This window comes from Helianthus annuus, chromosome 2 (genome assembly GCF_002127325.2).
Source record: "Helianthus annuus cultivar XRQ/B chromosome 2, HanXRQr2.0-SUNRISE, whole genome shotgun sequence".
NCBI lineage: Eukaryota > Viridiplantae > Streptophyta > Magnoliopsida > Asterales > Asteraceae > Helianthus > Helianthus annuus.
In genome coordinates this window covers 154,886,488-154,958,576 of record NC_035434.2, presented here as the reverse complement: position 1 = coordinate 154,958,576, position 72,089 = coordinate 154,886,488, and the positions used below count along the sequence as shown (strand labels likewise).

General features: G+C 38.4%; 1 pseudogene; it reads right to left on the bottom strand.

Moving 5' to 3' along the window:
- Window positions 1-34,908: 34,908 nt before the first annotated feature.
- Window positions 34,909-47,546, bottom strand: LOC110906836 (annotated as a pseudogene).
- Window positions 47,547-72,089: the final 24,543 nt, after the last annotated feature.

Here is a 72,089-nt window from a genome sequence, read left to right as displayed (position 1 = left end):
GATTCTTCACCTCGATAAGTCGCCAAACACTGATAGCATACCCAAGTTAGTTCTAGCAAGACTGAGCGCATTCCTTGCACCTTCCTCGTCAATAAACTGCTGATCAATATCGAACACATGATCAGGTATCCTGATCACATCCTCCCTCTACGCTATGTTAGTTCAATCATTCATTCTCCGGTGAGCAAACTCACCCTTCCTTCTAACAAAATCCCATTAACATTCCAAAAAAAGGGGTTTGATAGTCATTAACCATAAAATAACCAAACAGAGGAACAACTAATGGCCCCATTGAACTTATTAACAACAGCAAGTGATGAAGGCACAAATTCTTCAGCCTTCAGCAAACCCTAGGCTAGAATTTCAAATCATAGATACCAGAATCGGACTTTAGTTCTGACATAGAACTTCATCTAAACTTGATTTAACATCAAGAAGCACAAGAATAGTCACCAAATTTGGAATCCTTCACACCAGATTTTGAGATTAAATCTCAAATATATCTCTAAACAGAGCTGAGGAAAACAAATCAGGTCCTCGACTTCGTCATTGATCAAAATTAAAACGAAAGGCCACAAAATTCTTGAGTTCAGATCTAGAATTCATTTATCGAGAACCACCAATCAACGCCCGGATTCAAATCGACAGTAAATCGAGAGTAGACGATCCCTAACAATAAGTTTATTCAAGATCTTAACAGTAGAAGTACTCTAGCAAACTCAACGAGCCTTTAGCAACAGCGGAAGAAACCAAATCGAACAATCACCAATGGACCAGAGCTCTCTGCTCTAATACCATGTCAATTTTATGATATCAAAGATGTAATTCATCAAGAACGACTCAGAAACCCAACCCAGATTTTATAACAAACCCAAAAGTTACTGAATACATCGATTACACCCAAGAAACAAGACAATACAACTCATAGACCTCTCTACTCTCGATCTGAAAGATTATTGACGTGATGTCGTGGTCACAATCAAATTTAATCCAATTACTACTAAATAGATAGTGGCAAGTGGGTATCGAACACAGGGAGTTTGTGGAATATGTGTTATTTGAAGTGTTTCTCTAAGTTAACTAAATTAAGCTAATTGCAAGAAAATAAAATTCAAGAGTTGGATTGATTGATTTGGTTTCTAAAACTAAGATTACTATTTAATTGCAAAATGAAAATGTTGGTTGTAAACAATTTAGAGACAAGTAACCATCTTTAGTTTCCGGTTTTGCTTTGAAATTTATGCTAACATTCAACTAGAAAGAACTACATAGACATAGTTCATGTATGATCAATTGCAGTGATGAAAGGGAACTAAGTACTCAGATTCCTAGAACGTGAGGTTGTTACCCGATGATCAATCAACCCTTACCCAAGCCTAACTATACCCATGATATCTCGATTGCCAACGGTACCAAGAACGTATGGTTTCTAATTAGTTTATCATAAGAATCAATACTTTACTAACAATCAATCATGCACCATAACAAACAATTCAAATAAGAAAGAGATTGTTATTCTAGAAATAGAGAATTAAAGCATAAAGTCTTACAAAACCTTCCACCAAAGATGAGCACAAAGTATTTAACCGCACATGGCTTGGACAATCATCATAACAAAAGTCTTAATGTTCATCACAATCAAAAACATAAAAACAATGATTCAAGATGTCTTCAAGCTCCCAAGCACAACCAAAAATCGTCCCTAATTGTTGTGTAACCGAATGGGATTGATTAGAGGTGAAAGGGCATCATAAATCCGCATTAAAAAGTAGAAGTTACACATTTACGTAGGTCAGCGCCGTAAGCTACGGTGGCCACCGTAGCTTACGGTGGCTTGGAATGGCTTACGGTGGCTTTAAACTGTCATACGGTGACAGGAAGTGCCAGTCGGCGCCGTAAGCTACGGCCCTTGCCGTAGCTTACGGCAGGCTTCAGCATGAAAACTTGTTTTCAGCATAACTTTTTCGTTTCAACTCCGTTTTCTTCACCGTTTTCGCCTACGTTCTCGTAATTTCGCCCTCTATCATGCTATCCTCTTAATTCTTCAATTCCAAAAATTGATTTTTTCATTGATGCTCCAAATCACTTCCCTTTTAAGCTCTATTTGCACCTGCACGTCCAAACAACTAGTAGTTACCAAGTTCAAACAATTAAACGTGTAAAGCATGGGATTTTAATCTTTTTAAGGCACTTAAGGGTTGTCCTACGGACCACCCGTCACATCCCCACACTTACCCGTTGCTTGTCCCAAGCAACTCATTCACTAACCAATTCAAAACCACAAGCGATCAACATGCAAACCAAGCTAAAATGTACCGTCCTTTTACTAACTTTTTATCATACCACAAGACACACCCCTCACAACAACTCTCGGTGACAAGTAATATTAGCAACATTATGCTAACACGCTCAATGCAAGTGTGTGATTGTGCGACAATAAGCTTGTATACAAATCAAGTTTCCTCCTATCAAATACCTAGCATGCTTATGAATCAAAAAGACTTACGGGTTATAACGGGGCTATGTGTAAAGGTAGGAAAATGGTGGGATATATATGCAAGAGCTAATTGATTTGACCCGGTTTTTATTTCTACTACTAAACAAAGCAAACATCAACTATATACACAACTTCTTCAACATTCTCAACTACTATTGCAACTAAATACTTCTTTTTTTTTATTTTTCTCATATTTTTCTCTTTCTTTTTTTTTCTTTTCTTTCTTCTTTTTTTTCATTTTCTTCATAACACATAAAACTTAACAATATATACAAGAACATCAACAATCACAAACTAAATTCCTAAACCGGGTCGTTTCAATAGGTAAAGTTTTTTTTTTTGTAAGAAGTAGGTTTGGGTCACAACCGAATAGTATAAGGCTCAAACATGGCTTTCTAAAGACCAAACCCCCACCCCTCACAATACCAAGCTCATATATGTAACGTATGAGGTCCAACCCCCAATTCCCACACTCTCACACATTCGGACGAGGCTACCTAAAAATCCCTATCATTTTCACAAGCATGCTAATCCTAGGCTTCAACAAGAATTCGTACACAAGTTCTATTAACACAATACAAACACCGCCACTCAAAACAAAGAAATATTCTCTAATAATCATATGTGGCTCAAACACTCACCAAGAAATGACTAGAAAGGGGTGTCGGTGTGTCAAATGGAACAATATCAAGTTTTCAAATTTTTGACACTTTTACTTGGTTTCACAAAAAATATTAACTTCTCAAAAATTTCCCCCCATCCCCACACTTGGGATACATTGTCCCAATGTATGGTTTTGAGGGAAAGATCGCTTTCAACAAAAACACCAACATTTGCTTTACATCTCGAACCCCAATTTTTTTTTATTTTTTTTTATCAACTAATACCAATATTTTAATACTAAAGAACATAACAAGACTAAGGAAAGAGTACATTGACCTGGTGAAGTTTGACACAGCAGATGTTGTAGATAATCCGACTTCCTATCATCACCTTCACACAACTCTCCGCACATCTTCCCGACACTTATCTAAAAACACCTTGGGTTGCCTCCCAACCAGCGATAAAGTTTAGGTCTTCAGCCCGACCGTACCTGATATGTCTCAAGGTGGTCTCAATGCACATTTACCTTTTTCGTTGCTGATGTAAGCACGGTGTTTGATTCTTCTATCGTGTGTGTGCTTTGTCACGTCCCATCTTTCTTTGCAAAATTCTTTAAATCCACATTTTCCTACCGAATTTCCAACAAATGCTCGGTAGTTTACTCTACACTTCACTACTTCGTTTTCTGTGCCCAACAAATCCAAACTCTCCCATAAACATAACTTATGAATGAAATCTCCCACATCATGAAGTGCCACCTTCCTAGTTTCTAAACATGCATCCTTAACACTCTTGGTTTCCATAACCACCACAGCCGGAGAGTTGTAATCAACTTTGATTGGTTCATCAAGTAAAAGGCCCTCAACTTTGCTCTCCATAGGTGGTTCCTCCACAATAATTTCAATTGTATATTCCTCATTTGGCCCTAATAATTCAGTTTCAAGTTCGGGAGGACTCACAACCTTTTCTTCTACATCACCCATAGGTGTCATTTGTTCAATCTGCACATATATCCAGTGTTGTTTTGCTTGACGTTTTTCCAATATCGACGTCCCTGGCCTCATCTCTTTCACCTCTTTTGGTAACAAATCATATTTCCATTCCAAAAGTTCTACTCGTTCTTCCATTGACAAATGAGGTTTTATTAATTCTTTTTCAACATGAACCATGTGTCTCTTTCTCATAATCTCGTCAAGACTTTCAGATTTATGTGACTGATAGTGCAAAGTAGGTTGTTGGGTTACCCATTCATAACCATACTGATCAAATGTATACTGAGCATGATAATAGTCTTGATCGTACATCTGAGGGCCTTCATATGAAAGTTGGGAATATTCATAATAATCATCGTAATCGTACTTCTCTTGGTAACTCATTTTTTTAATCCCCTTAATGTTCGCTCAATTTCCGGATCAAACGCCAATGGTGATAGCTTGTGAGAGCTCCTAGTACGCATGCACCTGTCAATACCTGCACACTAACACACCCAGCGTAAACCAGAAAAATAACAAACTTAAAAAGAAAAAAAAATAACACACGTTGCGCACTACTCCCCGGCAACGGCGCCAAAATTTGTCGTGCTTGTCGTGGTACACGCAAATTTAATCCCAAAAACAACTATAGATAGTGGTAAGAGGGTATCGAACTCAGGGAGTATGTGGAAAATATGTCGATTATTTAGCTTTGCAATTAAACTACAATTTACCTAATGTGCAGAAAATAAAGATCAATGATTTAGACTGTTGTTTTTAGAAAACTAAATTAATAACTAAGAGCAAATTGAAATTGGTTGTTTAACAGATTAGGAAAACAATGACCATCTTAGGATTCGGTTTCTTTAAACAATTGTGTGTAAATTCAACTAGAAAGAGTTACATAGACATAACTCATGTATAGATAATTGAAGTGATAAAAGGGAACAAAGTACTCGGATTGTATAAACGCGAGGTTGTTTCCCGATGACCAATTAATCAATAACCAACCCTAACCCTTCCCGTGATATCTCGATTGCCAACGGCACCAAGAACGTACGATCGAGACTAGAAATTGCACTATCAATTAACACGTTACAAACAATTATGCATACACCATGATAAACAAGCAAACACAAGTTATCATTCTAGAAATTCAGAATTAAACACACAAAAGTTCAAGAGAAACCTACACCTAAGATCATCACCGAAAGTTCTAGCCACACATAGCTTGGTGAATCATCATAACAAGCAATTCAATGTTCATACAAATCGAAAGCACAAACCGAATGTTAGGAATTGTTTAGAACCAAGCCAAGACAGCAAAAATCGCCCCCAAAGTGTTTGACAAACGTCTAATGATGAGAATAGCCCAAAAGACACCCCAAAACCGTCTTAATGATGGCAGTTACAAACTTGATCGCAGACTCCACCGTAATTTACGGCTCCACCGTAAATTACGGTGGACATAAAACATATTACGGCACTTTGAAACTGTTTTACGGTGGAAACAAAATGAATTTCAGGTCCACCGTAAATTACGGTGGGACCGTAATTTACGGTGGCAGCCTGAATTTTGTGCTTTGTTCATCCTTTGCTCCGCATTCTCAACCCGTTCGACTTGAAAGCTTCCAAAGCTGCACTTTTCCTCCATTTGAGCCGCCAAACCGTACCTGAGACATAGACAACAGTAGTTATCTAATTCAAGATAATTACACACATAAATGAGGGATAAACTTGTCTTTTAGCATTGCAAAGGGTTGTCCAATGGACCACCCGTCAATTATCAACGAGCTAATCTTAATCACAGCAGGAATCTCACAAGAATGTCTTGATTCAAAACAAATCAAGATCAGAAAACCTAATTCTAGAGAGAGAAACGAGAGAACAATACGGAAGAGAAATATCTTGTTACAGAATACACGAATCTAACACTCTAAACTCACGATGAAGACTATCAACTAATAATCTCGTTCAAGAACAAGAGAGAGATAGTAAACGAGTGAAAACTCAATCTCGATCAAAAAACCCCAATCACCATATTTTTTAGGAAAGATCCGTCTGTGTGAAAATATCATGTCCTTTATATATCAGCTTCAAATCATCTGGATGCCCTAAAAACTCATGCATATTCTATCCACAGCCCATCTTTTAGCCCAGTTCCTTTAACTTGGTCTCAGCCCAACTCACATTAAAACATCATAAAATAAATTGTATGAGTAATAAAACAATAAGAGAAGTATAAAAATGCAGTAAATATTTATAACATTTCAACAATCCTCTTAAACTCAACACCGGTTCCTAGGTCCTTATCATGTTTATTTACATTGGTTAATCACGGTTCCACCTGATCCCGCCTCAAGCTTATGAAACAAAAGGAACAACCAATTGGCTATTTCCTAACCATTTTATACCAAAACCCAAAGAATTTAAAATCAAACCTTTTTCTTCGCTTTTTTTAGAGTTCTTTTGCATACATAACCTAGAGGTTGTCTCAACCAGAGTCACCATCCCCAAGAGCGACTACGTGAGCGTCGATAATTTTAGCATTTTTTTTCTTTTAACTCAATCTAGTGGCAATCTAAATCATAGTCACCATCCCCAATAAAGATTACATAGTCCTCTTCTTTATTTAATCTAGCTCATTTTCTCAATGTTGCACAATTTTTTCATTTAATCAAAAATTCTAAGGCTTTTAGCTTATAACGGTATTCCTTTTACTCTTATTGCTTTATTTCTCCTAGATGAGTACCCACCGGTATCCTAACATATTAATTATTTTAGCTCAAAGGAACCTAAAAACCGGAAGAGCCTACCCATATATCCCAAACTAGACACATGCTCAACTTTATTGGCTCATATTATTATTATTATTTGAGAATCGAACATACTCAACTTTTCTATCATTTTCCGTATTATTTTGCAAACTCTAATTCAAGGACATTTTCAAATTTTTCAATTTTTTTTGGATTTTTTATTTTTCTATTTTTTTTATATTTTTCAATTTTTGGACTCTACTAACACCATGAGTCTATGTACGACTCTATATCCGATCCCTACACTTAAGGTTTGCATTGTCCCTAATGCAGGCATAGAACACGACTCAAAACTAACTAAACTAAAACTAAAAATAAATACTAAATAAAACATACAAAATATATAGTGGAAACGAATTAGCTGATATGCGAGACTGTCAATGTGCTAGTCAATCCCACATATACCCTCCAATCCGAAGACGCTCAGCAAACAATTCCTAATCTCACACGTGAACGGAAGCGGCAACAAATACACCATAACTATCAAACCAAACACAAATATACTAACAAGCATAATAGATAGATAATAGTGTCTCAAAACATCCAACCATCACAATCAACCAACCCATCCCAACCAACCAGTGAAGTCACAGTTTGACATTAGTCCGGATTTATCATTAGTCTATATTTGTCACTTCCGAATTTGTTAGTTGCTCCACAGTTAACCTTGTCCGAATTTGTGATAGGGTCCAAGTTTAAAATTGTTTCGAATTTAGTGAGAATTCTAGATTTAATTAGTAGTCAGGATTTGTTACTTCTCTGAATGCTAGTTCGAACTTAACATCTGTCCGAATTTAACAAGATAAGACTCCAAATTTGTTTAGCAGTCCGGATTTGAACTTGTCCGTATTTAAGGAGTGTGTTAGTGTCCGTATTTGCAGCAACTGTCCGAATTTGTTATTATTTACCATTCCGAATTTGTTAAGTTCAACTGCTCCGAATTTGACACTTGTTTCACAAAGGGGGAAACTTAATCAGCTGACGCATTCGATAATTAATGCATTTGAGTACAGAATTTGTTCTGTGAACAATCTTAGAAAACTGACTGCACAATTAGATTTCTTTGATTTTTAGAAAAAAAGAAAGAAAAAGGCACGGAAATCCCGAAATAGCTTTTGGGCATTTTACATCATTGGATTCGTAATCTGGAGACGAGTCTAATGGTACACTTTAGTAAAACCAAGTTTCGAAAAATATTTTACCCTTTTTAACCAGCCGATTGCGTTAAAAATGTCGAATATGTCAAATCTGAATGAATTGTTGAGGATGGAGCATGAAGTTGGCACTAGGAACAAACAACCAAAGATGATAAAGGTAGAGAATTACCTTACGTGGAAAGACAGGTTTCAGTCATTTATTGAATATCAGGACACACGGATGTGGATCTGTATTCAGGATGGGTACGTAAACCCAACTCATGACTTTGAAGGCATACAACGAGTCACTGCATATGTTAATATGCAAGACGCAGAGAAGAAGATGTATGAAGCTGAGAAGAAAGCCCTTGCTGCAATAAAAATGTCCTTACCTGGTGGCATTAAACATACTTTTAAGAGATACACTACCTCAAAAGAGATGAGGGATGCGTTAGAAAAGAGATATGAGGGCAATGCTGATGTGAAGAAGAACAAGGTTGACCCGTTGAAGAAGCAATTTGTTGTCTTTAAATGCATGAGAAATGAGTCCCTGGAAGATATCATCACAAGATTCTATCATCTAATGTCAGAGATGGACAATTGTGACATAGAGGGATACACTAACATTGAGATAAATGATAAGTTTCTAGATGCTCTACCTGCTAAGTGGGATATCTATACGCTCATGATAAAAGGTGAAGCTGATTATGAGACTAAAGACCTAGAAGAAGTTGTTGGGAAACTGAGAGCTTGTGAGCTCAACATGAAGAAGAAGAAGAAGGAAACAGGGTATGATCAGGTTCAGGATCCGAGAGTTTACAAAGGGATTCCATCTTCATATTCTCACAATGCTTCTAGTGATTCAGCAACCACGCTTCTCTCATGTGAAAATGAGCAGGTTGTGACTAATGCTGACGGTGATGTGTGCTTTGTTACTGCTTCAGGAGGATCAACAGGGGGAAAGATAAAACAAGCCAGTAATCAAAATAGCAGTACTAGGTCTATGCCTTTGAGTGTCAAGGCTGCTGAAGAACATATTGCCTTGCTTGCTTCATTTGTTGCTTCGTATGAGAACTACATTCAGGGAAAAATATCTGATCCAACTACTTTTGATGAAGATTATGATCAAATTGACCCTGATGACCTAGAAGAGATGGATCTAAAGTGGCAGATGGCCATAATCTCTAGAAGAGTTAAGAGATTCATGAATAGGACAGGAAAGAAGTTTGTTGGAGAAAATGTTGCTTGCCTTGCTTGCTTCGTTTGTTGCTTCATATGAGAACTACATTCAAGGAAAAATATCTGATCCAGCTACTTTTGATGAAGATTATGATCAGATTGACCCTGATGACCAAGAAGAGATGGATCTACAGTGGCAGATGGCCATGATCTCTAGAAGAGTTAAGAGATTCATGAATAGGACAGGAAGGAAGTTCTTCGGAAAAAAGTGTTGGTTTTGACAAGTCCAAAGTTAGGTGTTATATCTGTCGGAATTATGGACACTTTGCTAGGGAATGTCAAAGACCAAAAGCAGAGTCTCATCCTAACTCATCATTTCAAAATTCTTCGTGTCAAGGTTCAAGCAACAGGAATGCATCTAACAACAATGGCTCAAGAGCTTTGATCCCCACTACACGAGAGGGTTCTTATGATTGGAGCGTTCATCTAGAAGGTGATGAAAACATTACACAGGCTTTCATGGCAGAGATTGATACAGCTGATGATGCAGGAGTAAAAGTAGATGCTGAAGTAGAGAAAGAGTCTGAAGTTGAAAAGGTTGATGCTGATTGGACAGAAGTTGAAGAGGAAGAGTTAAGGTCTGATGAAGAGAAAGACGCTGAAGATAAAAGGAAGGCCGCTGAATTTGCTGCTTAAATGGCCGACTTGAGCAAATCAACAGGAGAGGTAAGTTCTAATCTTGTTAGTTCAGTTTGTTTAAGATGTCGTGAATTACAAAGTGAGGTTGATAGATTAACAAAACAAAATCAAAGTCTGATAAATGATTTGTCGAGCTTAAAAGAATCAAACTTCTTTGTAAAATAAATGAGTCTTTATATTTTTGAAGAAAATTAAGGGTTATGAAAATGAAATCAATATTTTAACCTGCAAATTAAATGAAAAACTTCAATTATAGACTTAGCTCATGATATAATGACTGAGAAGAAAAAAGATATTTTTGAAAAATGCAAAGAGTTGTCAGAAGCACAACTGAAAATTGTTGAACTTGAAAAGAAATTAAATCAATTCAGAGATTCCTCTTTTGTAATGAAACACATGATAGGTGGCTTGAAGAAAAGTAATGACAAGAAAATCGTGGACTTCTAGGGCTTCAATGAAGTTCCACCACCTCTTAGTCGTGATTATTCGTTCTTGCTAGATGAAGATGATTTAACAGACTTTGTATCAACTACACCTAGTAGTTCCACATCAGAACATGGTGATGTGTCTTCCACATTAGAACATAGTGATGTGTCTAAATATGATGATGCTAGTGTCAAGAAGGAAATTAATAATGAACCCGTTTTGAAAACAAAGAGTGCACTTCCTAAAAATAAAAAGCAAACTTTTGTTAAAAAGGTTAATTTTGTTCAAGGAAGTGATATGAAAAATGAAACAACTGTTATTGAAAGTGAATAGAATGTGCAGTTTGCTAAAAATAAAAATGTAGAAAAATCTGAAATTGAGCAAACTAAACAAGGTCCTTCAATGCAGCTGAACAAGATTCAAGCGATAGTGAGTCTGAACCTATTCAGGGGAAAGACTTCACTAATCCGTTTGCAAATCCGAATATTCAGGGGGAGGTTAGATCCAACCTGGGTGACAATTTAGAAGTTGATACCATTGCTACTACACTAGCAAACAGAGATCATCTAGTTCACATGATTATTGGAGATCCTGCTGCAGGTGTTCAGACAAGAAGAGGTGTGATCGAAGGTTCCTGTTTGTTTGCTTTGATACAGAAGACAGGGATTATCAATGAGTGTTTATATAGCTGCTTCATTGCCCAAGAGGAGCCGAAGAATATGCATATGGCTCTAAAAGACAATTCATGGGTTGAAGCGATGCAAGAGGAGCTAGCTCGGTTCAAGAAGTTAAAAGTTTGGGAGCTAGTTGACTTGTCTAAGGGAGAGAAGGAAATAGGCACCAAGTGGGTGTTTAAGTGCAAGAGGGATGACCGACAGATTGTAACAAGAAACATGGCTCGGTTAGTGGTTAAGGGGTTCAATCAGCAAGAAGGGATTGACTACAATGAAGTGTTTGCACTAGTGGCAAGGTTGGAGGCAATTCATTTGTTCCTAGCCTTCACGTCATTCAAGGGCTTCAAAGTTTACCAACTTGACGTGAAGAGTGCATTTCTTTACGAGAAAGTCCAAAAAGTGGTGTGTGTCTCACAACCTGATGGGTATACTAATCCAGACTATTCAGATTGAGTGTATAAACTAGATAAGGCATTGTATAGATTGCATCAGGCACCTAAGGCGTGGTATGAGACACTGTTAATACATTTGTTAAAGAATGGTTTTGAAAGAGGACAGAATGACAGTACCTGTTCATCAAGCGAGAGAAAGAAGATTTTCTGCTGGTACAGGTATACATGAATGATATCCTTTTTGGGTCATCTGATGAAAGCATGTGTCATGAGTTCGAGCCGGTGATGAAGAGAAAGTTTGAAATGAGTGCGATGTGTGAGTTGTCCTACTTTCTGGGATTACAAGTTGAGCAGAATAAGGATGGGATGTTTATACATCAGACAAAGTATGTGTATGACATTTTGTCACGGTTCAAAATGGAGGATTGTGCTACTTTCAACACACCTATCTGTGAAAATCACAATCTTGGTCTAGATCATGAGAGTGAGGAAAATGTTGATTCGACTCAATACAGGGCAATGATTGGTTCGTTAATGTACTTGACTGCTTCAAGACCAGACATCATGTTTGTTGTGTGTCTCTATGCCAGATATCAAGCGAATCCAAAAGAGTCACATATGAAAGCGGTGAAGCGTATTCTTCATTACTTGAAGGGGAGACCTAAACTTCGGTTGTGGTATCCAGCTGCTAGTGATTTGAAGTTTGTTGCATTCACTGATTCAGACTTTGGAAGATGTAAGTCAAATAGATTGTCTACAACAGGCGGTTGTCAGTTCTTAAGAGGGAGGTTAGTGTCTTGGCAATGCAAGAAGCAGTCTTGCGCGTCTACCTCTACGTGTGAAGCTGAATATATTGTTGCGGGTAGCTGTTGCTCTTAGGTTCTCTAGATACACTAACAGATGCGCGATTACGGTTGAATTTCACTCGTACTCCTATAATGAGAGTAGATAATGCCACTATTTCAATCACAAACATTCCCGTAAAGAACAGTAGAACAAAACATATTGGCATTCGTTATCATTTTATACGGGATTGTGCTGAAAAGAAACTGATTGAACTTCATAGAGTCGATACATTAGATAACCTGGCAGATTTTTACACGAAAGCATTTGACAGGGCTCGTTTTGAACATCTTGTTGAACTCAACAGGATGAGGAATCCTGAATAATTAGTTTTTCATAAGAATTTTGTAAATATTTTATTGCTTTCTTAAAAATTAAAAATAAAAAAATAGAAATCCATAAAAATAAAAAAAATAGAAAATCAAAAATGATTTGTCACAGTGTGAAAAAGAAGGGGGATGATAGTATATCAGCGAGTTAGACAGTTACACTAAATTTGAAATTAAATTTCATAAGTGTGAGAGCAGTGTCACACCCCCAAAAACCACATGCGGAGTGCCACCGCCTGGGGGCGTGACTGACCAGGATCCAGCCACCAATTATACTGAGCAATTTAAGTAATAACATAAGTAGTATTCACCAACCACAGGGTTAGCAAATACCATAACCAAAGTTCAAAAGTTTTAGATTCAAATAGTAGTTTAGGTAAGTAGCGGAAGCATAGACAAAATAGTTTAAAACAAAGTTCATAGTTCAAGTTTATTTAGAACCCAACACATGGGTTAGACGACCACTATACATCCACAAGCTACAAGCTCCTGAGTCACTGGGTACCTGCAAAGCATGTAGCAGGGTATCAACATAATGTTGGCGAGTTCACGAGGTGTCAAGTTTTAGTTTTCGAAAACATATGTTGTTTAGATAAAGCATTTATAATCACGTTATGGGGAGCTACCCCATCTCTAAGCTCACTAAACTGTCGATACCGAAACTGTTGACGTAAAGTTTTTGTGCCCCTAGTCAATGTCCATCATCATTGACCAAGACGCAAGGTCTACTAGTTCACGCCCGATCCCCCCGGTCACGGTGTGAGGTTGTCAAACCTAATAGCGCTATCAACTAATAACCCGTTCGCCCCCGACGATTAATCGGTACTGTAAGCAGGGACTTAATGTGATAGAGTTTCGTTTAGTTTTGCTAGTTGTGATTTATAAATAATATCCAAACGTACCTCCCCCGGAGATAGTAATTTTAAAGTACCCATTCGTATTTCCCTCGGAAATAACAGTTCGAAAGTGTTTTTCCCAAAGTTGGCAGTTTGTCCGTGTCCCTCCCTGGGACGCATGCTTTTAGTGTGTGAACTCACCTTGGGTTGCTCGGCAGATTAGGTTACTTGGTCAAGTACGCTGGTCACCACGTCCGACTAGATGCTCTAAGTGTGAGTGTAAAGGATGGATGAAAAAGCTTCCGAGTTCCAAGAGTCCTTGTGGTAGCTGGCTTGATCCAAGAGAGAGGGAGAGAGAAGAAGGATGTTGCTAGGGTTTTAGTGAGAGGGAAGGAGAGTGTGGGAGTGAGTGTAAGGGAAATGTGGATGATGGCATGGGTTTATATATCAAGTGGTGCTCCCTAATGGGTTCCGAGTGGACCAAGGGAGGTCCACGGCCCAACCGGCCCACTGTTTTACTGTTCACTTGAGACCGGGTGGTCTCGAGTCGTGGTCTCGGTTCGCTACTACTTATACACACAAATATATATTTATTACATACACGTTATCAACACATAGTACATCAAGATAATTCACATCTTTCATTTAATAATTCATTCGTATACACTGTTAATACAAGAGGGTTATTCGGGAAAACCTAGAGTGTCACAAGCAGCTTCATTATATGATGTACCAGTAGGTAAACAACATGAAATAATCAACTTACCAATGTGATATAAACATAACGAACTGTGTATGAGTGGGTAACATATCAGTGGCGTATGGTTCAATGACCTTAAATCTTGCATTGAAAGATTGCCAAAATCCGAGGTTTTGGGTCTTTATACTGTTATTTCATCCAGGGATATCAGGGTTGTCCTTTTGCTGCATCCAGATATATTCTGACCTAGGCACAACGAAGATATCTTAAAAGAGCTAAAATGCCAAAAACCCAGAAATTGAAGATGCTCTCCTAGAGAGTCATTCAAATGTGCAAAATGCATAAATCGTACCAAAATTTGGTATTTGCGCTAACCCTCGTTAGATATTGGTCTCTTTTCTATACGAAAGTACTGACCTGATCACTAAAGTTCTAATGTTGTAAAACAAAACGGATGAATTCGGTATACTCACCTACTATGAGGAAGCTTTGTGCATACCTTGATCGCGGGGGTATGTCCTGAAGTGGGACACGCTAGTACATTAGTATAATATTACCTTAATGTATCACACGGTAATGGAATTTGAAATGTTCATGCGTTTTGTTTCAATGGACAAACAATACTGGTAATCGTCTTGGACTGCTTTTCACGAAAATTACATAATGAATTATCTAATAGGGTGAAAACAGTTTGATTTTGCTAATATGATCTTCTTACCGGTGACTCTCACAAAAATAGAGTGTTTATTTTCTTTGTTAATTCTATTTTGAGTTTTTATTTGCTTTCAAAAAATATAAAAATCCAAAAAGATTTTCCTTTTTCTTTAAAATTCTTAGTGTACGGAAAATGGTTGTTCATGGAGGAGTTGCTATCGATAGGGGGATACAACATTAGAAGATGAGTCCACTTTTAAAATCTTGCATGTTCTAGTGTGTTGGACAATTTTTTGCGTGTTGGTGTTGAATTGGAAGTTGCTTAATCTTTGATACAGTTTTCACATCTCTTGATTAATAATAATAATTTGTTTAACTTTGTTGAAAATTTCTTATGGTTTCTCGAGATGTTTGTTTTATAGTATACAGATTGAAGCAGTGTGTTGCTAAGAAGTTGAAGTAATGAGATGAGGAGTTTGTTGCTGCTTGGTAGAATCCTCCTTCTACAATGCAGAATGGAAGATATGAAGACATACTTGGATGGCTGACTCGGAGATTGAAAGATTTAGTGAGTGAATGCATCAGCTGAGGGGGAGTCTGTTACTGACAGAATTCATGTTAAAGCTGACGCTATCCAAAGACCAAAGACTTGACATTCTGAAGACTAAAGTTCACCTTTGCAAGCTATTGTCAAGCGGGAGTTTGTTGTCATAGGTTTGGTTTGGTCTTTAGATATAATAATCAAGACTTGGACAACATTGAAGACTTGGGTTTCGAGTTTAATGAGGAATTGGAGATTCCGAATATGTGAAGATGTATGAGAAGTCCGAGTTTGTCAAGTTATAAAGATTTCGAGTTTGTGATCAAATAAAGAACTCCGAATATATAAAAATGTCCAAGTCCGAATTTGTATAGCATGGTGAAGTTCGAATTTCTGAGGTTGATGCTTGTCCGAGTTTATGCTTTGTATTGCCTAGTCTGAGTTTGTGTTTTATTAAGTACGTGGGCCTAGCCCAGTTTGCATGGTTGTGTTATATAAACAGTTCTGCATTAGGGTTTTAGGTTAGACACTAGAGAGAGCAGTTACAGAGAGTTAGAGAAAACACAAAGAGTGGTTGTGAGTTCTTGTAATCTTGAGCGACTGTAAATGTTGTGTTTGATAATCATAGAAGATCGGTTTAAAGTGATTGTTTGTGTTCTTCATTGGATTACTTTTTTCTGTGTGAGTGATCTATTAAGGGTTTTCCGCACCCTTGGTTGATTGTCAACCTCGTATCGATCCACGTGTGATAGGGACCTGCATATTGTTTCTTGATGGTTTTTTCGATTATTTCCAGATCCCCATTGCAACCGAGGATCAGGAGAAAACCACCTTTATATGTCCGTATGGAACATTTGCGTATTGTTGCATGCCCTTTGTACTATGTAACGCTCCTGTGACTTTTCAGAGATGTATGATGGCGATTTTTCTTGATATGATAGAGAGCTCTATGGAGGTGTTCATAGATGATTTTTTAGTGTTTGGGAGCTTTTTGATCATTGTTTAGGCAATCTAGAGCGGATGTTAGCTAGATGTTAGAAGATGAGGTTGAAGTTGAACGGGAAGTGTCACTTTATGGTGAAAGAGGGCATAGTTTTAGGGCATTAGATTTCAGGTGTTGGTGTAGAGGTAGATAAAGCTAAGATAGAAACCTTTTCTCGGTTACCACCACCTTCTATGAAATTTGTTAGGAGTTTCTTAGGTCATGCGGGTTTTTATCATAGGTTCATTAACGATTTCTCAAAGATTGCACGGCTGATGACACAACTCCTTGAGAAAGATGTCGTATTCGACTTTAATATGGAGTGTGTGAGGCATTTGAGACGCTGAAGGAGAAGTTAGTTAGTGCTCCTATACTTGTTGCCCCCCAATTGGAGCTTTCCTTGTGAGCTCATGTTTGACTCTTAATGATGCCTAGGAGAACTGTTGATGCATTTTTGTGTCTGTCACTAGTCTTGTAATTTACGATGTATTTTGTACGGTCTTTTATCGTTTATCGAGTCTGTATTCGCAGTCGACCAAGTCGGATATCCTCCTATCCGCTTGTGTCCGACTTATTTGTCTCGTCTGTTATGTAATAGTCTTTGAACAATGCATGTTGCATGTTAAGGGTATTCCTGTCAAATATTTGTGCCTATTTGTGCCTGCTGTTTGCTGTCCGTTTGCAGCAAACAGTTAACAATTTGTAGCCTTCGACGAAACAGATGTGTTTCGTCAAACACTTGTCGACGAAACAGACTTTGGTCTGTTGTTTCTGTTTCGTCATGATCAGCGACGAAACAGATGTGTTTCGTCGTCTGATGGGCTTGTGTTGTGGGCCAGTTGTGTTTCGTCGGCCCACTTAGTGTTTCGTCGATGGTCTTTGGCCCAGCTGCTATATAAAGGCACATTCTGTGTCAGTTACAACTTAGAGATGAGAGAATACCCTGAAAGTTACTTTGTCTAGACTGTGTTTGTATAAGTTGCATTCTCATCCAGTTTAATCAAACGATTGTGTTTCTTTGGTTAAACCTTTGTTCTTACTGTGTTCTATGTTTGATTTGGCTTAGTTACGTGGATTCCGCACACGTGACTTTGTTTGTTATAAACAAGGGTTTGGTTGTGTAAATCGAACCTCCGATTTCGGGACCTACAAGTGGTATCAGAGCAGAAGGCTCTTATCCTTGTTTAAAATCAAACATAGTTTGGTTTTTATCAAGTGTTTGTGTGTGTTTCTCAGAAAAGTGTTCTTGAAAACTCATATTTTCCAGAAAAGTACTTCAAGAATCTGTTCAAACATGGTTGTTTACTAAAGAGTTTTATCAAAAACCCCGTTAGATTGTTTGTTTGTGTGATAAACCGGGTTTTTATTGAAAGTCTTGTGCATTTTCGTGTTTCGGAAAACTTATCGGTGACCGGAAAATTAATAATTTCTGGGTTTGTTCTTTACATATTCAAGTTGTTCTTGAATATCCATTGGGTTTTGATTTAAAACTTTAAACTGAAAAGAATTAAAGAAACCATTAAAATATTGTTACCATACCTTGGTTGGTAGCTTTAGCATGGGTTAAAGTGAGAAAAGTCGTGTGAGTTGACAGTCTGTGGATAAGATTTGACCTACCTCACCAACTCTCTGGTTACCTTTTTCAACGAAACAGACCACGACGAATCAAAACAATCGAAGAAACAAAAGCGTTTCGCCGATAACAATCTGCGATGAAACAAAAGTGTTTCGCCAAAAGCATATTCGACGAAACGAAAGCGTTTCGTCAAAAGAGTCTTCGACGAAACACACTCTGTTTCGTCATAAGTGATCTTGACAAAACAGAATCTGTTTCGTGGGAAGTGTTTCGTCGTGTGGGATATCATTTTTAAACAGAAGGTTTGCAAATCTATCATAACATTGTGTTTTCAAGTTTTTGATCAGGCATTCTTCTTGTACACATTGAAGATGAGTTGCACAAGTCCGTGGGACTGAAGTACGGACCCACGACCAGGTCAAAGTTCGAATCAGACATCTATCGCCTCATACTTAGCAAACTCCATACCTCAACAACAACCTTCCATAAGTGCAAGTCAATGGGCCTTGGTATCAAATCAAAACCAAAGCATTCAAAATCTCTTGCTGAGCGAGAGTGAGATGGGTAGCAACAATCGCCCGCCCAAGTTAAATCACATGAATGATTATCCATCATGGAAGGGACGTTTCCATACCTATGTTCAAGGGCAAAGTACCGAACTTTGGACGTGTTTCATTAATGCAGCCAACCCTGCCCTCGAAGTAGCAGCATCAACTTCAGCAGGTTATGCTAATATGCTTGAAGATGATAAGAAAGCATATGACTTGGAGAAAAAGGCGTTTGCTATTCTTACACAAGCGCTTCACAAAGAAATCTATCATCAATTTGGATATTGTAAGACCACGAAAAGCCTATGGGATGCATTGGTAGCGAGAGGAGAAGGGAATGTAGCTTCTAGGAAGACTCGCCATGATTTGTTAAGGAAAGAGTTTGAATCATTTCAGTTCTTGGAAAATGAAACCCTAGATGATATGACTTCTCGTTTCTATCATTTGATTAGTGAAATGAGTTCTTACAATGTTAATGCTACCCATCAGGAAATGATTGCTCGGTTTGCTGATGCTTTACCTCCTAAGTGGAGTCCATTCATTAACATACGGGTGCACTGGATGCAGCCAATGCCAGTCTCTATGAATTCATTCAGAAGTTAGAGCACAAGAATGAAGAAGAAATTCGGAAGGCTAAAAGAATTGCAGCTGCACCTCCTCAAAATACAGAAATGTATTTGCCTGGTTAATGGTCCTTCAGCTAGTTCTAGTTCAGTTCAGCAACCGAAGCTTAAAATGGCATTTGTATCCAATACAAACTCTTCTCCGTTTCCACAGTTCAATCAAGCACAACCACAGTGGGAACAAAGTGCTTATCTTTCACAATCCATTCCTACACCTCAAGTTACCACTGCTCAACCACAGTTCGATCAAAGTGCCCATCTTTCACAATCAATACCCACACCTCAAGCACAACCACAACAACAAGCTCATTATACCAACAATCCTCCACCCCTAAACCCTAACATGGTCAGAGTAGATACTTCAAACCTCTCACAAGTTAGCATTGAAGTAGCAAAGGAGCATATGGAACTCATTAATACAATGGTCAGTGCTTACTGCGGGTTGGTCGCAGGTCAAATTGGAAACATCAATATGACCAATGAAGATTATCAACTGATCGACAAGGATGAAATGGAGTTAATGGATATCAAATGGGCATTTGCAAGTGCAGTTAGAAGGGCAAAGGACTTCATGGCTCGAACTGGAAGAACTTCGTTGGAAGGCAAAAAGGATACGAAGTACGGGTTTGATATAAATGCAGTCACATGTTTCAATTGTGGCGAGAAAGGGCACTTCAAATGTGAGTGCACCCGAGCAACCAAACAAGGCAATCATAACCCATTCAGAAACTAGACGAGTACTTCAAATGTCAATGCCCATCAAGAGAATCGTGAAAGAAGGATTGTAGCAGTGAATAACCATCAGAACCAATCTGCACCATCAAATCCCAATCGAGCATTGACCGTTCAAGCTGACGAAGGGTGTGACTGGTCTGTACAGTTTGGGGAAGGTGATCAAGGAGGAGGAACAACATGTTATGCAAAGATCATCAATCACATCAAGCACATTCATAAGGAGGAATTTTCTGAAAGTGACGACAGTTCGGGTTATACCGGGAGTTCTGATGAAGAAAGTTCTATTTCGGGAGATGATCACTCTGATTCTGATGTGAAGGAAGAAGCAAGTTCTGATGTTGAAGACTTGTTAAATGAAGCTGAGGAGTTGAAATGTCAAAAATTAGTTCTGATCAAGAAGGCTGCTGTAGCATCTAAGGAAATGGAGAAATTCTTCTCTAAAGATGGGTCCTTTTCTTTTCATACTGCCTTTATAGCAAATGTCTCAGCCTCTACGAGTCAGGTAAATTCTGAAACTCCTGCTCCTAGTGTTTGTAAATCTTGTGCAGATATGAAGCTTGAATCCGAAAAGCTTCATAGTCATAATCAAAGTTTGGTTATTGAACTGTCTAAGTGCAAGGAGGATAATATGGCTTTAGTTCGAAACGAAAAGGAATTTAAATCTGTAATCGAAACCTTAAAGAAAAGCGTTTCCGAAGTTAACAAAGTGGTTTATCATAAACAAGTTAGCATAAAAGATTACATAAACATTGTTGAGGAAACCAAAAAGGAACTAGCCATTGCCAAATGCGAGCATGATGCTATCAAGCAAAAATTGGAGAGTTATTCTAACTCCCGATTTGTGCTTGATCACATCATCGATGTTCAACAACTGAATGGAAACAAGAAAGGCGTAGGGTATGAGAAATGTCCGCCCCCTTTGAGACACAACTATACCAAAATGCCTGATGAAGAGGATATGCCACGGTATGAACCCAGTGTACCTCTTGATTATGAGGAATTTTCTACTGGCCTAGGGTTCAAACCGGACAGTTCTTCAAACACATCATCTGAGCAACCAGAAACCTCAACATCTACGAAACAAAGTCCTCCAATCTTTGAGGACTATGAGTCGTCTGATGATGAATCTGAATCAGATATTAGTGATCAGGATAAATCACTTAACAAGATGAAAGGAGTAGAAATTCCACTTGAAAATCATATTCTTTGTAATCCTGATACTCCTGCTGTTCAACCTGTGGTCAAACAAGTGATAGATCCTGTCAAGAATGACAAGACATCTGTGTCTACCATTAAGAGCAGTAATGTGTTGTACACTTTGGTTGGTGATTCTAGAATCTATTCAGATCACGGTTTTCCAATTAAAAATGTCAATCCATCTTCGATTGATAAAGTTTTTGAAGATAACACAAACAAGGTTTGGGAAAAACACTTCCAGGAATCGTTGTAACTCAATGTGATCCAGTTCCTAAGGCTGAGATTAGAAAACAATTTGGAAATAAAAAAACCACCAACAAAGCAACAACCTATTGCTTCTAAGGGTAAACAAGCAGAAAGGCGAGCTCAAAAGCCTAACATTTCTCAATCGAAATCTGAAACAAAAGGAGCTCGTTATCAAAAGAAAGCAAAAGATGTCAAATTCGTAGCATCAAAGGGTATGGATAAAATTGAGACTTTTGAAAACAATTCAAATACCGATTTTGTACGACAAGTCACGATTTTAAAACGTAACAGTGAAAACAATTACACTCAACATACAAACGGGTGTGATGAGAAAGCAAGCACCTCAGATTCTACGGGTTCGACATCTGTTGGTCAATCAAATTCTCCTAAGTTTGTGGAAAGGAGAACATGTTTTAAATGTGGGGAGGTTGGGCATATCATTAAGAATTGCACAAACGCTCCAAAAGATAAATTTGTTGAGAAAGCACCACCTGAAAAGGTTCACCCTCAACGTCGTCCAGTTTCACCAAAACATGATAAACGAACTGTTAAAGAACAAGAAACGAAACAACGACGTAAGAACATAAAAGCTGTTGAAAAGGCTTTAAAATCTGAAGTCAAAACAGTAAAAAGGGAACCAAGTGTTTCACAACCATTAAAACTAGAAGCTTCAAAATCTGTTTACAACACTCAATCTGGTAAACAAAAACAAACTTGGAAACCTAAGACGGGTGATAGTTCAGGGGGAGCTGCTGTTTTTGAGAATCATCAAGAAATTGAGATCACTTTTCGTGATGCTCAGGGACGACCCAAGACCACTAAGGCTTGGGTCCCCATCCTCAACTGATCTTTCAATGATATGTGCAGGATGTTCCAGGAGGAACTATTAATAGTCATTGGATTGTTGATAGTGGAGCATCCAGGCACATGACAGGCGACTTACGGCTTCTATATGATGTGAGAAATATTAGAGGAGGCTATGTCGCATTTGCGGGAGACAAAGGCGGATACATCACTGGAGAGGGAAGTATCTCCAATGGTATTGTGTGTTTCGATAAGATCAATTATGTTCGTCAAATTGATCATAATCTTCTCAGTGTGTCGCAAATCTGCGATAAAAAGTTCACCGTGCATTTCGATGATGCCGGTTGTTATGTGCTTAAACCTGGTTTCAAGATTCCTAAAGAATGGATTCTCTTATCGGCTCCAAGAGTTAATGATCTCTATATTCTTGATATGAGCCAAGCGATTACAACATCTGCACAAGTCACTTGTTTTGTCTCTAAAGCCACAGAAAAGGAGTCTATATCTTGGCACAGAAGAATGGGGCACATTCACTTGAGGAAGATGAACCATTTGGTGAAAAACAATCTTGTGAATGGTGTGCCTGTGAGAAGTTTTCATTTACAGGATATCTGTGTTTCGTGCCAGAAAGGGAAGCCAACAAAGAAGTCTCACCCTTTGAAGAAAATCAATACTGTTAGCATGCTTCTCGAACATCTTCATATGGACCTGTTTGGACCTATGAAACACAAGACAACTTTCGGGGATGCTTACTGTCTGGTGGTTACTGACGATTATTCTAGATTTTCTTGGGTATCTTTTATGGCACACAAAAGTGATACTCCTGGCATCCTCAAAGATCTTCTTACAATGTTGGAGAATCTCTACACGTTGAAAGTTAAGAGGATCAGAAGCGACAATGGAACAGAGTTCAAAAATCATGTGATGGATGAGTTCTGTACCTCTAAAGGGATTCTGCATGAATACAGTTCTCGCTACACTCCACAACAAAACGGTGTCGCTGAGAGGAAGAATCGGACGATAATTGAAACTGCAAGAACAATGTTGGTAGAGTCGGAACTCCCTGTTCAATTCTGGGGGGAGGCTCTGTCGACTGCGTGCTACACATTAAACCGAGTTCTTACAGTTAAGAGACATGGCAAAACTTGTTTCGAACTTCTACAGAAAAGGAAATCGGATCTTTCTTACTTAGAACCGTTTAGCGCTCCATGTACTATGATTGAGCCGGATGGAAAGTTTGGCGCGAAAGCTACGATGGTTTCTTCCTTGGATATGCAACTCCAAATTTTCGTGTATGGAATCTGGCAACCAAAAAGATTGAACTATGGAGTGAAGTAAGGGTTCAAAGGTACACAAGTCCTGTTAGAGCTCCGGGTGATCCTTGGATGTTCGATTACGATGGACTGTTTGACTCCTTTAATCTGCCAACCTTTGACGAAGAATCTGCAGCTGCTAGAATGTTATTTGATAGTGACAACGCTGCTGACTCGCCATTGGTTAGACCTGTTATCGTTAACCCTCAAGGTTCTTCTTCGGTTAACAATACGGTACAAAATGAGGTATTTGAAGATGCTACGGATTACAATGAGTCATGGGAAGATGATGAATATCATGATGCGGCAGAAGGATCTTCAGCTCCAGTTGCTCCTGTTCAAGGTGCTTCTTTGGAAACTCCTCATGTGCAGAATGTAGATACTGCTGAAGGAAATGCATCCACTTCTACACATATTCCAGGTGTGGAATTGGTTGTTGATCTTAATCTTAACAATTTGGGTATCAATGCTCGTGTTCTTGAAAATCCTGAAATGAGGATTCACGATACCCATCCTCAGCAGAATATTATAGGAGATGTCCATCGCGGTGTGCAGACGCGTAATCAGCTGAGAAATAACCAGAATGCTGGTTTATATTAAGCCATCAGAGAATTTGGTCTTCAAAATGATTGGTCCTTCGCGTGTTACGTTTCACAAGAAGAACCGAAATCTTGGAAAGAAGCCTTAAAGGATAATGCTTGGGTTGAAGCCATGCAGGACGAACTGCAGCAATTTCAAAAGCTTGGTGTTTGGAAGCTTGTTGAAAGGCCGGAGAATTACAAGAAAATTGGCACTCGCTGGGTTTTTAAATGCAAGAAGGACGATCGTGGAGTAGTTATTCGTAACAAGGCGAGACTAGTGGTTCAAGGTTTTCGCCAGATTGAGGGGATTGACTACAATGAAGTTTATGCACCAGTTGCACGTCTGGAAGCTATTCAGATCTTTCTTGCTTATGCTTCTTTCAAAGGATTCAAAGTCTACCAGATGGATGTCAAAAGTGCTTTTCTTCATGGGATAGTTCAAGAAGAGGTGTACGTCGAACAACCTCCAGGCTTTGAAGATCCTATTCACCCCGATCGGGTCTGGTTGCTCAACAAAGCTCTTTATGGTTTACATCAAGCACCTAGAGCTTGGTACGCAACCTTATCCAACTATCTTCTGGAGAATGGATTTCGACGAGGTCTTATCGATTGCACTCTCTTTATCAAGGAACAAGATGGAGATCTTCTGTTGGTACAGGTATACGTTGATGATATCATATTTGGTTCTACTAATGATTCTTTGTACAGGCAATTCGAACGTATTATGCAGGAAAAGTTCGAGATGAGCGCTATGGGGGAGATGACTTTCTTTTTGGGCCTACAAGTTCAGCAAACCGAGTCTGGGATATTCATCCATCAAACTAAATATGTTGGTGACATCTTGAGCCGGTTCCAGATGTCAGATGCAACGTCCATTGGTACCCCACTTCCGCAGAATCACGGGATTACTCCGGACTTGAAGGGTGAAAGCATCAACTCTTCATATTATCGCGCCATGATCGGATCTCTCATGTATCTCACTGCTTCGAGGCCTGACATCATGTATCCAACGTGCCTGCTTGCAAGATATCAAGCCAACCCGAAGGCCTCTCATCTGTCAGCTGTTAAAAGGATTTTTCGCTATTTGAAGGGATGCCCAGACACCGGTCTTTGGTACCCTAGGGATGATAGCTTTAACTTGACTGCATACAGTGATTCTGATTTCGGTGGTTGCAAAATTGATGGCAAATCAACAACAGCAGGATGTCAATTCTTAGGAAATCGCCTAGTTACGTGGCAGTGCAAGAAGCAAACGTGTGTTGCTACATCAACTTATGAAGCAGAATACATTGCTGCCTCCAGTTGTTGTTCCCAAATCTTGTGGATACAACAACAAATGCGCGACTACGGTTTTGAATTCCTATCTACTCCTATTTTTGTTGATAACAGTGCAACCTTACAAATCACTAGAAATCCTGTTCAGCATTCCAAGACCAAACACATCGAAATTAAATATCACTTCATACGTGATTGTTTTGACAAAAGATTAATTGATGTCGTTCATATCCCCACCGATCACCAACGTGCCGACCTGTTTACAAAAGCATTTGATAAATCACGGTTTGATTATCTACTTTTGGTCAATGGCATTAAGGTGATACCCGAGTAAACTTCTTTGGCTAATCATTTTTGTAAATATTTTCTTTCAAAATTCTAAAAAAAAAATACAAAAAGATTTTCATTTTCGTAACCTTTCAGCATTTTAGGGGGAGAAAATTTCAAGAAAATACAAAAACATTTGAAAAACTCAAAAATCCAAAAAGATGTCTTTATGTTCTGTCTTTTCGTTTGAAAAATTCAAAAATTAAAAAAAATCTGAAAAATTCAAAAAAATTAGAAAACCCAAAAATGAGTTTCTTGGAAAAAGGAAGATGATGATATTCACTGGTGTGGTCGGTCAACATGGTCAAAAATGTTAAGCAAATGATAAGTATCTCTACTAATGATGTATCGGTAGGCTCACAATCAAACTAAAATGTGCAGGATGATACAAACCTAACAGACTTCAAGTCAGGTAGGAACCATTCATTGGCATATGGTCTTGGTACCGAAATTTCGTTTGATAGATTGTCGAGGTTCTGAGATATTCGGTCTTTATGCTGCTTATCATCTGGGTATCATGGTTGTATCTTTTACCGAAAAATAACAGGGTCGCAAGTCTAGATCTTCCATGATACTATACATACGTGTACATATTGCATTCGACCTCAATAAGTGATCAACAATCACATGTCCCTCAATAAGTGATAATATATCACATTTATCTGGGAGTCAAGTTCGTCTCTCTGCTGTACGAAAGTACTGACCTGTTCACGGACTTGCTATTGTGCCCTTCATGCATCTGAAAATCAAGTTCCTCATCAATAAGTGATTCTATCACATAGGGCTTGTTTTCAAATCAAAATAAGTGAGTATCTCACATCTTTATACGGTCAAACAGATGATAATCGGTATACTCACCGGTAAGATGAATCCTCGTGCATACCTTGATACGGGAATGTGTCGTGAGTGGATTCACATCGACTTGTAAGTATAATCCTTACCGTAAATCGTATCTCCAAATTGTGATTACGTTTGATAAGCTTGAGTTTATGTGGACAACAATACCGATAATCGAGGTAGTATACTTATCAAGAACCTTGAACAGAAATCAAAATCATGTTGACTAAGACCGTAAGCCGGTATGATTCCTTATCCTTGAAAGTCGCAAAAGGTTGCACTTGTACAGTTGTTTATCTCTTTCAATTGCATTTCGTTTAGTTTTCCATGTTTTAAATTTGTTTGTAGTGTAGTGTGCAAGTTCAGTTCTGATTAAGCCAAAGTTGTTGCTTGGTGTTTATGCCGGAAGCCTGAAACCTACTTCATAAAACGTCCTTGCATTTGAAAACTCAAACAAAATGGCAAAATGTTCAATTAATTAAAATCTGTGCAGTGTGCAAAATTGTCATGCCTTGGTATTTCTGAAAAATGTTGTCGACGAATCAAAAGTGTGGTCGAAGAAACAGATTGGGTACGACGAAACAGATTGGTCAAAGTCAAAATGTCAACACTTGGTCAAACTGTTTCGGTCAGCGACGAAACAACCCGTTTCGTCGAGGATATGGCGAAACAGAATGGCCCATGTGTGTTTCGTCATGGGCTAAGTTTACAAGCCCAAGCCCAAGCCCATCTTGTCTGTTTCGTCAAGGCCCAATTCCGTTTCGTCGAGTTCTCTGTTTCGTCGGCTGGAGTCGGTGTATAAAGGGTCCCAGTGGGTCAGAAGGTGTTCACTTTTTCAAACATCAACTGTTCATCTTCTCCAAACACCCCATACCCCCATACTTCCGGTCACCCACTAAATCACTCATATCATCCATTTTTCTTGCAAATCTCACTGAAATCAAAGGTACAAATGTGTTGATGATTATGTTTATTACAGTTTGAACCGTCGGTTTTGTCAGAAACCCTCGGAGTCCCTCACAGATCTTATTCTTCTTGACACTTTGTATTTTGATGTTGAACTTGTCGTAGTTTCTACCTATATCAGTTATATCTAGGGTTTATGTATCTATGTTTGCCTTGATTTGGGTTTGGGTTATGTAACAAAAACAGAGGGTTGTGGTTTGTTATGGGTTTGGTATTTTAAAGGGGTTTTTGACCGAAAACAGTATCCTCATTAGTATTTGGGTATGATTCCTACTTGGTTTGGGTTATTCAAAGCACTGAGTTTGATTTATGATGATCTGCAATCCGTTTAAAGCCCATACGGCGAAACGGCCAGTTTTCAGAACCCTAACCACGGCGAAACAGATAGTCGGCGAAACAAAATAGTCAACGAAACGAATCTGTTTCTTCGAACAACTGGTCAACGAAACAAAATACTCCGTTTCGTCGAAGACATGATCGACGAAACAGAATGGTCAACGAAACAGAGCTGGTCAACTGTCAAATTTTGTTTTGTCAAACATGATTCTGTTTCGTCGAAGACCTCCTGTTTCGTCATCCATGCCTTAGGAAATTTCACAGTTTGTTATTTGTTCACAGTAGACATGGTTTGATAGGTTAACTGTCAATTGGTACATGAACTTGTATCCATACATGTCTAAATGCATATGTGATGTAATTGTGCTTATTGTGGACATTTCCAATTTCAGATGGCACCGAAAGAAGGCAAACAGAAACCCGCAACAAAGAAGGAGAACAAAACTGAAGAGGAGATTATGTCTGAAAAGCGCCATAATCAAATCGCCTATTTGGATCCGGAAGAAAAGCTTGCTGAACTGAAAGATATCACAAAATGGATCAGGGAGTCGCGGATAAATTATGATGTCACTTTCTCGACGCCGGTTTACAAGTCTCTTATCAAGGCGTTCTGGGATTCCGCAAGCGTTGTGCAAGTGGATGGAAAGGATGGTATCAGAGGCCGTGTGAACAATTTGGATGTGATCGTATCTCCGGATGTTCTGAATGAAGTGCTACAACTACAAGACCATCCGGACGCTCCAGATTCTATTCCAATTATGTGTACGCGAGGCTGCTTGTTACGCATGAAATGTACCGGAGACATCTTCAGCACTCAAATCAACAAGGGTGATCTGCCGTTACACTACAAGTTTTTGCTACACGTTCTCATTCAGTGCCTTAGCAATAGACGTGTCGGATATGACATGGCTGGCAACTATCTAGTTGGTTTTATGGTGGCGTTGGTGCTAAACAAACCGTTTAGCATCTCAAGGTACATCTTCGGCAACATGAAAGAAAACAAGACGAGAACTGGGAGTAGGATAACCGGGAACAAGTTCTGGATGTATCCACGGTTTCTTCAAATGGTTATGAATATCCAACATCCTGGTCTTCCTAAAGCCGATAACGATGTTCTGAAGATAGAGGTGATGAACTTCAATTCTTTAAGGATTATCAAGAATCTTGCGCACAAAAGATACAAAGAAAGTGATCCTCCAAGAAAGTTGTTCGGTGCGCTAGGAAACACTGCCTACATTGCTCCTGAAGAAAACAAATGGCATCACGATGACAATGAATCAGATGATGAAGAGCCGGAGTTGAAAAGAAGAATGAGTGAAAAGTTCGGTCCAGATCCAATTGATTCGGAGAGTGATAGTGATGATGAAGGTGATGATGGTGGTGATACAGGTGCCGTTGGTGCATCTAGTGTTGGAACTACTGGTGGTACATCAGCGGGTGGTACATCAGCAGGTGGAGTGTCAGCGGGTGATACATCAGCCGGTGGTGATGACGAGGCTAATTCTGATTCTGATTCTGATGATGATTATCTGATCGAACCTGGATACGAGATGTATCTCGATGAACATGGTGTAAAGAGATTCAGGAAGATTCGACAAGAAGATGATCCAGAATACGTTCCTTCTGATTCTGAAACGGAACGTCTAAGGAAAAGGAAAGCAGAAAAATCTGCAGAACATCAGAAAAAGAAGAAAGCTCGAAAATATTTGAGTACCTCTGCCCGGGGATCTGTTCCACAAGCACCAGTTCAAGAACCACCTGTGGTATCTTCAGCTCCTGAAACTCAAACAGTATCTCCTCAGGCTATTCCACAAAGATCCATGGCTGAAGCAATTAGAGCAACAACTTCTCAGCCTAGTGGTGAGCGTCAAAGGATCTACTCGGAAATGACTCAAGATGAGAAGAATAACTTTCTATTCTCTCAGCTTGAAGCAACGGCGGATCGTATTCAAAGACAGACGGACTTCATCAGGATCACGAAAAACGATCAGATCACTCATCAGGTAGACATAGATAAGTTGAAGTCCACGGTTGGCGAACAACAAGCTGTAATACAACGCCAACAAGCTGAGATTGATCAACTTAAAGATGAAAACGTCCGTTTAAGAGCAGCAGACGAAGAACGACAAAGAAGTAGCTCTGTACTTCAGAAGCTGGCTGAAGATCTTAGAAGTAGATGTGATGTCATGAAAGCGTGGTATGACTCGCGAAATACCACACTACTTGAAGGGGCTAAGAAGTTAAACACTGGCTACGAGTTTCTTCGAACTCGGGTTGCTACACTGTGGGAGGATAGATGTAAGCAGCAAGAAATACTGAAGAAAAGGGATGATGATCCTGAGGATCAAGGGAATCCTGATCCCTCTGCTACATCACAGCAACCGACAGCAGCTACATCTTCCGCAATTATTGTTGCTCAGCCACCAACAGTTGAATCTACTCAAGGAACTTCTTCTGGAGCAGCTGAAGAAGTACAACAAATTGAAGGTACATCTTATATTCCTAGCAGTGCTGATCTTGCATTGTAGGTTATTCATCCATTCACCGGTGAATTGCTTGAGGAAGGTGAAATTGTTGAAGATCTCTCACAACAGCAGTTGATTACCCTAAATGCAATGAGAGATATAGATGATGATGAGATTGAAAAGATGCCTAGTGAGCCGGAATCTTCAAATGTTGAAAACATCAAAGAAATTGTCTTCGAGGGAAATGTGAAGAAGTCTTCGTATGTTCGACAAGATGGAACTGAGTTTGCCCCGTTTGATGAAGACTGGTTAAAAGACAATGTAGAAGACATTGATGAGCATCTGAAGAACCGCGATTCATCAGAAAATGCCACCGATGCATTCTCCGCGTGGCGTCAACGGTTCTTGTCAAAGATTTCCAAGCCCGTGCCTGAAGCTGCTCAAGTTGATACTTACGGTTTGAGAAAGTGAAGCTTAGCAGGAGAATCCTATGTTGGTTGTTTGTGAAGGAAATACATTGTTTTGCAATTAAGCGGGAGTTTGGAATCCAATACTTTCGGTCTTTACTGAGCATTCTGTCTTTGCCATTTTATGACGTGGCCGCTTTGACAAAGATAGAGCTCATCAATCGCTCAAAATATGATGGTGCAACGTTATTCGAGTGACTGATCAAGTTGAACAAGAAGTCTGGATGGAAGGACAAATCGTACAAACCTCAGTTCCCCATCTATCAACAAATCAAGTTTACGCTTGATCCGGCAACCAACACTGGCAGATACAAGCTTGTTTACGAGCCGGTGAAAGTGGTAGACAAGATTCCCTTGATGCCAATGAGGCAAGACTTTCTGGGTGAAATGCGTTTATGGTGTTATGATTCCGACACACATGAGGCAGTGATCGTTTTTAATGGCGATCAAGAGAATTTCAGGATGTTGGATCCAATGTGGATAGTTAATATGTCCGCATCCGACATTAACAAGTTGTACCGGCATGACATATTCTATGAAGACAAGGACGCACATCAGGCGTTAAAATTTCAGCGCGTCGCTTGCTTCTGTTACTACAGGGGAATACATTCGGGCAGTTCATGGTCCGAACGACACTGAAGAAGGAAGATTTAAAGACCGAAGACGAGTAACAGACAAGGGGGAGTTTGTTGATGCATTTTTGTGTCTGTCACTAGTCTTGTAATTTACGATGTATTTTGTACGGTCTTTTATCGTTTATCGAGTCTGTATTCGCAGTCGACCAAGTCGGATATCCTCCTATCCGCTTGTGTCCGACTTATTTGTCTCATCTGTTATGTAATAGTCTTTGAACAATGCATGTTGCATGTTAAGGGTATTTCTGTCAAATATTTGTGCCAATTTGTGCCTGCTGTTTGCTGTCTGTTTGCAGCAAACAGTTAACAATTTGCAGCCTTCGACGAAACAGATGTGTTTCGTCGAACACTTGTCGACGAAACAGACTTTGGTCTGTTGTTTCTGTTTCGTCATGATCAGCGACGAAACAGATGTGTTTCGTCGTCTGATGGGCTTCTGTTGTGGGCCAGTTGTGTTTCGTCGGCCCACTTAGTATTTCGTCGATGGTCTTTGGCCCAGCTGCTATATAAAGGCACAGTCTGTCTCAGTTACAACTTAGAGATGAGAGAATACCCTGAAAGTTACTTTGTCTAGACTGTGTTTGTATCAGTTGCATTCTCATCCAGTTTAATCAAACGATTGTGTTTCTTTGGTTAAACCTTTGTTCTTACTGTGTTCTATGTAGGGATGGCAAAAATACCCGAGCCCGACGGGTATACCCGAAACCCGACACAAATGGGACGGGTATACCCGATACCCGACGGGTATTGGGCCGGGTATGGGATTAGTTTTAAAAATTTTCGCGGGTATGGGTCGGGTATGGGATTAGGTGATACCCGACCCGATTACCCGAAACCACATACCCGTTCCCGAACTATATACCCGATCATATACCCGATTTTTTAATTTATACTTTTATTTTCCATTAACTCTTGTCTATTAGTGATTTATTTTAGTATGTTCATAATGTGAAAAAATAAATTTTCTTTTAGTATATGCATTTGATAATAGTATTTATATTTCATATGTTGTGAAGTATATGCATGTGAGTGTATAAGTATCATAAAGTTATTATTAATTTATGATAAAACTTATATGTTTGTAATGTATATTTTTAATTTACAATAGTTGTTGTATAAATAAAATAATATAATAATTACAATAGTAATAAAATGTATTTAGAAATTCCAACGTATATCTTTTAACAAACTGATGGGTAAACCCGATACCCGCGGTTATACCCGATACCCGACGGGTAATTACCCGACAAATACCCGACGGGTATTGGGTCGGGTATGGGACGTGATTTTATAACCGGGTACGGGTATGGGATTACCAATACCCGACCCGAACCCGACCCATTGCCATCCCTGGTTCTATGTTTGATTTGGCTTAGTTACGTGGATTCCGCACACGTGACTTTGTTTGTTATAAACAAGGGTTTGGTTGTGTAAATCGATCCTCCGATTTCGGGACCTACAAGAACTACACTACCACCGAAAAAGAGTTCCTATCGGTGGTTTATGCTTTCGATAAGTTTCGGTTCTATCTAATTCTTTCTAAGACCATCGTTTATTCTGATCATGCGACATTGAAATACTTGTTCAATAAAAATGATGCAAAGCCGTGACTAATTTGGTAGGTCTTACTCCTTTCTGAGTTTAGTATTGAGTTGAGGTAGAAGAACAGTGCTGAGAATGTGGCCGTTGATCATTTGTCTAGGTTAGAGAAGTCGGTGGCGAGGAGAGCGAGAGTAGAGCGATTGGCGATTCCTTTCCCCATAGTCTTTGTGTGGAGTTTCTACGAGAGAGCATAAGTCTTTGTGTGGAGTGACAATTGAGAGAGAGGAATATGGGTTTCCTTGGTACGCCGAATTGCGAACTATCTTTCTTGTGGTTTCCTAAGGGATGACATCACGTACCAACAAAAAAAGAAATTATTTGCGGACGTGAAACATTACCTTTCGGATGACCCTCATCTTTTTAGGATCGGTGCAGACCAAGTGGTTCGTAGGTGTGTTAGTGGTAGAGAAGCGGAAGACGTGTTGAAGCATTGTCATGAGGGACCTACGGGAGGCCATCACGGAGCGTTATTGACCACTAGAAAAGTTTTTGACTCATGGTTCTATTGGTTGCCAATCTTTAAGGACACGACTTCATATGTTAGGAGTTGTGATAGGTGCCAGAGGGTTGGCAACATCTCGTCCCAGGATGAGATGCCCTAAAACATCATGCATCTGTGTGAATTTTTCGATCTATGGAATATCGATTTCATAGGGCATTCCCTATGTCTCATGGGAAAAGGTACATACTCGTCGCTGTAGATTATGTGTCTAAGTGGGTGGAGGCTCTTCCTACGCGTACTAACAGTGCAAGAGTTGTAGTTGGTTTCCTACGAAAGTTGTTTTCTAAGTTGGTACTCCAAAGGCCCTTGTTAGTGATAGGGGCACCCACTTCTGCAATACATTGATGGAGAAGGCATTGCAACGCTATAGGGTCACCCATCGGCTTGCAACAGCCTATCACTCGAAAACAAGTGGGCAAGTAGAGGTGATTAATAGAGGGATTAAGAGGATGTTAGAGAAAAATTGAGACGAGAAGCTAGATGACGCACAATGAGCCTTCCGTACAAGATCAACTAGGACAGAAATAAAGCATTGGGTCGAACTCTTCTTTGGTGTCAAGGTAATTGCAATGAATAGTCATCAACTTCGGGGAAAGGCTAGAAGAATATGACCCATTATAGGATAGACAATGCATTACAGACGTATGATCATTACGCTTTAACCGGGTTATTCTATTCCACTTCTTAGAAAGAAAAGAACTTGAATCAAAATACTTAATTGCATGACGATATATTTATACAAAACTTCTAACTCGAGCACATGCAATGGAACCGTAGATAGTAAAGTGAAATCCAATACACGAAATAATTTGATCTATGGACAACATCATTGTGGCAAAGGTCGTAATGCCAGAGGAATCATTACCGCATGGCATAGATGGGGAGGTCATATGTATCTATATGGTAAAATAGATTTTCGATGAAAAAGACATATGTGGTAGAATCGTTACCATAGAATAATACCCGAATCAAAAGTTTTTATGGTTGAAAAACCCAACCCACTCACACCAATTTGCATCGGGTTTAAAAACCAGTTTGGGGTGATAAAACCGTTTTTTTAGCAGGCCCAAATCGGTTCTGGTTGAAAACCACTTCTCAACACAAAAATCCTGAACCTATGCCAAACAGCCGAGTTGGGTCGGGTCGAGGACTCGAGGCCCAAACCGGTTTTTTTTGGGATTGGGCCGGGTTTGGCGGGCCGAAACCGTAGTTTTTGTACACCTCTACACATACGCAGCCGTTTAAGCATAAACCTACGATGCTACGAGCTGTGCGTAAAGACTAACATGGGCTTTAGTTTAGCAACCATCCTATACAAATATAAACATAAGTCTTTGACCCGATATATACTAAATATTAAATAATTGTTCATGACCCATAACTTGATAAAATAAATAAACAAGCCCAAACACTAAAAGATTATATTTCAATAAAGCCCAAAGATTAAAAGATTATAGTTCAATAAACATGAATATATGTAGAGTGCTACCAAGACCGACCGTATCATTGGTTGGATGAGTCAACTCTCCTAACTAATACAAGTAATTAATGCCCCAATAAGAATAATTTATGTTACAACTCAAAGAAATCTATGCCTATGGCAAACCAAGGATTGGATCGACATACAACGATAATGCATAGGGCTTGAACATGTCGGGCTTACCATGCTTGTCTCCATCCATATACATGAAATGTCCCATCCTGGCAAGGTTCCTTACGCATTCGATGAACTCGTGTGGCAATTCCGAACCAATTGCTTAGCGTTCTTTATTTAGCTTCTTCCATGTCTCCACAATTAACTCTTTTATGCATTCTCTTGCTTCAACTTCACTGGTACCACTCTCGTGCATGTAACACTGGATTGATTTAGGAGCATCACCTATTTCTTGCTCGTCCTAATACCAACAAAAACCTTAGTTTATATGCGGTCATTGTAGATTATTTTAGTTTAAGTGTGAGTTTGTACATATTGATGAGTATGAATAGGTATAATGTTAATAAGGTAGGTTAAGAAGTTTACGGATGATGTGCCAATATCGTTAATAAGGCGCACAATAATGCATGCATTGCGAATCATATTTTCAGCTCTTCCTATTTGTTCCAATGTATCTTCAGACACACTGGTTAAAGTTAATAGATATGCATGCTTGATGACTGGGACACCTCCTATTGACATTTTCTTTTGAACGGCGACTTTCATTAAAAACGCGCCTCTAGCAAGCCGCCAGGAAGGCAAACGAAAAGAACAATTAAACAATAGAATGTTTCCACTTATCCCATTCTATACTAACGACCTTGGACCTGTTTGAAATCCAAAGATAACTCAAAAATTTAATGTCACCCAAGATTTTGTCTATCCTAACCGGAACTCCCTCGAACAACTTTTTGTTTCTCGCTTGCCAGATACGCCAGCATGCCACCAACATAATCACCTGGAACAATTTTCTTCCTACAACCTTGAAGACCACTTTGCTTGTGTATCTCCATTATATCACGGACTGAAAAAAAAATAACAAAGGCTGCACTTTACACCACATACCAATTTGATCCCAAACAAAAGAAGCAACGGAGCAGGCGGTAAAAATGTGTTCAGCCGTGTCGCTTCCAGAATCACAAAGGTTGCAAGCAGAGACAGACGGAACAATGTTTCTTTTATGTAATTCTTCTGAAGTAGGAAGTCTTCCTAGTGAAAGTCTCCAAGCGAAAGTATTTAGTTTTGCTGGTGCCAATTGTTCCACTCAAAAGCCGGCCTGCTGATGTTGGAGGAATTGAAGTTCAAAATCCCTTTAATCGAAGCAACTGAGAAGATTCCCGATTTCTCTTCATTCCATACCCACTTATCTTGACCCGTACCAAAACGCATCTGAGACAATTTATACTCCACGTCTAGCAGCTCAGAGTCAAATGTGTTACTTGGACCTTGCTGCTTCCAGCTCCAGTTAAAAAGGATCCCGGTTTCCTCTTGAATACATCTCTCATTGATCACACAATTTTTTATTTTTTCAGCCGCAAACAAGTTTGGATAGTTGCTTTTCAACGGGCTACCATCTAACCAACAATCGATCCAGAATCTGATTTTTGCACCATTCCCAATCTTTCCAATAATCGCCTTTTCCATCCACACATTTGACGTTAACAAGAAATTTTTCTCGCCTTGCAATAGACCCCCATGTACCAGTTTATAAATCTCCTCCACAAACTATTAGCCTCTACTTTGTATCTCCACCACCATTTTGCGAGAAGGGCCATGTTAGCGGTTTTCAACGGACACAACCCCAAACCCCCATCTTCTTTAGCCTTAGTGATATTCTCCCAGGCCACCCAACAAGTTTTTTTGTTTATTATTGGATCGACCCCATATAAAGTCCCTCCTTTTAGCTTCTAAAATGTCTATGACTTTGGAAGGAGCTTTGTACAGAGAAAAGTAATATGTCGGGAGACATTCAAGCACAGACTTTAGGAGGGTAAGCCTTCCACCCATTGAAAGCGAGGAAGCTTTCCAAGTAGCTAACCGACTATTAAACGCCTCTATTACCGGTTGCCAATTGTTACAATGATTCATATTGGGCCCCACTTTTAAACCGAGATATGTGAACGGGGCTCTACCAGCTTTACAATGCAACCTTATAGCGTAATCATGAAGTTCTTGATCCGAGACCCCGACTCCATATAGGCTTGATTTATCGAGGTTAATTTTTAATCCGGACACGAGGTGAAAGCACCGAAGAAGGTGTGAGAGCCCTCGGATATTATCAAACGACCATTTACCCAATATCAAAGCATCATCAGCGAACAAAAGGTTTGTCACATACGGCCCTCCATGTGGAGTAGCAAACCCATGGAACATACCTTGTTGAACCGCCCTTTTGAACATGACCGTGAGACCCTCCATACCTATAATAAACAAGAAGGGAGAGATTGGGTCGCCTTGACGGATTCCTCGGGTACATAGGAACTCGAACGTAGGGGAACCATTCACTAACACCGACGATCTGGCAGTAGACATCAACGCCTTCATCCATCTTTTCCATTTATCTGGGAAACACATTTTTTCTATAATTGAATTGAGATAGTTCCAGTTTAGATGGTCGTATGCCTTTTCAAAATCAATCTTGAACAACATGCCCTTTTCCTTACTTTTCTTTAGCCACTATTGAACCATCTTGAAAATATGCATTGACATGTATGCATTGTTGAGGAACTCGTTAAAGGTTGGTGTGTACCCGCTATTGAACCATCTTGCTTCTGTCATGTAAGCGTTTTATAAATCCTGCCACTGGAATGTCAAATTTAAAGTTACACTTACAACTTATATGAAAATATGAAATATTTCTGTCTCTCTTTACTATTACTAGGGTTTTTCGACCGATTTACATCTGAAATGGTTATAAGATTGGAAAATTACAGCCTTTTTTAAGTAAGGAAGGACGAAGACTCCATCCCTTGTCAATATGTTATACGTCATCTCATTTACCGCGTTGTAGAGCGCAAAGAAGCAAGTTTTCATATAATCTGGAAGTTCTTTGACCGCGTTTAGATCCCAACTATACAAAAGGAATTGTTTACGCAAGATATATGATCAATGAGATATAGTAACATGTACAACACCAAAATGAAAACAACCAACCTATTCACAATGTTGGTGAATTGTTCGAGTTCTTCCAAAGTACCATAGACATCAAAGACATCGTCAATGGTAGTAATCATTGCATAAATTCGAACAGCTTTTAGCCACGCTCCACATAAAGTTCTCCATCAAACGATCGCGAGCAAAGCCGAACTTCTCCCAACATGTTTCTTTCCAACATCTGTACGAATACATAATGAATTTGTTTATAAGCTAAGTTACATCATGAATATTGTGTTGCCCAGAATCTTCTTGACAAACAATGAATATAACAACAAATGAAATAAACACAAACTAACCTTGATTGAAAGAATACAAATCGTGAATGTATGTACAAGTGAATGATCTTTTTACAATAGAAACCTAACCCTATTTATACTAATTGAAGAGGTGCGAATCCAATAGACGTGTCCCTTGACGAAGAGTCGTGTCCTTTAATCTTGTGGCTCTCAATCGATTTGAATAGGTATGTCTCCTTGAATAGTCACGTCCCTGTGTTTTCTTGTTTCCTGTTGCCGCCAAACTTGAAGGGGTGCGACCCGAGGGATGTGTCACATCCTTTGATGTTGTAGGTTATTATCTTTCAAGTTGTCATATCTAGTCCCCGCACTTCTATCACTAATCTAATTCTAATAAAACTAACTATTAACTAATTACATAATGAACCCTAATACTTATAGGATGTGAAGAGATTATGATTTCATTCACCCTCCTAATCTCGAACATCCTTAAGTTGCACCTTGATCTTTCTCCATGTCTTGCTTGCCATTATGTGCTTGTTGAAGTAGATCATTGCAGTCTTCTTTGATTGCCATTAGGAGAGTTGGTTCCTCGTCTTCCTGCACCAGATTTGTTTCTTCTCCTCTTTGATTTGATTCAGGACAATCTGAGGCATAATGACCAAACTTTTGGCAATTATAGCATTTAATCTTGCTTAAATCCTTCCCAAACTTCTTTTGGTTGCTTCCATTCTTGTAAGCATCATGTGATGAATCTTCATCATCATCTTCTTGTTTGAACTTTCCATCACGCCATTTGTCTTGCGATGAGTTGAACCTTCCCTGTCCATTCTTCCCAAAACGCCTTCCACGACCATAGTTCTTGTCGCGTCGCGTATACATAAGTTTCTCTTGATTATATACCGGGTTTTCATCCACCAAACCGGTCCTTTCTTCATAGGCTTTCAACCTTCCAATTGTCTCGTCTAGCGTCGTTGTTTCTAAATCAGCGAATTGTTCAATGGTTGCAACCATTTGAACGAACCTTTTTGGTACAGAACTCAAAAGTTTCCGTACTAAAGTTGGTTGATCAAAAGTTGATCCAAGACCACTTGCCCTCGTGACAATACTATTCAGTCTTGCAGTGAACGAATCAATAGTGTCTTCCTCCTTCATTTTTAACATCTCAAACTCTGTTTTAAGTGTTTGAAGACGTGCCTTTTGCACTCGATCTGCACCGACGTGCCTAGTCTTTAATGCATCCCAAATTTCTTTTGCACTTTTGCAACTTGCAACTTGTATTATCATATCTTCTGGCAGTGCTTGATATAAATAAGCGGTCGCCATCATATCCTTCTTTTCATCCGCTTGCGTATTTTCTTTTGGTTCTATCATTTCCCATAATCCGTTTGCCCTCAAAATGGTTTTTATACGGATTGCCCATATCGTATAGTTTGTAGACTTTAAGATAGGGCATTGAAACTGGGAGAATGAACTACCATCTTTAATCACTACCGCGTTTGACGGAGAGGCTCCTCCTGAATCCGCCATAATTTCTTTTCCAACAATTTTCACTTTCTAAACTTTGGTTTTCTCCTAAAACCGAAGTCTATGATTCCAAAAATTCACACTAACTTTCTAACGTGGAATCAAACCCATTTCTAAACCTTATATAAATTCCAAAAAAAAATAGAACGTAGAACCTGGAATTTGCGAATCGACCGACTTCTCTTATCCTGATTCTCCGCACGGTTTTCTGACTTTTCTTAACAACCCTCTTGGCTGCGTTTTTTTTTTCTTCCTGCTTGATTCGCGACTCTCTAAATACAAACCAAAAAAATCAGCCCCAAACCCGCTTGATTTGCGACTAAACTTCTCAACCGAACATGCTTTGATATCACAAAACTTCTCAGATTTTGTGTCTTTTGCAAATTTCAAACAACCCAAACTTCTCAGATTTGCGATTGCTTCTTCAAACCGGAATACAAATTTCTCAGATTTGCTTCCGTGTTCTTAACCCGAATCGTAGCCTCTTGCCGTGATTTGAATTAACAAAAACTCAGAATCTGAACACCCTCAGTGATGATCAGATAAAAAATCGAACACCCTCCTGATGAACGATTAACGAACGAACAACAATCGTACCCGCTTGATGCGATTGGTGTTAAAATTTAACAAAAAAACAACCTAATCGACGCCTCCTGCGTGATCAGAATTGTTAGGGAATTCAACCACCCGCCTGATGATTGTTTTCTGAAACGAATTTGAGCCCTAGGCTCTGATACCACTGTTGCCCAGAGTCTTCTTGACAAACAATGAATATAACAACGAATGAAATAAACACAAACTAAGCTTGATTAAAAGAATACAAATCGTGAATGTATGTACAAGTGAATGATCTTTTTACAATAGAAACCTAACCCTATTTATACTAATTGAAGAGGTGTGAATCCAATAGACGTGTCCCTTGACGAAGAGTCGTGTCCTTTAATCTTGTGGCTCTCAATCGATTTGAATAGGTATGTCTCCTTGAATAGTCACGTCCCTGTGTTTTCTTGTTTCCTGTTGCCGCCAAACTTGAAGGGGTGCGACCAGAGGGATGTGTCGCATCCTTTGATGTTGTAGGTTATTATCTTTCAAGTTGTCATATCTAGTCCCCGCACTTCTATCACTAATCTAATTCTAATAAAACTAACTATTAACTAATTACATAATGAACCCTAATACTTATAGGATGTGAAGAGATTATGATTTCATATTGTTACTGAATTCATACCGTGATGCGTATTTCAAATCATCTTGGTAAACCGCTTGCACCATGTTGAAGTCCAATTTGGCAAGCTCAAGCACTATTGGATTCATGTCTCGTCTTCTCACATACACTTCAATAAACCACTTTGTTTCCGCACGTGGAAGCATCCAATGAAGCGGAAAATCTAAGGCGCGACTTATTACAGACACAATATTTTTGCAGCGACGGTCTTCATACTTTCTTTAAGATATTTTTCTGTGAAAATTGTAGCACCATCCAAAATACTTTCATCCTCTACTGAATGATAAGAAGCCTCATACAAGTTTAGCACACCAATGATATCTTCATATAAGTGTCCCTTGAGGGTTCCATTCTCATCTATGTTGCCTTGAATATCTCTACTTAACATAAATAATTAAGTGAGGATTGTGACATGAATCAAATAAATGGGTAACATAAATACATCTTTAATTAATGTAACTTTATACCTTGAGGGATATGATATCCATGTTGTCGCAAGAGTAGAAAACCGAGGGATTTAAGATTTAAATCCATCTTACTTCACTCTTCATGACTTTTGTAGTGGTGCAGTATATATTATCCAAAACTTTGCTTATTTCCTTTATAAAATGATATGAAATGCCGAGTCTCTGCAAATCATCAATCAAATTGAGTATACTTAACGGGTTTTCCACCATTTCCTTTCCTCTGCAAATCATGGTCCGCACTACTTCCTTCAGGGTTTGTGATCTTGCCATGTACTTCTCTCCCCACATACATCCACAAGCTATAAAGTATGATTATGAATATATATACACCATTTTTTATTAAATATACTCTATGGCGACAAGCTACAAAGTATGTCATACACTACTGTATACATATGTATATTATCTGTGTAAGTTAATATATATATATATATATATATATATATATATATATATATATATATATGTATGTATATGTGAAGAATATTATGGCTCAATTGAATTCTTTCGTTGATAGGATCAAACATATATACAAGCTATAATCCCATAATTTAGGGAGTCATTAATTACAAAGATCCTATTCCTATTTACAAATATATTCTATTCTATTAAGTCGAAGCAAGAGGAGGGCGAATGTTGAGATTGGAGCGAAAATCATCAAATAACACCCGTGGTAGGCCCTTGGTGAAGATGTCAGCAATCTGAAGACGAGTGGGGGTATGAAGAATTTTGATCGTACCACGTTGAACATGTTCGCGAACGAAATGAATGTCTATCTCAATGTGTTTCATGCGTTGATGTTGAACAGGATTGCTGGACAGGTAGATGGCGCTGATATTGTCACAATATACTAAAGTGGCTTTTGAGACGGGCTGATGCAACTCTAGAAGTAGGTTACGGATCCAACAAATTTCGAGAAATAGTTGACTGGCGCTTGGATGACCAAGATAAAAGATTCTGACCCAGATAAACGCAATAACCTGAAGTGGAATGACGGGTATCCGGACAGCCAGCCCAATCCGCATCTGTATAGGCTCGAAGAGAGATGTCAGAACATGGGGAGAGAGTTAGACCGTAAGTGGTTGTGCCGCGAATGTAACGAATAATACGCTTCAAAGCATTCCAGTGAGCGGAGCTGGGGTTGTGCATATGAATGCAGATTTGTTGAACCGCATAACTGATGTCAGGCCTAGTAAACGTAAGATACTGAAGTGCACCAGCAAGGCTTCGGTATAATGTCAGGTTATCAAAAGGAACACTAGAAGTAGCGCCAAGCTTCGGTTTTGTGTCCACTGGAGTTGCGACCGGGTTGCATGTCGCCATGCCCGCTCGAGTGACAATGTCAAGAGCATAAGCTTATTGCGAGAGAAACATTTGAGAGCCAGTACGACTAACCGTAATACCCAAGAAATAGCTAAGAGGTCCAAGATCTTTCATTGCAAATTCAACCGCGAGGCTGCCCATGAGTTTCAATCGAAGAGAATCTGACGAAGTGGTGAGAATAAGTATGCAATGTCACCCCCGTGATGATATGTAAAAAGAGAATTATCGCATCGACTTTGTAAAAATCCCATAGAAGTAACAAAATCTATGAAGCGTTGGTACCATGCCCTCGGAGCTTGTTTAAGGCCATAAAGTGACTTCTTGAGGCGACATAAATGGTCCGGATAATCTCTGTGCCGAAACCCCATGGGTTGATACATAAATACCGTCTCGATAAGATGTCCATGCAGAAAAGCATTGGTGACATCCAACTGGTGAATGGGCCAAGACTTGGATAATGCCAAAGTCAGAACTGTCCGAATAGTGGCCGGTTTAACAACCGGACTGAATGTCTCCCCACAATCAATACCGACCTCCTGATTTCTCCCATCACGCACAAGCCGAGCTTTATACCTTTCTAACGTACCATCGGACCTGTATTTGTGGCGAAAAAGCCACATACTACGAATAATATGCATATTAGGATGTCTCGGGACAAGTTCCCAAGTCTTGTTTTTAATTAAGGCATTAAATTCGTATGTCATGGCATTATACCATTCCGGTTGGGACAAGGCGGTTTTGGGGTTGGCCGGGATTGGAACGATGGTAGTAGCGGAATGGTTTAAAATTTTCTTTGGCTTGGTTATACCGAACATTGCACGAGTGTGGATGGTGCGGGTTTGCGGTGGAGGTGGAGGGTCCGGAATCGGGCTGGGGTTAGGTTGGGTTGGGCTGGTATGTGAGGAAGTGGGGGAGGTGAAGGTGTGGTCGATGGGTGGGCTAGAGGTCGTAGGAGAGGAAGGGGTGGGCTGGTCGCTGATGTGGGCCGAGGGTGGGATTGGGCCAGGGGGGCTATGGTGGGCTGAGATGGGACTGTGAGGATGAGATGAAAGGAAAGGTTGGTGAGGGGGTTGGGCCGAAGTGTGGGTGATTTGGGGCAGTGAGTCAGTGGGTTGGTTTAGGGTTTGGGCCGAGGGGTGGGGTATTGGGGGCGGTGTAGTAGTGGGTGAAATAATAGGAGGCATACGAATATAGGGGTGTACAATGTCTTCGAGAAAGGTGTAGGTATGAGAGGTTATTTTATGAGATTTTGAAAATGGAAAAATGGTCTCATCAAAAAGAACATGTCGGTTTATGGTTATGGTTCGAGATTTTAAGTCAAAACATTTATATCCGCGGTGGTTTGATGGGTAACTGAGAAGTACGCATGGGTATGAACAGTAGGCTAGTTTGTGGATGGTTGTGTTCGGAATACGTGGATAGCATATGCATCTGAACACACATAAGTGGTCATAGGATGGTAAGCAACGGTATAAGCGTTGGGTGGGTGTTTGAAAGTTATGTATTTTGGTTGGGATAATATTTAAGAGGTAGGTTGCGGTTTCGAGAGCATGGTGCCAATAGATGTTCAGGGTGGAGGAGTGGGCCATAATGGTACGTATGAGATTATTTATGGTGCGAATTTTTCGTTCAGCTTTACCATTTTGAGACGAGGTGTGGGGACAAGAGAAACGAAAGTGCATGCCATGTAGAGTGCAAAATTGTGAAATTGGTTGTTGGCATATTCACGACCGTTGTCACACTGAAATTGTTTTATTTCGGTGCCGGATTGGGTTTGAATGAAGGTAGTAAATTTTGTGAACATAGTAAAAACATCGGATTTGTAAGCAATAGGGTAGGTCAATAAAAAATTGGTGTAATCATCCAAAAATAACACATAATAACGATGTCCCCCATTAGAAACGATGGGAGAGGTCCATACGTCACTATAAACAAGATCAAATGGCATAAAAGTACTTGTATTAGATGCAATAAAAGGGAGTCTAGTGTGTTTCCCAAAAATACAAGAAGTGCAAATTTTATTATGTAAAGAACCACAAGAAATTGAATGAGAAGTTTTTAAATTTTGTAAAATAGCTGGGCCTGGGTGACCGAGCCGTTGATGCCAGATGTCTTGAGAGATAGCTGCATAAGTGGAAGCAGTAGTGAGATTGGTGATGTTGGACGGACTGAGAGTGTAAAGATCCCCCGAACTATTGCACCGTAGGATAGGTTTCTTGGTCTGAAGGTCCTTCACAGTAAAACCATATGGGTCAAATTCAACAGATAGATGGTTATCAGTGGTAAATCGACGTACAGATATAAGATTTTTAACAAGGTTAGGAGCATATAAAACATTGTTAAGTTTAAAAGGAGGGAATGGTGGTGGTAGGGTTATATTGCCTTGTCCAAGAACTGGAATGGTTTTGCCATTACCAACAATAATGTTGCGAATAATGTCAGAATTAAAAATAGACGGAAACTTATCAGATTGAGGAGACATTGTACCTGAAGCACCCGTGTCCATGGTCCATGATGAGTCATTGTTTTGAAGAGCTAAGTTATACAATGCCTGAGCAATATCCGTTGGAGCCTAGCCGGTGGTGTATGTTTGGGCCGATGGTTGAGTGTTTTTGGTTTTGGGCCAAGGATGCCTTGGGCCGATGAGTGTGACTGGGTTGCTTGGGTGGGAGATGGGTTTGATGGATATGGGCAAGGAGGTGGCGACCAATGGACCTAAGAAGGGGGCTGGTGTTGAGGTATGTTGGCGGCCCAGGGAGGAGGCGGCCAAAAGTATGGTGGGTAGGTGTTCGGTTGGGAGTAGTTCGAGCGACCTCGGTCATAGTTCGAGTGACCGGGGCCACGGCCTCGGCCACCGCCTCGGCCTCGCCCACGATCGGAGGAGTTGTCGGATCGGTAATGGTTTCGGGTATCGGCGGGTGGGCGGCTTGGTTGCTCAGTGGTGGTGTTAAGGGCTGTGCCGACTGTTTGAGCGGCTAGCTTGGCCTGGGCAGTTTTCCGTTCTTCAACTTGAAAAAGGCGCGAGCGTGTGTTGTAAAAATCCGGGAGAAGTTGAGTTTGCTGAAGGATGAGAGATATGCTCTCATACTGCTCGGTTAATCCGGTGAGAATTTGAAGAACTAGTTGGTTTTCGGACACGGTAGAACCAAGACTAGTGAGTTGATCATGAAGAAGTTTCATATGTTGACAATATTCCGCCATGTTTGGAAATTAATCAAGTCGACTGTTAAAGAATTGGTTTTGGATAGTAATGGTGCGAGCGGCTTGGTTGTCAAGGAACAAGTTTTTGAGACGACACCATGCGTCATACGTGGTAGTATTGGTGATCATGATGGTGAGCATAAGGTCTTGAGAGATGGTACCGTAGATCCATTGTAAAACAATGGAATCAATCCGTTCCCACGACTCAAGATAGGTGTGTTTGGTGATCGGAGCTTTATCCTTGTCTTTATCAACGGTTTCTTTGGCAGTGGAGGATGATGTGGCGGCTTCCCGTGGTTGAAGGTGGTCGTACACATCGTAGGCTTTGCTGTGGAGAATGAAGAGCTCAGCCCACGTGTTGTAGTGCTCTGTTTGGCTATCAAGAATTAATGGAATAAAGTTCTTGATGTTGTTGACTGTTACAGCAGGGTGAATGTGAGAGGTAGACATCGCCGGCCGAAAGAAAGAGGAAGGCAGACGGCGGCGACCTTGAAGGAGAAGAAGAAAGAAAAAATTAGGGTTTAGGCTTTGATACCATGAAGAATATTATGGCTCAATTGAATTCTTTTATTGATAGGATCAAACATATATACAAGCTATAATCCCATAATTTAGGAAATCATTAATTACAAAGATCCTATTGCTATTTACAAATATATTCTATTCTATTAATATGTATGTAGGCATCCAAGATAATGAAACGACTAGTTTCATCATATCAAGTCAAATACAAGAAATCAAAAGGAAGTTGGAAGATTAATACAAAAGACTAACAAGTCTAAGGAAACAAATGTATTAAGATTAAGTAATATCACTTAATGACAAATTATCATTTCATAAATTGACGAAACTACTTAAGTTATATTTTATAAAAGTTGGTTAAACACATTGATGGTACGTGGTATGTTAAGAATAAGACACTGTTAGAAGAAAAGAGTATCATCGTTCAAAAAAAAGTGTTCAAGAAAAAAAATTAGTAGGAATTCAATCATATTTTATCACAAACATATATCGTGTTATAATCCTAAATCTTCGTTACTAGTTATTTAATGGGTCCTATGAAAACTCATGTAATACACGGTTTCTAACCTAGTGCGTGGCTCTCTGTATGTGTGTGTTTATGCGTTATCTATAAAATCTATCTGGCAAAACAAAGAATAGTTTTTATTTAATTTATTTTAAAAATTCGTCAATAACGCCGTCGTATAATGTCTGGCGGTAATCCATCGGTAATCGATTGCAAATCCGATTACCCACTAACATTTTTCAGACGATCAATTACCGGTGGATTTAACCGTGGATCATTCTTGTTTCTTATGTAGTGAGGTTCCACTTCAAACAATCACCTTGTTGGCTCTAGGAAAGAATAAAGCTACAAAATAAATTTGCAAAAATGTTGGTATACTGTCCGTACTGTATTTGCTGGAAAGTGACTGAATAAAGTCATATGACCATAATGAAGGGGGATAGTTTGCTGATCTTCTCATAGTGATTTCCATGGTAGCATCATTCTTAAGATTGCATTGTGGTGAATAAAATTGTTTTTTGCAGACAGAACGTTTCTTTGACTTATGGAACTATTGCAAAAGAGAAATGGGGAAGAAAGTGTCCAAGTTGATGCCATTACTACAAGACATAGTTTGTTTGCTTGTTTGGTGATGGTTTTTTAACTTTGTAGACATGGGACTATATATACACACGGCAACTCAAATGGGGTGAGCAAATTAACCGCCATAAAACCGAACCGTAACCGAACTGATTTTAACCGATAATCAACATAACCGATGGTTATGGTTATGAAGATTTGGTTAACCGATCAGTCGGTTATGATTTCGGTTATGAAGATTTGGTTAGCTAATATAACGGAAACCAAACTGGACTTATTATGTGTAATCAATAATACTATATAATGGATTTATGTTTTACAATAACCATGTAGAGTTTTTTTTACTAAGATAAAAGTATGTTAATAATAAAATGATTTTGCTAAAGATGTTATTTATTTTGATGAAGAATTGAGGTGTTACGTGAAGCTTTAGTATAACACTGAGTAACAAAATAATTAATAGATTTAAGTTGTACACACTTTTAATGCATTTGCATGTCTGCTTACAATGAAGGTTGGGAAACTTGAAAATTCCACGAAACACATGTTTTTTAGTTGAGTATTACTTTATTAAAAGCAGACTCACATTTGTATTTTAACAAAAAAAAATATAGTCATGTCTTATAAAAGAAAGCCTAACCTAAGTCTAACATGGTGGGTTTTATTTTTATTTTGTAGGCTTATTGGCATATAATTTTTTAACTTTAACCCAAAATTTAGTTTTAATTAAAATTTTGGATATTGAAATTAACTGAAACCGAACCATAACTGACTTCATAATTGATTTACCATAACCGAAGTTCGGTTATGATTATGGTTATGGTTATGGTTAATAAAATCCATAACCGAAATTAGTGGTTATAGTATGGTTAATGACAAAAACCAAACCAAACTGATCCATGCACACCCCTAACTCAATTTCACACTGTCATCAAGTGTGATAATTAAGATTCTTGTTTGTTTATGCGAGGAGAGGAAAACGAGATAAATACTCCATTTTTCCGATCTTAAACATTTTTAAGATATAAGAAAATGAGCTAATTACGTTTTTCGTCCCTTCTGGTTTGTTAAAAATCATTATTTCAGTTCATTAGTTAAAAAGTGCCAAAACAGTCCCTGTGATTTCACTTTGGTAACTATTATATTCCACCCTCACTAACGCCATCTAGTTATTCTGTTAGTTAATTTGAAATGACCATAATGTCCTTTTTATTAAAATTAAAATAAATAAAGAGTTAGTTATGTTTTCTTCCCTGCTATTTGTTGAAAATAACCATTACAGTCCATTAGTTTTAAAAATTTCCAAAACAGTACCAATACTTTCACAACTTCCATCTTCAACTCAACAACAATGGCGGTTAACATCTTCATTTATCTACTATCCTTTACTCTTCTCTATACTCTCTCTCTCTCTCTCTCTTTCCTCAAATCCAGCTGCAAGATCACTTGCTCTGGCTCCACACCATCTCCGCTTCATCCATCTTTAATATCTCCCACCACCACACACACAAACCTGAACGCTGACCACCTCCACCACCCATTATGCCCACCACCGTCATCAAACTACCACCCACCCAAACCCCACACCCCATGACCATTCTCTTCAACCAAATCATCGACCAATTCCTTTTCTACCGATGAATTCTACCAAATCCGACCCCTACACAGGGCATCGCCCATACTTCATATCCACCCCTCAAGTTTTTCAGGTATGCCTCAAATTTTCCTACTGATGTCGATTGTGATAGGGAAAATTAGGTGGCCAAATCTAACAAACGGGGAGAGTTAAAAGTAAAGTGAAGGATACTGGTATTGTTTTGGCAAGTTTTAAAACTAATGGACTCTAATGGTTATTTTTAACAAACCACAGGGACGAAAAACGTAATTAAGTCATTATTTATTTTAATTTTCATTTTAATAATAAGGACATTATGGTCATTTCAAATTAATTAAACGAATAAGTGGATTGTATTAGTGTGAGTGAACTGTAATAGTTACAAAAGTAAAATCATATGGACTGTTTTGCCAATTTTTAAACTAATGGACTGAAAAAGTGATTTTTGACATACTACATGGACGAAAAATGTAATTAACTCTAAGAAAAGAGTTTTTGAAATAATACATTTATCTTGAAATTTAAAAACAATTCATTTATTTATACAACTTACGCATGTACAAGTTGTGTGTAGGTATATCACCTACAAATGTCTAGGTAAAAGTTTAAAGTTAAAAAACATATTTAAACAAATTTATATAGTAGAATTTTATGTATATAACATTCACATTTGTATGTATAAAGTAAAACTTTAAAAAATATATGAACCAACAATAAAATTAACGATTTGGGTTTTCTGTAGGATCATTTTCAGACCCAAAACGAGTCGTTCAGGGGCGTTCTACTCAATATGAAAGGCGGAAACAGACATATCGAGTTTGATTCAGCTAGATATTCACTTTAACTGTCTTTCTGATTGATTTGACAAAGTTTTACAGCGAAACAACACTTCGGCAGCAGTTCGGCTCCGGAAACACCTATGTAATTTCGTGTGGAATTACACATTAATCACTTCATGCGAAAATTAGCTCATTTCATGCGAAATTAGCTATATTGACATTTTTCTCGAACTTCGTGCCCTGATCTAACTACTAGACTCGATACAAGACGAAGTCAATAGATGTATGCACTAACAGACTCCCCCTCGGATGTTGACGAGTCTTAAGTGTCGAGTCTTCAACGTCTTAAGTCTTTATCAGTATGTCTGCTTTCTCTGAAGTCTCTGACAGGGTAAAACTTCCTCATGCTCCTCTCTTCTCTTTTCTTCAGCACCAACAGACCCTTAGGTGTCTTCAGACTCCCCCTTTCGATATGCTGGGATCACAGTCTGGCTTTTTGAAATCACAGAGTCCTCAGGTATCGGAACCTGGCTCTCTATCACTCAGAATCAGGATCTGAAACTTGGCTATCCTATACATTCTCTACCTCACAATAAATTTCACAAATTTAAAATTTGACAAATTTATATTTCATTTGCAGGTATTCATCTAGAATGTTTTAACAATGTTAATTTCTAATGAACCACATGTAGACAAAATATTCAAAATCTTTTCTCATTTTTCACATACTCCCCCTCAAATGATGTTCATCACGTTTAGCACTTGGAACTTTGAAAATCAGCTCTCCAACATCAGTTGTCGAAAATCTTTTTGAATTTTTTCAAAAGTTTATGCTAAAACACACTCAAATCTTTTTGGAAATTTTGTTTTTAATGAAATGCAGCAAAGAAATATTTACAGACAATCTTTTTGTGAGTTTATGTAAGAGGATCATATCAGTTTATGAGACAAATCACTAACACCGTTAAGCTTTCGACATCTTAAGCTCTAAACAATTCACTTAGATTGTTAGTATACTGGTCCATTTAAATTTTCATACAAAGTTCAACTGTTTTGAGATACGAAATTAGTATTTTAAGAACTTAAACTTATTCGCGTGTCCCACCACTTGAATATACTCCCGTATCCAGATCCCAATATTCAGTCTTACAGGTGAATATACCTATATGATATCTGTTAAAGGGTTAAATGCGAAACCATGAGAGCTCAGGTCAGAACTTCCGTTCGTGCGGAGAGATGATGGTTCGACTTTAGGTGTGTTCCCTTTAGAGAATCTTTTCTTCAACAGCACATGATTAGCATTTTGCAATGTTTCATCATTTTTTGTACTGAGGGCTGGCTTTAAGATTAAAGCAAATACAAAGTATTATTCGGGGACTAGGCCATTGCTTCCGCAATATCAGAAGTCCCAGGATAATACCCCAGATATCACTGAGTATAAAGACCTAGTATCTCAGAAAGAGGGACCTTTCAAACAAGATTTCGGGGGTTACCCATATATCCGAGAGATGTTCCCCACAATATAAGCAAGTTTGATTTTTAGGTTTATATCTTGGAAACAATTTACTAAATGTATAAAAACCTACTGACACATTCACAGTGAGATTGTTTATCACATTTTGACTTTCCAATTCTTTAGCATGTTGTGATAGTCCACTGATGTACTATCATTTCCTCTTTTTCTCAACAAAACTCATTTTTTTAAATTTTTATCATGTTTTTTGACTTTTTCGAATTTTCTAATGTTTTTGGATTTTCTGAAATTTCTACTCCCCCTAAAATACAAACACATTTAAAGAAACTTGAAAACAAACTTGTACAAGAAACTGACAACTGTTGTGAATTGCTTCAATTTGTCGTCCACTCGGCATAAACAATCAGAACTCCCCCTTACAACAAACTATTTTCCCATTATGATTTCAAAACACTTAAGTTTGTTTTAGTCAAAATGGTTTTTCCGGAAAATAAGTTTTGTTGATTTTATAACCACTTTTAGGTTAGGGGTTCATCACATTGTTCTTCAATCATTTGAATAAGGATTACATCAAGTTCAAATTAATGACCTTGATTAATCACTTTGTAAAAACAAACCTTTGTACCACTTGAACAAATATGACAATATCACAAAAATACCTCTTGAAGGACGAAATATCACAGTTACCAACCTGTGAATTTCTCAAAAAAGATGTCGATTCCTACTCCCCAATTACCAACCTGGGAGTTCCGGCAAGTCAGGATTTTACTTGTGAAAAATTGCCATCCAAGCCTGACCAAACTTGGATGTTTCCTCCTCAACTTCACTTGGGTAATAAGTTGCTTTCTTTGTTTTATAAAAATCTTTTACCCCTTTCACTTTTCCCTCAACCATCTTTCCAAAAATCTTTTTAACATTTCCATTAAAAGCTTTTTCGACATCAAATTCTTTCTTCTCAGAATAGAATTGATTCGAGATCTCCATTTTACCAACTTTTGTTTTAAAATTTTCAGCTCGCAATGGTGGAAAGTTCTCATCATCCATTGGTGGAATTGAATTTTCCTCTTTTTGAACAACTTGCGGCTCTTCTGACTTTGTGGAATCAGATTCATCGCCATATTTCACATCAGTTTTCTTAACAACCCAAGTTTGGTTGTCAAGATTTGCTCTTCTTTTGTAAAATCGTTTTGAATATTCACCAACTTCATATTTAGAATCTTTGAAAACCTTAAATTGTTCCATTGGTGGTTCAACATCAACAACTTTTTATTTGAGTTTCTGAGAGACTCCCTGTTTTGTGTTAGTTGCTTTTCGGCAATTCCAAGCAATATGACCAACTTCTTGGCATCGATAACAGGTCCTTGTCTCCTTTCTTCGATAAGCTCCATTCTTTTCAAATTTTTGTCTTTCTGCAAGAAACTCTCTGTTTGATTGCTTCCAGAATGAGCTTTTTGATTCCTCTTCACAGCTTGTCCCTGGAACAAATTTTGTATTTGTTTTAGAAATTTTCTCATTTTTATGATTTTCAGTGGAATAAAACCAAGTCCTTTCTTTTTGAAATTACCGTTATGGTTTAGTTTCTTTTGAAAACCAGAACCAGAACTGTAACCCTTTTTCTTGTTTAAACGTTGTTGAACTCTTGAAGTGTATTTTTTAGGTTTTTCATTAAGATTTACATCTTTTATTTCAGAAATATTAATTTCTGTTCATTTGAAAACCTTTTTGATCTTTTCAATTTGAACACTTCTTATTGGAAATTCTTTATCAGAATATAATTTGTCAGAACCATTCAAAGTATATGCAACTTCGAATGTTTCGTCATTCAAATTTGATTTTGACAACAAAAATTCTTTGCTGTAAACCCGTTTAACAGACGATTTTGAACTGTTGACTGATGAACGCGAACTTCCAGACTCAGACTTTGACTCCGACTCATCATCTTTATCTAACACGTGATCGACCACTTTCTTTATTAACACAGACTCATGATTAGTGTCAGACGATGTGAATGTGACATCAATATTGTCTGGTAAATCATCAGTTGTTTCGGATTTTAACTTTATATCGACAGCCTTTTTGACTTGCTCCTCATTTGGTTTTCTAGGTGAATAACCTTCCCAAATCAGAGGCGGACACTTGTTGTAATTGACACTTTGTTTCTTACCAGTATCCTTCTTCTTTGGCTTGTCATCTTGAAATGCTTCAAGACCTGCAACAGTTGGATAAATTCGGTCAATCAAATAATCAGAACTAGAATAACTTTGTAACAATCGCCTGATTCTTTCATTCTCTATCTTTTCCATTTCCAACTCTTGCTTCCACTTTGCACTTTCTTCAATGTAAAAATTTACGGATTTCTGCTTTGACATCATCACAGCATTCATCATAGTCAAAGCATCTTCTCTTTCAGAATTTGTCTTCTGTAAACCAGTCACTGTTCTGTTCAACACATCATATGACTCTTTCACGTAATTGAGATCAAACAGTAACTTTTCCTTCACCTTTTCAAACTCAGCCAACTTTTCGTCTTTTTCTTCACACTGCTTGCAAGATTCAGAACATTTTAAGCATGGTTTGATGACGTCAACAATCTTCTCAACTTTGATTATCTTTTCCACTTCAACAACTTTCTCAACTTCAACCGTCTTCTTAGCGACTTTAACTTCTTTCTGATTCTTTGCAGCTCGCTTCTCCTTTAACTTCTCAATTCTATCTGCAAAATAAAATTGAAAACTTTCAGGAGATAAATGAGTTTTTGCAATATTAATATGCATTTCTTCCTCATCATCACTGTCATCAGATGATAATTGCTCAGTTGAAGATTGATCAAACACTTGCGTTTGTTCTGAACTATCATCTGAGGAATTAGACTCTTCATCTTGATTCTTCTCATTATCAGCAAACACTTTCATCCATTCTTTCATCAAATCTGGTTCTTTAATAATTTGTGCAATAAGTGCTACTGTTTTTGAATCAGGTGGAATGTATTTATCCCAGCTAAATCCTTCTGCCACCTTTTCATCGTCTTGATCAATTATACCATAATAAGCTTTCTTATTTGCATCTTCGATCATTCTAGCATGAGCAGTTTGTGATTCTTTTTGTTGATGCGGTTGATGAGCAACTTGTTGATATATGGCTTTCCGATAGTAATCATCTTTTCCAAACGGATTCTTTGCTCCACTTACCTCTTGATTTTTGCATTCTCTCTTAAAATGTCCTTTCTCCCTGCAACGAAAACAAGTAACTTTAGATTTATCAAAACCCAAAGTAGAAACATGTTGTCACACCCCCATTTCCACGTGTATCACCGGTGGGCCCGGTGGAGGATTACCGTGACGTAGTTGGCAACAATATAGTCAAACCACACAATTATATAAATGCACAGCGGAAGCTTAAAGATAAATATATACTTCAACCTCTGGTTGTAATATCAAAAGTATTACAGAAGTCGAATGTATCCACAGCGGATCAAAATAATAATAAAATATTGTTCAATCAGATACGGCATCGAGTTTGCGAGACTATTCGTGATGCTTAGGAAGCTATTACCAGCCAATTTCGTATAGTACCTGCACTTAATCTTTTGGGGAAAAATACGTCAGTTTACACTGGTAAATACGTTCAACTGACACATTTGAAAATGTTTATTAAAATTGATTTGAATGCACAAGGCACAAACTCTTTTATAACTTGGGAAAATTATTAAAATCTTGTGAACTTATTATATGTTCTTTTATGCGTTTAGTGGCCCGGGTCGTGCCGGGTTAAAGATTAATAGACACACCACATTGCGTAAAACCGTAGTATAGAAACCAACGGCTACGTCTTTTAATTAAATGTCGACAATATATACCGGGTGTACGCCTACACCGGGATGTCGATGGTCGTGGCCATTTCGTAAAATGATGCCAAGGATATCCGGGACAACGGTCATTAACCCCCCAAAGGCTTTCAAGAAACAAAACTGTTTAAATGAGCCGATCACATTATACAAATTAACCACCTCAGCGATGGAAGGTATGATGCTCAATCAAGCGGTATTATTATAACGTATCCCAAGCCCGTATAGGGGAAATAAGTTAAAAGTATTTACCTTTGCAAGTATTATTCCTTAATTTGATTAAATCACCGATAGCTTTTACTGGGCTCCTAATCTGGAACGAAGGTTTTAATTAACCTCTTAGAATCCTAACGGGTCTTTATATTGGACGTAGCCTAGACCGGTTGGTTCCGGAATATAAATATGGTTTAATCGCGCGAAAAGGCGAAAACCGAGAAAGGAATGTGATTCTGCCCCAAACAAGTTCAGAGACTTGTTTTATATGGGTTCAATGTTCACACTCTGTATTTTGGGGTCAAAATAATATAGTTTGACCCGTATCGGCTAATTTACGAAAACTAGTTTCATAAGCCGAACCGTGCGCGCAATAGGCGAAACGGTTAACCATGAGAGTCTTACGCTTATTTCCTAAGTCAATATGCCTTAAAGAGGTTGTGGTATCAGTAGGACACCTTCCGTGATGCCCGTAACGAGTTTAAGTTAATATTACGCCCCATAGGGGCTTTTCGGTCATTTTAAAGACTTTTAAAGAGCTTTTCGAGTTCTACAGGAAATCTGAGTTTTCCGAACAGTTTATAAAGTTTAAAATACTTTATTTATTATTTAAAATCAGTAGCAACTGGAATCGGGTCAAAAGACCTTGTAGAACTCAAGTTTTGGCCGAAAAGGGCATATTCGGTATTTACCGAACCGTAGCCATAACCGCAGGTTATGAGCAAGGTAAAAATTATTAAAAATCTTTAAAATTCCAAAAATATTATTTTATAACAGTGGGTAAAAGTTTTGGTGACGAAATCTTGGTTTAGATAGGCGTTATGCTAATTGCGCCGTTTATTACAAAAGTTTCTTATAAATGCGCTATTTAGCATAACTCTCATTCTAGACCTCGGATTGACGTGAAACTTTAAGGACATGCTTATAATTTAATAAGCAAGGTTATGGTCCGTTCACGTGTCCGAAATACTCGTTTTATTTTTAAAAGACCGTTACGGTCAACTTTTAGGCGATTAACGGAAATGCGTAAAAGACTCGGACAATTCATGAACCGATCACAGAGGTCTATACCATCATGTAACCCGGTCCTAAGAGAGTCCTAAGGCATATCTATACCTCAATAAAACGGGTCAGAACTGAAGTCAAAGCAAAAGTCAAACTTTTGCGACATTCGGCTCCGAACCGGGTCAATATAGCAAATGGTCGATTCAAATGAGCGTAAACAAGTTTATATACTTAATATCATGTTTTATGAGTGTCAAAACAGATTTCATAGCATATACATTACAGATTATGTATAAAACGGCAAAATAGCTTTCTGTTGACTTTTTAAGTGCACGTTTGACTCGACATTTGACGTAGTTGGAGTGGTGATCAGAGGGAACCCTTTTAGGGGTTTATTACCCACATAAATACCAACTCATAACTACTTTTGATCCGACAATTCACTGGACCATTTGTGAATTATCGCTATGACAACCGTTAGTTACGACGGTTGGGTTTACAAGCTAAATCTATGAAATACAAGACCACAATGGATGTGAACGACTTACAGAAGTTGTGTCTTGCTTAGAGAGCAGAGAAGAATGCTTGAAAGCTCTTAGAATGATCAGTGAAGTGTGTTTTGAGTTGTGTGATTGTTATGAACACAACATGGCTATTTATAGTGAAAAATGAGCTCCAAGATCATTCCACAACACCTACAACTGATCATGGATGATGGGCAGGTGTCCCATAGAGCTATGGGTCGAGTAGGGGGCGCCCATGCCTCTTTTATTGGCGTTTTGATCATTCACAAGCTCAAAAGGCAAGAAAATACAAGGTTTCTGCATCTGGGCGTCCAATGCGGCCCGCATGGAAGTTTTCCATGCATTTGAACGCGGGCCGCCTGAGGTTCAAACTTCAGGCGCGTAAAGGAGGTGGCTCGCGGCCCGCTTTCACTTAACTCGAAACTCAATGCGGGTCGCGAGAGGTTAGATTTTTAAGTTTTTAAAATCTTTTATAATCATTGCGAAATCCTGGTAATTAATAACGAAATCTTTCGTAATTATTAACCTGACCTTTCGGGTTTGAAGGGGTAACTTTGCGGTTTGGCCCTCGGTTAATTACAACTAAGGACCTCGTGTTATTTACCCGCGTTGTTAAGTCACCGGTTAGTTTATTAATTATTCAGAAAGCCTTAACTTTCACTGTTGACGCTTTTAACCCTTCTCATACGAATTCGATCATAACTTCTCGTTTTAAAACGGAACTTCGCGGAATTTATACAGTATATTCTAGTGAGCGTATAATACTGTTACAAAGCCTCGGGAGCGTTAAAGGGTCACTCAGAGGTATAATTAAACATGTTGACACAGTTAACCCCTGTAGCTTGTAATCTCTCACTTTCTTCCGCGTTTCGCTTCCGTACGATCCATGATTCATTCATTTGAAGGTACAAGCACCATTTAGGGTTACCATACAGTATATTTACCCTTGCTTGACATCTATAACCCTCGAATTTACATACATTCAAGGTTTGTCAAAATTAGTCCTTTATTTAATATCAATGCCACGTGTAATCAAATGACACGTGTTAACACATCATTGGACACAAAAATTCGAGGTGTTACACATGTGCATCTAGAAAATCATTTCTTTCTGTAATCATTTTGAATTTTTCAGCTCTTCTCAAGACACTTGCTAAACACCATTTAATATCCATGAGTTCCATTTCTTCAGCATCGATCTGATCGTAATCCTCTTTCGTCAGCATAGGATTTCCGATCCTTCCTGCAACCAATCCCTCATAAGATTCTAGTACTGTAGCAAGTAATGCCATGTGATCTTTAGCAACTTCTTCAGAAAAACTTTGACCATTTGGAAGATTCAATGCAATGTTACATTGTATCACACAACCATTTCCACTTTTTGAACTTTGAGACTGAAAACTTGAAGTTGAACTCTTTGGATAACACTTGGATATGAAGACACTCCATTGCTACTGTTTGGACTTTGATTGACTGTTCCAGAAGAATTTTCAGCACTGAAAGCAGTTTGGATTTTCGGACTTGCTTCGATTTCTTGAACACTTCCTTTGTAGTACATCTTGATGTCCTGTTGACCACTTGGATTGTTCATCCTAGCAATCTTCTGCTGTTCAAGATCTTGTCCTTCAATTTTCTCAATGAATTGAGAAATTGTCAATCCATCATATTCTCCGGTATTCTTTAATATCATCAAAAATGTACCCCACTCTTTCTGTGGTAAAGCATCAGCCAATTTGTCAACCCATTCTTCTCGTTCTTTGTTTATATCTAACAAAGTCATTGAACGAACTAAGTGACAATATCTCTCAATCAGTTTCTTTGTACCCTCACCCTATAAGCTTGTAAACAGATCAAACTCTTTCTTTAATAGAGCTTTCTTATTCCTGATCATCTTCTCACTACCCTCAAATTTAACACGAAGAGCATCCCAAATTGAATGTGAAGTGTTATCATGTTGAAGTAATATGAAGATGTCTTCCTTCACAGTTTGTTGTAACAGACTGATCATCATCTTTTCTGCTTTATACATGTCTCGTTCTTTGTCATTCAGTTAAGAAATTGCTTTGGTAACACCCAAATCAGTACGGGGTCTAACATACTTTTTCTCAATGCATTTCCAAGATCTCAGATGATTCGCTTGAACCCAGTTTTCGAATCTATTTTTCCAACCACAATACTCCTCAATACCCATTAGCTTCGGGGGTTTTTGCAAAGTTCCGGTTTCATTCTCCATGTTCATGTTTTGAGCAATGGTAGCCGGAGTAGTCGGGGATGTAGCAAACGCGTTATAGAATTCCTCTTCCATGATTCGGTAACAAGTTTCAAAATCAGACACTTTCAAATGAAATCTCCCAAGCGAAATTAACCATCAAGCGAAATAACATGCACAAAAGTTTCAAGCGAAGTAACAACACAAGTGAAATTAGATATTTCAAACGAAATCAGGAATTTCATTTGAACTGACCAAACAAAAATTAATTTCGTACGGAATTACACACAATTTCAAACGAAATCACAACTTTGGAATGAAATTATAATTTCGTACGAAATCTCTCAAGCGAAATACTAATTCCGTGCAAAATTAGCTGCAATTTCCAACGAAATTAGTCTCAAACTGTAATTCCGTGCGAAATTAGGGTGCTATTCCACGCGAAATTATGCTGATGTCATCATATTCGAACAGATTTTCAAACAAAATTACAGTTTTTATCAGTTTTAGATTGAATTAAGGTCTAATTTTCTCAAGGCTTTATTAAAACACAATTTCGCTTATAATGTGTGAATTCAAACCATTTCAACCGTTAAATCTTGTTCAATTTAGAAAAGAAGGTGTAGTAGTTAGAAAATAAGATGAAATCAGGCTGAATTTGCAAGAATTCCTCCTCCTGAGCTCTGATACCACATGTAGGATCGTTTTCAGACCCGAAACGAGTCGTTCAGAGGCGTTCTACTCAATATGAAAGGCGGAAACAGACATATCGAGTTTGATTCAGCTAGATATTCACTTTAACTGTCTTTCTGATTGATTTGACAAAGTTTTACAGTGAAACAACACTTCGGCAGCAGTTCGGCTTCGGAAACACCTATGTAATTTCGTGTGGAATTACACATTAATCACTTCATGCGAAAATTAGCTCATTTCATACCAAATTAGCTATATTGACATTTTTCTCAAACTTCGTGCCCTGATCTAACTACTAGACTCGATACAAGACGAAGTCGACTGACGTATGCACTAACATTTTCCCTGTCTTCTTGCACTAAAACTCTCTTAAAAAATGAAGCTCGTATATTAATTGTTTATATATTTTTAAAATCCTTACTTATTATGAGGATCAAATAAGAAGTTTATTTTGGCTAGGAAGTCTAGGAAGCAATAGAATTATGACATGTGACAAAATTTAAAATAAAGAGAAAGAGTATTTTAGTCAATCGTATCCTTTCTTCTTCCTTCTTCTCCCCAGTAACTTTCAAAAACCCACCATTTTTGAAACCCACCATCTTCAACCTTTTCTTCACTTACTATCTCAATAATCACTACATTATAGTACGATTTTCGTCATCAATCAATGATTCAAACACCCGATTAACGTGTTCTTCAGCTTTTTTTTTAAGAAAACCCAATTTAATTTATTCAAAATCTCGTTTTTTTCCTGTGATTTTGAATATAATCACTCGATCCATTCGATTCGATCGCTGATAAGTGTTTCTATCATTCAAATTTCGTTGAATAAATCGGCTTCGATCCACGTAAGAAATTCTTTAATTTCATTTTTACGATCTGGGTTTTTGATTTAGTCATTGCGTTTTACGATCTTGGCGGGGGTCCGGGAGCAGCGCCCCTGGTAGCAGGGTTCAAGGGGCGGCAGCCCCTGGCAGGGTCTAAGGGGCAGAGCCCCTGGCTGGGGTCAAAAATTTAATAAAAATGCATGAGAAAATTTAATTGCTTTAATAAAAATGCATGAGAAAATTTAATTTTCTGTAAATTTGCCTCTGGAAAACTGCATTCGTTGACAGTTTTTGACAATTAATTTCCTGGTTCAGACAATTCACAGACAAAGCTATTGTCCTGGTTCAATGCGTTTTAGAGAGAACACTTTCTTTGGTGTTTTTATGCCATTGCGTTTTAGAACTAAGACATTTTTATGTGTTTTCTGGCCATTGCGTTTTAGAAAAACACATTTTTGAAGTGTTTTTAGTCATTGCGTTTTAGGTAAAACACATTTTTAGGTGTTTTCAGTCCATTGCGTTTTAGAGAGAACACTTTCTTTTGTTTTTTTAGGCCATTGCGTTTTAGAAATGAGACATTTTTAAGTGTTTTCTGGCCATTGCGTTTTATAAATAAGACATTTTTTTGTGTTTTTGGTGCATTGTGTTTTAGGTAAAACACATTTTTATGTGTTTTCAGTCCATTGCGTTTTAGAAAACAGACATTTTAAGTGTTTTCTGGCCATTGCGTTTTAGAAATAAGACATTTGTTTGTGTTTTTGGTGCATTGCATTTTAGGTAAAACACATTTTTATGTGTTTTCAGCCCATTGCGTTTTAGAAAGTACACTTTCTTTTGTTTTCTGGCCATTACGTTTTAGAAATAAGACATTTCTTTGTGTTTTCTGGCCATTACGTTTTACAAATAAGACATTTCTTTGTGTTTTTTGTGCATTGCGTTTTAGAAAAATGTCATTTTTAGGGTTTTTTTTTCTATTGCGTTTTACGCAACTGGGTTTTCGATTTTTTTTTTTGAAAATATAGCAATAGTATATCCGTTTTAAAGATAAAAACCGCTCGTTTTTTTGGTGCAATTTTTATAAGAAAAATAATTTCGTATGAAAGAGTTATTAACGTTTAAAAAATGGGGGGAATTGGAAGAGAGAGAAACTATTGCCTTGGATCGACTAGATTGCCCCTAAACAAACCACGCGCCTACTTTTTTTCCTTCAATTTCACTCATTTAATCTTAGCCCTTAATTAAATAAATGGATGGTCAAGATTACTTCTTAGGCTTTCTGTCACGGCTCCCGACCCTACCCTGGACGGAGCCGGGGGCCGCGGACCAGATTTCAATGGTACCCGTGGTATTATTATGCGACAGCGGAAGTCTTTTATTACAGGATCTTTTCACCGGAAAATGCTCGTTTTTAATATATTACACAAAGTTTAAGGGATAAATCCATAATTTACAATAAGTTGATTTCACACAGAAATCTTTATTTTCCCCAAAACACGTTTTATTGATTTATTCACACTGAGCCACTTTTCTGAGCTTGATAGTGCTTTACTGCACTTTTCCTGGATCACACAGATCACCTGAAACATGTTTGAAAAAGGTTTTGTCAGCGGGGAAATACTGAGTGAATCATTCAGTTTTCCAAAACGACCTGTTAGTTATAAATTACAGTATTAAGGGTGATTACAATGTTTTTATCAACCAATTATCAAGAATGGGTATTTGTCACTCGACCGGATCTGTGACTGTGGTCATACCACTATTGGGTCCCGTCGCCCCAATAGTGACGAATATCAGGCTCACTCACCTAGAGTGATAAAAATAGTAATGTGCACAATACCCCACATACCAGCTGTGTAATTTGGTGATTACAAAGACTTAATCCCTGTAATTATAACCTTTAAAAATAATTTGGAGTTTTGTAATACTTACTCACAAACTGTGAGAAAACAGTTTAAAAAGAAGAATGACTCACATTGCATATTAACGAGCAAATAGATAAGCCTACTGATTTGCCTTGATTATACCTAGTTTAACACAATGCACACACAGACGGGTTAGTAACTAATACAGCAGTTACGTCAATTCACGAGATTAAACCTTCACAACGATTAATCAGTGCAATACTCGATAATTCAATCGGATTCACAACGAATAATAGAGCATAGTCCGAATTCGAACAACACTCTAATATTCAAGTCGAAATCACGACGAATAATCAAAGTACAAGCTCAATTGAGCAGCACCCGGACTATCGTTGGATAGTTATAATCGATCGGACGTTGAATCGTAATAGCGATCGAGTTATTACCCTGATTGCGGCAGTGTTTCGTGATCGTGTGTGTGTGATTGTAGTATAACAGTGCTATCTCGACGTCTACAGAAGCTATTTACGTCGTTGTAACCTCTCAGTTTTCATGCCAAGGTCGGCTATTTATAGCAGAAATTTCGACACGCTTACGGACCGTATGACTAACTCCTTACGGTCCGTAAGGGAACCCGGTCTGCTTACGGTCCGTAAGGCTATCCCTTTACGGTCCGTAAAGGGTGCAGCCTACTTCCTAGCCTAGCTGAGTTCGGTTGTAGCTTAGGTGATTCAACAATTTTAACAAATCTGAGCAACGAATTTATTAAGATAATTACCAACGAGGGTTTGCCCCCCTCGAGTTTTAGGGGCCCTGATCCTGATTCCGATTATTCCGGAAATTTCAGGGTTTATGCCAAACTAATTGGGTGTCTTAATTAAGGTTTTCTTATTGGATAATTATTATCCTAATTATGGGTTTTATTGACAGTTGTTACATCCTCCCTACCCTAAGAAAAATCTCGTCCTCGAGATTTACTGGAATAGATGAGGATATTTTCGCTTCATTTCTGATTCCAACTCCCAAGTGTATTCTGGCCCTCTCTTTGAATTCCACTTGACTTTGATTAACACCAGTCTTTTATGCTTGAGGAATTTGACTTTTCGGTCTTCAATTTCTAATGGTCTCTCTACGAATTTCAATTTTTCATTTACCTCTACTTCCTGAAGAGGGACTATCAGGGATTCATCTGATAAACATTTCTTGAGATTGGATACATGAAATACATTATGTACTCCAGCCAATTCTTCTGGTAGTTGTAACCGATAAGCTACTGGTCCTATTCGTTGAATCACAGGGAATGGTCCAACGTATCTCGGACTTAGCTTTCCTTTCTTACCGAATTGTACTATACCTTTCCAAGGAGAAACTTTTAAAAGTACTTTATCTCCGACTTGAAATTCTAAAGGTTTGCGACGATTATCTGCATAGCTCTTCTGACGATCTCGAGCTGTTTTCAGTCTTTCCTTAATCTGAGTTATTTTGTCAGTAGTTTCTTGTACTATTTCAGGACCTGATAATTGACTTTCTCCGATTTCTGCCCAGCATACTGGAGTTCTGCATTTGCGTCCATACAGTGCTTCGAATGGTGCAGCTTCGATGCTTGAGTGATAACTATTGTTATAGGAGAATTCTATTAATGGCAAATGGCTATCCCAATTAACACCAAAGTCAATTACACATGCTCGGAGCATGTCTTCTAATGTTTGTATTGTCCTTTCACTCTGTCCGTCTGTTTGTGGATGATATGCAGTACTTAGATTTAGTCAAGTTCCCATTGCTTTCTGAAAACTTTTCCAGAAATGAGAAGTAAATCGACTATCTCTATCCGATACGATGGAGAGTGGGACTCCATGCAGGGATACTACTTCGTCCACGTACAGTTGCGCTAACCTTTCCATGCTAAAGGTTTCTTTCATTGGTAAGAAATGAGCTGATTTGGTTAATCGGTCTACAATTACCCAAATTGCATCATTACTTCTTTTGGTTTTGGGTAACTTAGTAACAAAATCCATTGTTATGAGTTCCCATTTCCATACAGGCATTTCTAACTGTTGAAGTAATCCTGATGGTTTCTGGTGTTCAGCCTTAACTTGTGAACAAGTTAAACACTTGGATACGTATTCGGCTATATCCTTTTTCATTCCTATCCACCAGAAATTATTTCTTAAATCTTGGTACATCTTATTGTTTCCTGGGTGCATGGTATACCTAGATTTATGAGCTTCTTCTAGAATCTTATTTCGTAACTCTCTTTGTTTAGGTACCCAAGTTCGTTTCTTATGGAATCTCCAAATTCCATCATTTCCTTGTTCTAGTTCTTTCAGGTAACCTTTCATTCCTTCCGCATCATCTTTGATTGCTGTTTTCTGAACTTCTTTGATTTGTGCCATTAAATCTACTTGTAGATTCAACCTCAGAGCACGGACTCATTTCTGCTTCTCATTGTACTTACGACTTAAGGCATCGGCAACTACATTTGCCTTTCCTTCGTGATATTGAATATCACAGTCGTACTCGCTTAGCATCTCCATCCATCTTCTTTGCCTCATGTTTAATTCTTTTTGCCCAAATATATATTTTAAACTTTTATGATCTGTATAGACAGTAAACTTACTTCCGTACAGATAATGTCTCCAGATCTTAAGGGCAAAAATTATGGCTCCTAATTCTAGATCATGAGTCGTATAATTTTCTTCGTGCTTTTTCAATTGCCTAGAAGCATACGCAATTACCTTCTTACGCTGCATCAGCACACATCCATAGCCTAATTTTGAAGCATCACAATATACTTCAAAGTCTTCTGTTCCTTCGGGTAACGCTAAGATTGGTGCATTTGTCAACCTATGCTTTAAAATCTTAAAAGCTTCTTCTTGTCTAGGTCCCCATTCAAACTTAGCAGCTTTACAGGTTAACTTGGTTAAAGGTACGGCTATCTTAGAAAAATCTTGGATAAATCGTCTATAGTATCCAGCTAAGCCTAGAAAACTTCTTATTTCCATTGCTGTTTGTGGGACTTTCCATTTAGTAATTGCTTCTATCTTAGCAGGATCTACATGGATACCTTCTTGATTTACCACATGTCCTAAGAATTGTACTTCTTGCAGCCAAAATTCACATTTCGAGAATTTGGCATAAAGCCTTTCTTTTCTTAACAAGGTTAAGAGAACGTGTAAATGCTCACAATGTTCTTTTTGGCTTTTGGAGTAAATAAGTATATCGTCGATGAAAACGATTACAAATTTATCCAAGTATGGTTTACAGATTCGATTCATCATGTCCATGAATGCTGCTGGGGCATTTGTTAATCCAAAGGGCATGACTGTAAACTCATAATGACCATACCTAGTTCTAAAAGCAGTTTTAGGTATGTCTTCTTCTTGCACTTTCAATTGATGGTATCCGGATCTTAAATCTATCTTTGAGAAGTACTTAGCTCCTTGTAGTTGATCAAAAAGATCATCAATCCTAGGTAATGGGTATCGATTCTTAATCGTAACTTTATTCAATTCTCTATAATCGATACACATTCTCATTGATCCATCTTTCTTTTTCACAAACAACACTGGTGCACCCCAAGGGGATGAACTAGGTTGTATGAATCTTTTGCTTAATAATTCATCTAATTGCTTTTTCAATTCTAGCATTTCGGTAGGTGCTAATCTATATGGTGCTTTAGCTATTGGTGCAGTACCTAGAATTAAATGAATTCTAAACTCTACTTCTCTATCAGGTGGTAACCCAGGTAATTCTTCTGGAAAAACGTCTGGGTATTCTGACACTACCGGGATGTCCTGAAGTTCCTTATCTTTAGTGTTAATGATTACCGAAATCATGTACACCATTTCCTGCTTTCTTGAATAACTAGCCAATTTCATTACGGAAATGAATTTCAGTGGCTTTCGAGGTTTATCTCCAGTAATTAAAATTGCTTCTCCGGAAGGTGTTTGAATTTCTACAGCATTTTTATCACATAGGATTCGAGCATGGTTGGCTATTAACCAATCCATTCCTAACACGACATCGAATCCGGCTAAATTCATTGGTAACAGGTTTGCAGAAAACTTATGGCCTAATAGTTCTATTTTTCCTTCTTGCCAGACTTTATTTATTTTCACAGAATTTCCTTCTGCGGTTTCTACTGTGAAGATTTGTCTAAGAGTGGTTAAAGGTAACTTAAGATCTTGACAAAATGAAGTATTTATAAAACTTTGGTTCGCACCAGAGTCAAATAATACTTTGGCAAACACATCATGTACTAGGAACGTACCAGCCATCACATCTGGAATGAGTTCGGCTTCTTGAGTGGTTAGCTGGAATGCACGCGCATTTCTCTTGGTTGCTCCTTCAGCTGGTTTGGCTTGGTTGGCTACAGGTTTAGCTAATTTAGGACATTCAAATTGGAAATGTCCCTTTTCTCTGCAATTATAACAAATTCTTGTTTTCTTCCTGCAGTCTTCTTCCCGGTGACCTTTTGTCTTGCAAAAATTGCAAACCATGTTGCATTGTCCATAATGCTTCTTTTTGCAAATTTTGCAGAAAGGAGATGATGAAGATTGCCCCGTTCCTCTTTTCTTGGTATTACCCACACGAAATCCTCGGGTAATCTTTTGAGCTAATTCCTTCTTGTGATCTTCCTCTCTTGTGCGTACCAACTCATCCGTTAGGGTATTAGCTAATTCTACCGCATCGTCAATAGTACGAGGTCTCGCAGCTTTAACGATGTTTCGGATTTCACTAATTAACCCCCAGATGTAACGAGAAATAAGTACCGGTTCTGGCGAAGCCAGTGTTGGCACCACCCTTGCGTATTCAAAGAATGTCGAAGTATAGCCCCGGCAATCTACCCCTGTCATATGGTGACTTAGGAATTTGTTTGCCATTTGGTCTTTTTCATATTCGGGACAGAATTTTCTTTCTACAAGACTCTTAAATTCTTCCCAACTCATGACATAGGCTATCCTTCTTCCTTTTGCCTGGAGGTCCGTGTTCCACCATTCTAGCGCTTCTTCTTTGAATAGATTTGATGCATACATCACCTGATCCTCTTCAGCACATTTGCTTATTGCAATTACTGCTTCGGTTTTCTCTAACCAACGCAGTGTTGCAGTTGCCCCTTCGTTACCTGCAAATTCAGCGGATTTGCAAGCAAGAAATTCTTTGTAAGTGCAACCAGACGTTGCAGCTTTTATTCTTTTTAGAAGTGGGACTTGTTGCGGATCATGATCGTTATGATTGCCGCCTCCATTTATGCTGTTACTGCCGTTATCTTCCAGAGTACGTTTACTAGGATTTAATTGTTGTGGTTCGGCAGGTTTATGAACAACAGCTACAATTGCTGGAATAGCCTGGGCTATCCCTTGTGCGATAAAATGCTCGATATCTTGTCGAGTTATATATTGATCTTCTTGTTCTTGCTCAGATTGATTTACTTCATTAATTGGTTCATTGTTAGCGTTTTCCATCTGCTAATTGGTAGGAATTATTAGTGTCTAACTTATTACTAACAAAATTAGCACAGATGAACACATAAATTATTACAACATACAAGCATAACCAAAATTGTCGATTTCTCGACTTTCATTTTGTCATTGTATATTGTATATGCCTCCGTACACACCGTATCTTACAGAGTTTTATTGCCCATTTTACAGAGTTTTAAGTTACTATTTACACTAGTATACAATACGGGTCCCTGACTTTTTCGTTAGTTTGACTGACAGTCCTAATAACGATGCTCCCTCTTGTCGTACTTCCAAGTTAGATGCTCTCCCATTTCCTTGATCCTATTACCCGTACCTATCAGTTCTTCACCGAACTGACGGAGTTCAGTCAGGTTTTCATTACTCATGGGAGGATTCGGGATTGGTTCTGGGTTAAATTGTGGAAGGAAACTATAAGGACTATTGACTATGTTTTGGAATTGCCAGTCGTTTGTCCACCATTCTTCCAGTTCACCTAGTGGTCGGGTGTGGATTAAAGGTTCAGGAATAGTTGGTGCTACGTTTAAGGGAAATTGGACTGTAGCCGGGTAAGGATACAAATTAGTACGGATTGGGCTTATGACTTCACAGTTTCCTAATAGACGGTCTATTTCGTCTTGGAACGTGATTTCTTCTGGTTGTTTAGAGCTTTCGCCAATTTCTATACCCTTTTGCTTAAGATCTATCCCTATTTCCTTTTCTGGTGGTTTCGAACTTTCTCCAGTTTCTATTTCTTTTCCCTTGCTCATGATCACAGGATTTTCTATTTTAGGGAGTCTCCTAGTTGCTGGTTTCCTACGGTGTACTTTCCTCCACCCTACGTATCTTCTCTTCTTTTTAGGTTTAGCTTTTTTCCAGCGGTGGAGCTTGGAATTCCACAGGTTCTTCTATGTCAGCAACATAACCAGTAAAGTCGTAAGAGACTTCGATAGGCACTGGATATAAGTTGAGATTCTGAAATGCTTCCGATATCTCACTCATGCTGCATAGTATATATGCAAAATACAAAATGCAATGTTAAAACTTTGGAACAAAGTTTAACAAACAACACTGAAGTTTTATTGCATACCAATTTATACAGAAAACAACGGAAATAAACACACTGGGATTTTATTTATTTACGGGATAGTGATTTTTCTATTAGACTCGATTCATTGGAAATTTAGAGGTTGGCATTTTCTGCTACAGTAGCTAGCATATAGAGATTTGCCCATTTCCCGTCTATTTTATCTTCCCACGGTGCACTATTACCCAATTCTTGGACTTCTGGGTTAAACCTAACTCTCTTGGTTCGGGGTTTCTTGTTCTCCTGACTCTTTTTAAGTATCGAATCCCTTTTCTCTGGGGAAAGAGGATTCTCGTAGTTTGCCTTGCGGACAAAGATTCCTTCTTCTAGGTTTACTGGGTTTTTAGAAGAAGACGCAACATCTAGTTTGTGGTAGATAGTAGACAGCTTTTGTTTACCCATACTGTAACTAACAAATAATCAATTAATAAAACATATAATTACAGAATAACAACTAGTAAAATTAAGTATTTTTTCAAATACTTAATTTAGTATTAGGCTTAATCAGCGGCTCAATCAGTGGCTCAATAGTTATTAATTCTTAGCTCTGATACCACCTTCTCTGTCACGGCTCCCGACCCTACCCTGGACGGAGCCGGGGGCCGCGGACCAGATTTCAATGGTACCCGTGGTATTATTATGCGACAGCGGAAGTCTTTTATTACAGGATCTTTTCACCGGAAAATGCTCGTTTTTAATATATTACACAAAGTTTAAGGGATAAATCCATAATTTACAATAAGTTGATTTCACACAGAAATCTTTATTTTCCCCAAAACACGTTTTATTGATTTATTCACACTGAGCCACTTTTCTGAGCTTGATAGTGCTTTACTGCACTTTTCCTGGATCACACAGATCACCTGAAACATGTTTGAAAAAGGTTTTGTCAGCGGGGAAATACTGAGTGAATCATTCAGTTTTCCAAAACGACCTGTTAGTTATAAATTATAGTATTAAGGGCGATTACAATGTTTTTATCAACCAATTATCAAGAATGGGTATTTGTCACTCGACCGGATCTGTGACTGTGGTCATAGCACTATTGGGTCCCGTCGCCCCAATAGTGACGAATATCAGGCTCACTCACCTAGAGTGATAAAAATAGTAATGTGCACAATACCCCACATACCAGCTGTAATTTGGTGATTACAAAGACTTAATCCCTGTAATTATAACCTTTAAAAATAATTTGGAGTTTTGTAATACTTACTCACAAACTGTGAGAAAACAGTTTAAAAAGAAGAATGACTCACATTGCAGATTAACGAGCAAATAGATAAGCCTACTGATTTGCCTTGATTATACCTAGTTTAACACAATGCACACACAGACGGGTTAGTAACTAATACAGCAGTTACGTCAATTCACGAGATTAAACCTTCACAAATATTAATCAGTGCAATACTCGATAATTCAATCGGATTCACAACGAATAACAGAGCATAGTCCGAATTCGAACAGCACTCTAATATTCAAGTCGAAATCACGACGAATAATCAAAGTACAAGCTCAATTGAGCAGCACCCGGACTATCGTTGGATAGTTATAATCGATCGGACGTTGAATCGTAATAGCGATCGAGTTATTACCCTGATTGCGGCAGTGTTTCGTGATCGTGTGTGTGTGATTGTAGTATAACAGTGCTATCTCGACGTCTACAGAAGCTATTTACGTCGTTGTAACCTCTCAGTTTTCATGCCAAGGTCGGCTATTTATAGCAGAAATTTCGACACGCTTACGGACCGTATGACTAACTCCTTATGGTCCGTAAGGGAACCCGGTCTGCTTACAGTCCGTAAGGCTATCCCTTTACGGTCCGTAAAGGGTGCAGCCTACTTCCTAGCCTAGCTGAGTTCGGTTGTAGCTTAGGTGATTCAACAATTTTAACAAATCAGAACTGAGCAACGAATTTATTAAGATAATTACCAACGAGGGTTTGCCCCCCTCGAGTTTTAGGGGCCCTGATCCTGATTCCGATTATTCCGGAAATTTCAGGGTTTATGCCAAACTACTTGGGTGTCTTAATTAAGGTTTTCTTATTGGATAATTATTATCCTAATTACGGGTTTTATTGACAGTTGTTACACTTTCTACCCAAATAAACTTCCTATTATATCATAACCCTAGTTATTATATATAAACTAGAATTGAACAGGGACCATACACTTAATAACTGAAACAAAACAAACGATTAACGATATGTATATCAACATCGATTGTTTACAAAATTTACAATCAATGTGTTATATTACTAATATATCTAAGCCTAGGGTCAGGATTTAAAGAGAACGATGAAAAGTGTGAGAACAGTGAGAACGATTTTGGTGGTGACATGTGGCATTGATGCTAAATTATACTAAGGGGTAATATTGTCAAAAACCCACTCACACGAACTAGGTGTTCAAATAAAACGCCATAAAAACACTCAATTCAGAAAAAACGCCATGAAAATACACAGTTAAAAACGCCATAAAACACCTAGTTCAGAAAAACGTCATGAAAAATCTCAGTTGAAAACGCCATAAAACGCTCAGTTCAGAAAAACGCCATGAAAATACCTAGTTAAAATGCCATAAAAACACCTAGTTCAGAAAAAAAGCCATGAAAATATATAGTCTAAAACGCCATAAAACACCCAGTTCAGAAAAACTCCATAAAACCCAGTTAATTTTTTTTCGAAAACTATATCAATAGTATACTCGTTGGAAAGATAAAAAAACGCTGAGTTTTATGGTGTAATTTTTTTTGAAAAATAATCACGTATAAAAAAGTTATTGTCGTTTAAATATGATGGGGGAAAATGACATGTGATTAGCATGTGCATCTTTGTTTGGATCTTTCTATTTTACCCCTCCTGATAGTTCTAAGGCCCCTATTATTTACAAAAATGTCACCGCATCAATCTCAGCCACAAACCACTAAGATCTTGTGGCTGAGAATCGTTTTCACTGTTCTCACAATTTG